Consider the following 72089-nt stretch of genomic DNA (forward strand, 5'->3'; position numbering starts at 1 on the left):
TGCACAATCTAGACCCTTTGTGTGACCTTATAGGATCCGTCCAATTGGGCTTTGGGCTATTTTACTAGCCCGAAAATCGTTAGTACCTCTAGTTATGATAAAACGACGACCCAAATGTCCGGACAATTTGTTTCAATATCTAGTAATTCATCTTGCGTGTTTGGAAACTTGCATCCGTATAACCTTTTGACAACTTATTCACTTTTAACACCATAAGCTAGAAAAATTCCTTTAGTCCTTCTCAAGTACTCAAGGATTTGCTCTTTGCAACTTTCAGTATGCTTATTCTAAATTTACTTGAAAACTTGCTACACATGCACAAGTCATATGTAACATCTTGCTTTGTACATATCATGGTACATATAATGGACCCTTTTGCAAAAGCATGAGGTACATTATCCGTACAACTCAACTCTACTAGCTTTTGAAGGCACTGAGTTTTACTGAGCGTACTACCATGAAACATAGGAATACATCCTCTCCTAGAGTCTTGCTTCATGAACTTGTCAAGAACCTTATCAACATAAGTCTCTTGATTCATTCCAATCATTATTCAAGATTCACTTCATGGATCATGATTCCCAACATGTACTCAACATCTCTAAGTCTTTCATATTGAAACAACTCTCTAACCACCACTTGACTTATTCAAGCATTGATATGTCATTTCATATGAACTGTATGTCATCTGCATACATGACTAAGAAGATCAATTGCTCCCACTAAACTTCTTGTCTCTTTTCGTTCTTTGAGGAAATCAAACTGTTTGATTGCCTAATCAAAACGAATGTTTCAACTCCCTGATGCTTACTTCAATCCATAAATGAATTTCTGAAATTTGCAAAACTTTCTAGGATTTCTGGATTTCAAAATTCTTAGGTTGTATCATATACATATCCTCCATCAAGAACATTTCAAGAAGGTGATTTTGATATCCATAACTAGAATAATTCGAATAGGCTTACGCATCTAATAGGTTTGACCCTGTTTGTAAGACTATCATGGACTAACACATCTTCACAAACATGGAGTCCATTCTGGATCTCATGGCCTTAAGCCATTTCTTGAGTTGGCACTTATCCAAAGTTTGCTTGTAGGTTGTGGGTTCTAGACATTCCAATAGGAAAATTTTAAAATCCATCTTTTCTCAGAATTTCAACAAACTGTTTGTTTTGATCCTAAGTAATCTACAATAGGTATGAGCAACAATAGAATTATTCTCTTCAACTCTTTGAAGCCTTTCATTCAAGTGGGACGATAGAAAACTCACTAGTGGAATTAGCTTGCTTCGACATATGTTTATCAAATTAAATGATTTCATATGCCTTCGTCTCTGATGTAGTGTTATCCACATCCATTTGTTGCTCGTCTCGAATTTCATCGAGATCTAACTGTACTCCCACTTGGCTTTGTAGGAAGAGATTTCTTTCTATAAAGACATTATCGCGAGCAACAAACACTTTGTTTTCTACGCGATTGTAGGAATAATATCTCTTAGTTTCCATGAGAAAACCCATGAAGAACTATTTGTCTGATTTAGGGTGAATTATGTCATCTTTGTAAACATTTTACATTGATTTCATAACCCTTAATCCTGTTTAGAAAAGATAACTTTTGAAACATTTCCAAATCATAACTCTTATGACATCTTTTCTACTGCTTTGGTTAAGTTTTCTGTTTAGTATATTCGCAATTGTTGTTTTAATGCATATCCTCAAACGATATTTGTAAATCATTAAAGCTAATCTAGGATCGAACCATGGCAAGCAAAGTTTGATTCCTTCTTCATAAACATACATTTTAAATGTAATGTTTCTGGATTGTGAATTAATTCAACAATTCCCTTTTAGATGATCATTGATTTTGAGTTAAATATTTATCACAACAATCATATTGTGGTGTTAAATTGTTTATCTCAAACTGATTTTACATTTCCTCTTGGAATTCTTGAACTTTTCAATGATTCCAAGCTTTTACTTCATTAAGTAATTATCGATTTACTTAAATCGTTAATAAAAACAATGAAATAATTAAATCTCTTTGCTAATTCTTGAACTCATTGGTTCACACATATCATAAGTTTGTGCTCCAAAAGGTCCTTAGCTCTTTTACCCTTTCAACTAAAAGGCAACTTGGTCATCTTACCTTATCAAGCATGACTTCTTTTTTTTCAAGTGATTCATAATCACGTAAGAATAAGAGTCCATCCAATTGTTACTTTGGATGTGCATATTGGTTATGCAACCTAATCTTACTTTGTTATAAGTAAGTTTACTTTAAATCATCTAATTTTGCTTTTGTGATCTACTTTTATCAATGTCATAAAACAAAATTTAACTCGTATCTAGCAAAATGAAAACAATTTCTTACCTTGGTCATGGATCAACACTTGTCCAAGCCAAGTAAAAAACGAATCAGTATTCAAACTAACACTAAAATTGTCTCATCAAAACTGGAAATTGTTCTAAAATCATCATAAAAATTCAGAAATTAAAACTATGAAGCTATTTCTGGCCACTCGAACACTTCTAGTGCACCTTCAAGCTCCATTTCCATGCTATCCTCACTTCTTTGCAGCTTTCTACACAACATTAATAATGTTAAGCACTGCAACTTGGTATCACATACCTAAGTGAAAGTTAAAATGTTTATAACATAATACCTGAGGTTGATGCTCCATTCTTCTTGAGGAAGTCAAGTATTTCTGGCAATTGCGTTTCCAATGCCCCTTCTTCTTGCAGTAAAAGCATTCACTTTCACTTGCAGCCTTGGGTTTTGGATTCTCCTTAGGCTTCTCAGGAGCCTTGGCAACTTGCTTGCCCTTGCTCTTGGCACTAGCCTTTTGCCCCTTTTTCTTGAACCCCTTTCCCTTTTGAATCATAAGAACTTCCTTCTTAGGTTCCTTAGGGATTTGCTTTTCAGCACTAACCAGCATTGCGTGCAATTGATTCATAGTCTTTGCAGTCGCAGTCATGTTAAAATTCATGATAAACTGGTTAAAACTTTCTGGAAGTGAGTGGAGAATAATGTCTATTGCCATCTCATCACTGTATGGGTGTCCCAGTTTCTCCATACTTTGAATAAGGCCGATCATTTTGAAAACATGATCATGAACTGTGGCACCCTTCTCCATCCTATAATCCAGAATCTCATGATGGAGCTCGTACCTTTCAACTCTAGCTTGTTTCTTTAACAAGGGTTTGACTTCTTGCATGATTGTGTACGCATCCTGATCCTCAAAAGCTTTTGAAGACTAGGTTCCATGGTAGCAATAATCAAGCAAGTTATAGGCACAACTCTATCATGAGCTTCCTTGTGCCTCTTGCACTTCTGCCGTAATCACAATGACATCCTCTCTACCTTCAGATTTCAGAACGAGCCTTAGCATTCTTTCCCAAGTGGAAAAGTTTTCTCCTGTCAACCTATCCTTCTCAAGGAATGGTCGAAGATTGTAAATGTTGTTGTCATTGTGATTACGGCTACCTATCTATGTCAAAATAAGGCAAAGTTTAATAATTATGTTTAATTTAACATTAAAGTACCATATACGAATTAATTAGGTAACTTTAAAGCACTTTATTCAATAATAATTGATCTCAATTGAATTTTAAGTGATTCCAAGATCCTTTATTTGTGTAATAGTTGACCGGACTGAGGCCCTACCATCAAGCATTACATTTTCAAGGTGAGTAAACTCTTTACTAATTACAACTCTTGTAACTCTTGGTTGAATAATTATCCATCACATGTTTAATTATTTCCCTTTGCTTCAAGGCTCTAAACTCTTTAGGTAACCTTGTTGAGCGTAACCAATTAAATATGCAGAACGTGATCTACCCCAAATTACCTAAAATAACAAGTGACACTCTGCTGAGGCTGACCCATCACTCATGATTAAAGGATTGGTGGGTATCTAATTGGAAAAGCAATCTCAATATTACTGGGATCTAGATTCATTTATGTTGTGATTATTTAGTGAACTCTAGAGCATCATCAATCAACATAAATAAAATCTAACATGCATAATCTACTAATGCAATAAAACATGACATAGTATGACCCCTTAGTCCTAAGAAAACTAGAAATGAAAAGCTCCCACTTGAATCATCATGGATCTCCATCCACCTTGCTCCTTTGGGCCTTCACTTCATAGGCTTCTTTGGACTAACATTATTTAAATAACTAATCTATTTACTTTAAATAAAAATTACAAACATACTTAATGGTACGCAGACCGTATTTTAGATTACAAAAATACATCACGATTCGCATATCGTATTTTAAAATCTATGGGCCACACTAGTCTATATATAGTAACATAATATCATATATTATAAAAGTGCCATATAATAAATCACTCAACATGCTTGTCTAAACTACAACATCAAATGTTCATAATTAAGGCAACGCATTTCCTAAAATAACTTATATTTTAAATCATAATTAGATAATATCATATATTATTCATGACCAATCATAAAATATCATATATTTTAATTTAGGCATGAGATAGAATCAAATCTTATTTTAATCTAGAAAGATAAATCATATTTAATCTTCCATGATTATCCTAACAACTTTAGAAGATTCTATCCTAATTATTAGCCAATCAAATAACTTTAAAATCAATTATATCCTAATCTAATTATGGGATAATCACATTATTTAAATCAATTATTATCCTTTTGGAATATGCTCAGAATATCCTAATCAATCTTATCCAAAATTAACCACTTTAATTATGAATAATTACCTATTTAACAACTTTAAATATGGATAATATCAAATATAACAACTTTTGCAAGATTGGTTTTATCCTAAAATAAAAGATTTGATCTAAATAAAATCGATTTTATCCCAAAACAATTTTGTAATTATCTTGAAATAATTTTTCAAAAACAGAAATTTTCTTTTTTTTTAAAAAAGCCGTACTGTACGGTTGCTTCCACCATGGTTGGCTAGCCGAGGCTAGCCACTGCCGCAAGGCAGCAGTACCCCGTAGCAGTGGCAGCCACGGCAGCAGCGTGCAATGCTTGCACAGCTGCTGTCCCAGCCACCTTGGACCGCCGCCCTCCCTTCCCTCCCTCTTGGACTGCAACTAGGTCGGCAGCCGCCGTGGCTACGCCACCCAGCCGCGGCTGCCGACCTTAAAACTATTTTTTATTTTTTTGATTTTTTAATTTAATTAAAATAACTTTTATAAAAATTAAATTAAATCAGTCCAAATTTTAAAATTAAATCACATTCAACTTTAAAATTAAGGTTCATCATAAAATTAATCCCAATTTAATTCTAACTCTTAAAATTAAATCGATGATCATACATAAAACATTTTTATGCATAAATCAATCCGATTAAAACTATAAAACATAGAACAATTTGAATTAAATCAAAAATCAAGCACCAAAAACATATTTTAAGCTATTAATTTTCGAAAAATTCGAAATTAGGGTTAGGGGGTTCGAAAATTTCGAACATTTTAGGGCTAAAATTCGGTCCTCTTCATGGCTATTTGAGCATAATTAAATCTCATGTAATCAATTCCAAAAGTTTAATCACATTAAATATAATAATTGAACCATAATTAAATTAATTTCTCCCTCTTAATTGATTATAAAATTAACATGGACTTCAAATTAATCGTGTTAATATGATCAAGCGCGTTCATGCAAGAGGCTAACTGATACCACTGTAGGAGTTTATAGGTACTACGCAGCGGAAAATCATGAATCATATTCATAAAAGTACCTAATCCCAAGAACACATGCATAACACACAAGACACATAATCATACCTTTGAAGCGTGAATTCCATGTAGCAATTGATTGACAAATCAGGGAGAGAATAGAGCCCCAAGCGTTGCTCCTCTACTTAGTCCACGAGCTTCGAACGAGCCATCCACCAATACTAGATTGGTCGAGTGATTGAGGAAAACCACGATCACCACCTTTATTGGACTAACCGACCACCACGATCTACCACCACCACGAACCACCACACTGGCGCCAAGGGAGGAAAGAGCCGTGAGAGAGAGGAGAGTTTGAGAGGGGTTGGTCTCGTGTTTGCTAATTAGGGTTTGATCTCACTGATCAGATAGTTGCATACATCTTGCAAACCCTAGGCACCTAGTCTATTTATAATCACATTATAATTACACTAGGGTTAGGAAGCCCAAAACCCTTTACCTTACTCCATATGGCTAGCTATACTGGAGGATGAGGCCCATCATGGGCCTTGTCCTCTCGTTCCCGATCTAGACCCTTTGTGTGACCTTATAGGATCCGTCGAATTGGGATTTTGGCTATTTTACTAGCACAAAGATCGTTAGTACCTCTAGCTATGATAAAACGACGACCCAAATGTCCGAACTTAATCATCTCCATAATTTGATCCATTTATATATCTAGTAATTGCACACGATGAAGACATAAATCCTTCAGTAAGAAACGGTACCTACCGCCTGGAAACTCCAGACGGCATGCGACTGCCTAGAACTTGGATTGTAGATAACTTGAAAAAGTACTACTTCTAAGACTTGTAAATTTTTGTAAATAAAAAGCCTATCAATACAAAATTGCTTTTTGTTTTCAATATTAATTGCTTTGTATGTATACATGCGTAACAATAATGCTACCGCCTGTAGAAAACACAGACGGTTTATTAAATAATAAGCTAGGTTAAAAACTTTGCGGCTACCCTAATATTTAAAATTGGTGGACCATCAGTGCAATGCACAGACGGCCCTTATAATGAATAAAGCTAAGTTAAGTTAAAAAACTTAGTGGCTAAAATGATATTCAAACCGAGGCCAATGGCCGAATGCAAACTTATTTTATAAATTCGTCTGCTCCTATTTGAGTATGGCATCCGGCGACGCCCCTCCGGGTGTTATCGTCGCAGAGGGCATTCTATCGTTTGCTCTACCAGCATATGCAAACGGCAAAGATTGAACGACTAAATTGGTTAACTTATAGCTGTCTGACCAAAACAGTCTAAAAGTATGATTAAGCTTAACACCGGATGTCAAGTGACATCAGTCGGTTAATTACTGAAGTTCTTTGTTAGGCTGTTCAACGAAATTGTACCAGTTACTCCAATGGGGCAGACGAACCAGGTGCAATGGATTGCATGTATCCCAGACGGCCTTTAAGCTGTCTAAGATCCATCAAACAGGCGGACAATATGTTCCTTGCTCCATTAACTATCAGGAGGCAATTTCCCGTTTGGCTCACAAAGAAGCTATATACGAATACCTGGTTGGGTAAAACGGCTGTCGTTGACGGCTGTGTACTTGGTTTGGGGCAATCACTACTGTGATTGATTGACTTAGGAATATTCCATACTCTCTAAAGTATCAAGAATTCCAAAATCAATCAATCAAAGTACTGAAACCAACCACACAACCGCCAGGGGCAAGAGTGGTCGGTATACTATCTGAATTGCCGCATGCTTTAAAAAGTTGGGCAAAAATTCAAAAAGTTGAAAAATAATAAATTCATCAAACCGACTTAGTCGGCAAATTCCATTCAAGGCGGTAAAAACCGGATATTAGTGTTAACCAGATCACATCCGGGACAAAAAATAAAAATTATCACCCGACTCCTTAGTCGGTAAAGATATACATACTCGGCACGCATACCGGAAAAGCTAAAATTTGGCATACTGTCGCAGAAAAATCAAGGCTGGGACGCCTGGTTCTCCTCCTTGGGATTTTCCCCATCGGATTAGAGCTCAATGGCTTCTCCTTTTTCGGGGAGCTCCTTGGCAGGCTCGCTCCTCAAGCTTTGCGTTTGCCCAAGCCTCGAGGGACTCGGGCTCCGGCTCCCCTTTCTCTCTTAAATACACTACATTTTCAGCATATTGAAAAGCCAAAGCCCACAAACCATAGTCCTTGTTGGGGTGGAGAGCTTCCCAGGCGATCTTCAACCGGGCGTCGAAGTCCGCTTCATTTTCAGCAATCAGGCAGTCTTGCTCTGCCTCGATTGTTGCCTTGATATTCGTTTGGACTCGCTCCGCATCCTTCTTCAGCCTCTCAACCTCCGCCTTGAGTTTTACATTCTCCTGGGAGGCACCCTGCAAGGCCTTGAGGTCTTCCTCCGCCTTCTTGAGGTTGGTTTCAGCCCTGTTGGCCTTCTCCTTAGCCTCATCCAGGGCTTTTTGAAGACCCTTGATCTGATCCGCCTGTTGCATCAATTCGGCTTTAGTTTCAAGTTCATTAATTGTACATTGATATTCAACAACATCTTGAGAATCCCTAGCTGATCTAATGGCTCTCTTTACCTCCTCCCTCTTCCGGGCATATGGTCGTTTGAGTCCATCAACCCTAAGCATGGCCTGTAGACACAAACGGTGTCATTCATGCGGGATATATTATACTTAGCTCCAACAAAGGGGAATCAGGTATACCTCAGACAGGAGTGCAGTGATGCGTTCAACATTGAACGTCTCAATGCCCGGGATGGCATCCTTCTCCTTCTTGGGAACGGCAGCCAGCATGGACCGGGCATGCGCCTGGACGTCCGGCCATCGAGGGGATTGATCTGCACCATATGTGAAAGGGGGTGAGTGAGCTATATAGGCGGCACCAGCTTGATGCCGGCTGTCGGACGAAGAAGTCTGTTGAGAGTGAGATTTCACTCGCAACGGCCATCCTAGCTCAGGCGGAGATTCGAAGGGATTGTATTTACCTTCAGGAGCTTGGGGGATTGCACTACCCCCAGGCGCAGAGAGGCCGAATGGGACCATATCAAATCGCACTCCAAAGCCTCCGATGGTGACATTTCTCCCCCCGATGCGGAGGCGGTTCCTCTCAGAAGAGCCTTCGGGGCCCGTCTTACCTGAAGCCGCTTTGGTGGATTTTGCAGGCTTGGTTTGGGTGGAGGCGGTCTCATCCCGTCCCCGTTTGGCTAGGTTCTTAGTAAAGGACCTAGGTGCCTCTCCACCCTGCAATTAACGAAGTATTAAATATACAACCGGCAATGTCTGTTGGAAAAACAGTTCAAGGAGCTAGACGGTTCTTTACCTCAGCCTTCAGCTTGGCGGCCTTAGCCTCCGCCAGGTCTCTCCGGATTTGCGCAGAGGACCGCTTGGGAGTCTTCTCGTCAGCCACCATGTTCAAAGCTTCTTCTGCAAAAATGATGAACACATGATTAGTGCAAAATCATAATTGGCTAACAATAGTACAAGCGGAATTAAACCGGATGTATATCAAACATACGCTTTAGAAACATCGTGCTAAGCCCGCAGGCGGATAAGAACGCCTCATTTCTAAACCATGCACACATGGGAATCCAATTATTAGGGACCTTTATTACGTCCCCGGTTGAGAGTGTCTCCGTATGGAGCTCAAAAAAACTTGGAATCCGGGGAAGGGCACAATTGCGACCTATTAGGTAGGGCTTTTTATTATACCGGCGCAGCTCCCGTTTCTCTCGACGGGTTTGGGTAGACAGCAGGTAGAAACGGGTTTTCCAACCGTCATATTTGGACACCTTGTCCAATGTCATTTGGTACTGAGGGAGAGTGGTCAAGGTGTACCACGCCCTCCAACCGCCTGGGTTGCGGCTGAGATAGTGCATGTGAGCAAAAGCCTCCCAGTTGGGATTCAAGTCTTGCATCTCACAGGCGGTAACATACCCCAGAATGTTAGCCCATGAATTTGGGGAGAGCTGCCAGACGCCCAGGCCATAACCCCTGAGTATGGATCTCACAGCATAGTGAAGCGGGAACCGGAGGCCTGCTAGGAATGCCGCCTCACAGCATCCAAAGTAGGCATTGGCGTTCTCCTGGTCATCTTTCCAGGAGATGGTGCCTAGCTCAGGCGGCACCTGGATAGTATATCCATTTTCTAGAGGTCGTTTCTATACAAAGCTTTCAATGCCTTTTAGCATTGCCCGCCTGTCTTTAGCAGAGATATGGATCTGAAAGGGATCATCCTTTGCTTCCCATTTTTTCCTCTCTTCAGCCTCACTATCCTCAAGCGGGGAAAGAGGGGCATCACTATCATCCTCATAGCTAGACTTTGAGGCAGAGCTTTCACCGTCTCCCTTGTCGCCGGCTGACCCCGATGCAGACTCTTCCCCGTCTCTATCTTCGGGGCCAGCTTCATCAAGGTCCATCTGGGAGACGGCTCCTTCCCCGTGTCTACCCTCATCGTATAGGATTGTGTCACTTGGGGTTCTAGGAATCCCAGACGGGGAATATTCCCCTGAGCTTTCATTGCTCTCTGACCCCTCAACCGGGGTTACCTCATCAGACGGCACTTCCAAAGTACCGTCTCTTCGACGCCGTCTAGTGGCTGTCTGTTTAGTTCTAGCCATCGTGTCCTGCACAGACACATAGATGGTCGGTTGAGGAGTATAAAATTGCTCCATGCACCCAGAGCCGGCACTCCCAATCCTAGACTCAGCCGTATCAGGAGACCGACTGACTATTGACCTAGGTCGTGCCGTGTGTGTTGGTGATGAGTCCATTTATTGAATGAATTGAAGCAAATGTAAATGAGCTGAAGGGAGTAGAGGCGGTACCTTACGTTTGTCTCTGAAAGGGGGGAAAACGGTGATGACTGATTGAGATGCTGCTGAAGTCGACTTTCTTGCTTGGGGCACAGGCGGTTGTAAACCGGCTGAGGTAGGCGGAAAATGAACAACGCTTATGTGCACACGGACAGACGGCAGACTTTCTCTCTCTAGGATTGGTGATTTTCTCTCTCTAGAATGTTTTGGAAACGTCCAAAATGAGGGGGTAAATTATGTATTTATAGAGGGGTAAAAAACAGAGGCATCCTGGTAATTTCCCCGGAATATGAAAGGATAAATTTTCACAGTAAAAAAAAAAAATTCCTATGGCTGAGTGACATGTGTCACAGATGCCATGTGGCGCGCCACGTCACATCTGTGAGGGGCAAATATTTTGGGTAATTTTACCCATGCCACGTGGGCCAATCAAGTCTTGACACGTGTCATACTCTGGTTGGTCCGAATTGGACCAGTCTCCATTTGACACGTGTCCCTCCTAGAGCTTGGGAGAAAAAAGCGGCCTTCGAGGGCTCAAATCCGAAGAAAGCCGTAATACGGCACAGCCCAGCAGAGCTAGGTCAGAGTGACCTAATCAGGGGCACGTTTCCCCATGACCCTATAAATAGGGAGATTCCCCTATTTTCGGGACAAGAATTAATTATTACAGCAGACCCTACATTCTCTTACATCAGAGAAGCACCTGATCTCGGAATCCAAGAAGATCTCACTTTTCATTTTCCGCACCTTCTCCTACCCAATTTCAAGTACTAACTTGATCGTCGGAGGCGGAGCTCCTACCACCCGGAGTCTCCGTTGTTTTGCAGGTACAGGCGCAATCGGATCAGTTCTCGAGCTGTAACTCTCCCGAGGAACAAAAACACCCAAAACACTACGTATCGTACGTTTTACTTTATAATTGCATTCTCCTTTTTTTCATTGTATTTATGACCTATGTTTTGCATTTTTACTTGACAATGGGCCCATACCGTTTAGTTTTTCCCACCAAATTGGCCCCATTATGTTGTGCATTTTCTCATGCATAACTCATGCATAACGAAACTGCATTACTACTTCCTCACAAGAGAGATCTTAATATTTCTCAAACTTAGGGCATGTTCTCATTGATTGAAATGAGGTGAATTGAACTAAACTTAATTAAACTAATTAGAGCTGAACTGAACTGAACTGAATATTTTATGAGAAAAGGAAATTAGGAGCTGAACTGAACTGAACTTATTAGAACTGAACTGAAAATAATCTGATGAGAACAGGGCCTTAATATTAGTCTAAACATGGTTGGGGGATTATTTTACGAAGAGTTGTTACCATTTACTGCAATGATAGTTCTTGAATTTGGGAATGTTGCGGTAAGTACTCTGTTTAAAGCAGCAACTATTAAAGGAATGAGTTACTATGTTTTTATTGTCTATTCTTATGCAATTCCTGCTTTCATACTCCTCCCTTTCCTTTTCTTCTTCAGGTAATTAAATTTATTACTACTCCCTATTTTGTATTTTTATTGTCTCTTTTAATCAGTACTTCGTATTCAATTTTGATAATTAGTAGTATAATCAATTGGAGAGGTTGATTTTGATGCTGTAATTGCCTAGGTTATGAACAGATTGTGACTTTTAAATTTATGAATATATGCAGAAGAGCTTTGCTTCCACCATTAAATTCCAGGATTATTGGCAAATGTTTCATTCTTCGAGCAATTGGGTATGAGTGAAGTTTGACTCCATCCTAAAAGTGATGATTTTTTTCCCTTCTTGTTTTACCTTTTCTGGGTTCCTTTTGAGAAAATATTTACAAAATTGTCATGCGATAAACAAAAATTGTTTCTTTTAGTTTTGATCATTAATTTGTGGGGGCGTGCAATAAGATATTACTCGTAACAAGTTCATCAATAATGGGATAATTGTATGGGAAATATGTATTTATGCGGAAAATGATTTTTTAAAAAAATAGATTTTTTTTAAAAAAAATTAGTAAATAATAATAATGTGACTTTTTAAGGGAAACGTCTAAATAACAAACATAACCCTTTTTTAGAGATGAGAGAGTAATTTTTTTTTTTTTTTTTTTTTTTTTTTTTTTTTTTTTTTTTGTTTTTGGTGTTAAGAGAGCCATGAATCACCTGAAACCGGGAGAGAACTCTAACCACTTGACTTATCCCTCACTCTCAGATGAGAGAGTAATATGAAAATACTAAAATCAGTATATATATATAAAAAAACAAAAAAAAATACTGCAATAATTGAATTTTTTTTAACAAAAATTATTAATTAATTAATTGACATTATTGGCAGAGGAGAAAAAATAAACAAGCTTTTCCCTAGGATAAACAAATATTATTAGTTGTTATATCTTGGGGCAAAAGGGTAAAATTGAATTATATCACTTTTACACTAAAATTACTAATTAGGGTCCGTTTGGCATTAATATAGTTTTTTTTTTTTTTTTTTTTTTTTTTTTTTTTGCAAAATCATATGATAGTGCAATATATGTCGTATAATGATTTAAAAAATTAGTTAAATTTATTATAATCAGTATAATTTTGAAAATCTAACAACACAAAAATGACAACTTTTGTTTTCCCTTTTGGTTTTGTATGGAAAAAAAAACTATAAACAAAAAATGATTTTGTTTTATTTAAATATAACACACCACATTGACACAAAATTTAAGAAAGAGATTAAACAATACAAACAAACAGATTAATCAAAATTATTTATACACGTACTATTTAAACCCTTTTTAATCTAAATAATTAATTTATTTTGATAAAGTCACTCAATTACCTATATTAAACAACTTCTAAAAAAATGTATTTTATTTATAAGAAAACAAAGTTAATATATTATTCCCTTCGTCCCTAAATTATAAGCATTTATTTCTTGTTATTATGTGAAAAATAAATATTAGAAATAAGCTTCTAATAAAGGGACGGAGGGAGTACTAGATAGTAGATATTAATAAATGTAACAATTATTATAACATAGAGGGAGTAAACTATTTTTCGTCTTGACAGAACCGCTCGTTTGCTAATGGGATACAAAGGGATTGAATATGGTTCGCCTATCTTGCGTCAGCTATGAGTAACCTCATTCCAGCTTTCACTTTCATCTATACTTATATATACTAGGGTATCCTACGCGCGCGATGCGCTTGGAGGGGCTAACTCTTGCGGAGAAGTTGTATTGGCGTGTATTTGCACCTTTGGTTAGGGTGATAAACCTAGTAATTTTAATACGTACTATTTGATTTATGTGCATATTATGTGGAGAATTTGTAGAATTATAAGAAAGCCACCAAAATCTTTTAAGACAATTGTTTTTTAAATCCTCAAAAGTTTGACAGTGTTATTTCAAAATTATTATTATTATTATATAATATTTAATTGTTTTCCATCCCTTCATATTTTAAGCGGCTATTGTTAGTTTAGAACTCTTAATTGTTGTGCATGTTCCAATAGTACTTAGTATAATATTTCTATCGTGTTTTTCTTCAAATGAATATTTTTGTGAGCTTTAGTCATATGGAGTAATAATATGTAAACAAGTTCTTTAATGTTCTACGACGACCATCTAATATCTATATCAATACTAAAGCAATAACCAATTAGTTATATTTTTTTATCTTAAATTCTCTTCATAATTAATACTATTTTTTTTCTACCACCGATTTCCCTTGATTTTAGGATTTTTAGTTCTTTATACCTCTTGATAACATACGCCTGCTCAAATATCACCAAACTATTTAATATATGAATCCCATTCAAATTCTATGATGTTGTTTATATGTACACTTAAAAAGCTAATAAACCACATAGTGAGGGATAACTCAAGTGGTTAAAGCTCCCCTCCCGGTCCAAGAGATCTTTGGATCAATTCTCATCATCCGCCCTTGTGGCTCTCTAACCACAAAAAAAAAGCTAATAAACCTTAACAATAGTTGCAATTAAAAAACGACAAGATTTTTTTTTTGGGGGGGGAATGCTAAGTTAGTAGGATTTTATTCCAAATCAAAGTTTGCAAGAGTTAAGAGACTTTGCGGAAATAAGAACAACAACTATGAAAAAGTAAAAATAAACAGTCACTTGGTAATAAACCGTTTCATTGTACATACAAATTTTTTCTTTTTAAATAATAATAATAATATCATATAAGTGTAAAGCATTAGAATTTTTTTATTTAAAAAAAAAAAAAAATCATTACAAATTATTTGTTAACAAAAACAAAATTAATTGATGATATGTTTAATGATAAAAAAAACATTAAATATATTAATGATAGTAAACATATTAATGAGGGTATTAAAGTAAATACACATTTTATACACAACTTTGTACATAATTTTGAGGGTATAATTGGTAGTACACTATTCCTAAGAGATGTTTTCTACTTTTTATAAGGTAGGGAATCAATGGCATCGTGCCACCACGTCACCACTCAATAATCAATGGTATCGTGCCCATTACCACTCAATAATAAACTCGATTCAATATTTCATGGCAATGTTAACTGAAAAACGCATAGAAAGAGGTTTGAACTTTTAAGCTCATGGAACGTATACCACACACCTTGCCATCTTAACTAATATTAATTTATGCTTTATTGAATCGAGGTTGTCTAAATGGAGTCTTGATATGCATGAACAAATACATATCAAGGGGTAAGATTGTAAATTCGCATGCTTTTTGAGTAGATGAGTAGAAATCCACCTCACTTCTCGTTTCACCTTTTGTCAGGCCGTTTTTGTAACTTTTCGTATTTCTTGAGTGTATTTCGGCGAATTGTACAGTATGGAGTAGTCTAGCTTCGTAATTCGTATTTCGTATTCGGGTCACATGTAATCAGATTAGTTTCACCTCACTCTCTCTAGTTTTTCTCTGTCTTTCCTCAACCCCCCTGTCTCTCAAAGTCTCAACCTCTCTCTTTCAGTCAATATCCTCTCTCTTCCCTCCATCATCACCATTTTTCTGAAGTAGTTTATCACCTTCGTCGTTCGGTTCATGCATGGTTGGATTTGTAGCTGGGTGGCTGGTATTGGCGCGCGGAGAAACGAAGCAGTGTAGGCGAGGAATAGTGAAGAATTTGAACAAAGTAAGTAAATTCTTTTTAATTTTATAATTTTTCCCCAAATTAATCAAACAATTTTAGGGTTGAAGTACTACATCGTTTTCCCCAAATTGAGTTAGGGTTTTTATACTACGGCTGTTTTAGGTTTAAGGCGGGGCTTGTGATTTTTTTTTTTTTTTCAATCTCAAATCAGTATTAGGGCTTAAGAATTATATACAATTTGATGATTCTAAAGCCAATTACAATTTTCCCCAAATTGTAAATTAGGATTTCTATAATTGGGATGAAGTTGGGTCTTTGCAGTGTATATTTATCACAAAACAATATTAGGGTATACAACTTATATACAATTTGATTATTGTAACGATGGCAGTTTATAATTTTCCCCAAATTGTAAGTTAGGGTTTTTATAATGGCAATGTATTTGGGTATAAGACGGGGCTTTAGGTGTTATTAAAAATTCTTGCAACTTTATATTTTATTACTGAAACAACTTTAAGCTCAATATTGTTTGATTTAATTGAGCTTCTTGAAAGAAATCTCCTAAATTTTAATTATTTGAACGGTGATTTAACATCGTTTGATTTAATTATTGAGAATTATAATCGGGATGAACAAGTGTGTTCCCCCTTTTTTTTATTTAATTCAGCTTGTTTTGGATTTGGGGTGATTTAATAGAAATTGAATCTGTGTGCAATATGATATTCACAGTACCCGAATTTGTGAAAAGCTGTGATATAGGAATTTGGAAGAAAACCTTGGAGAAAATGTCAGTGGTGCTGACCTTGAAGAATGTGGCCAAGATGATGTGCGTGTTAATGATTTCTTGCCTGCAATGAAAGCTGTATGTGATAGACTTGAGCAAGCTGAAGGCAAGGTCTGCTCTATTTGAATTTGTGAATCTGAATAATTTTTGTGAAGGCATCTTTGAATTATTGGTCACCTAGTATTATTGATTGCAATGGTATCCTTATATTTTTCAATGGCACTTTTTTTCCTTGAAGGCTTGGTGCTTAACCAATTTCTTTTTAATCAGCTCTAACCAGGAGAAAATTATCGGTGGATTGATGGACTATTAATCATAGTATGATGTTTTAGGTTTGATTGACTTGTTAATGGATTTGTTGTGGGTCACTAATTGCAACATCAATTTCTGCTGCAATATATGTGATGCTTCTTCTATATCTAAGTTTGATGCATAAATTATTACCATATTGCTTCTCTTATATGCTGATTAGTTTGCCTGCTTAGGTGCTTGCTGTAGATCTTTCTTTTTCAATGGGTTTCTTCCTATTTTTCTGCAACAATAAATAGTTGTAATGTTGTAATTTTATGGTTGATTGCATTCCTAGAGGCAGGTTTAGTATTTGGGCTATGTGTATCATGGTAATATTAGAGCCCTCTATGTGCCTCTTATGTAGGGATTAGTGTCTAATGCAGGCCATGTATTTGTTTGTGTGCCGGTATTTTTCGACTTGATTTTTAGTTGATATTATCTTCTATTCAAATGCTATATAGTTATAATGCATTCTCCTTGGAATTTTGATGAGCTTAGAAGCTCAAACATACATTCTCCGAACAATCGTACAATATATGGTTTATGCATGTTAATTTGTGGATTTATGAATGTTTATGTTTTCTATTATTTATGATAGTTGCTCGTTGATTGGACATTTTGATCATGTCTACTTGCGTATTAGTTTCGTACGCTGGTTAGTGCTTTTTAGCTCATGATTAATTGTCAAGCAATCTGTTTATAATTTGATGATGAAATTTTGGCATGAATCGGATTAATAGGTTACTATGGTCCAAAATGGTTGTGGAACTATGCTTGACATGTCCAATTTTTAATGAGCTGTCTTTCGTATATGAAGTATCGTATCAAGTTTTTAATTACTTTTGTAGTTCATGAGCTTTTGTTCTTTCTTATATGCTCGATTTTCAAATTTAATGATGTATTCTAAATTAAATAGATATTATAAGTATGATACATTAATTTTAATCTTTAAATTAAATACAGGACATTTGGATTATCCACTGTGTTTATCAAGTCTACATTGACGGAGAATAGAGGGGTTCCCGAATCTACTTGCCAACATTGATAAAGGGTCTGCACCTGTAAACTTGTGTGATAGACTGCATGGTTGCTGACCTACTGTGGTGGTGGGTGCCGTGGTGGGATTTGAGAGCATCTAATTGCTGAACTGCTGCTACCTCATTTATACTCTTTGTATAGTTAATATTTTATTAACAGAAATTGCAAAGAGTATTAGTACTTTTATGTATCTACTAGTGAATGTTGTTCATGTATAATTGTTTTTTATTTTTGGTACTAGTTCATGTATAAATGTTAATCTTATCTAACAGGTCTCTATAAATGCGTCAAAGAGACCTTTAATAATATTATGTGTTAATTTAAGTACAAAATATGGTAGCTCCATCACAATATACTCATAAGTTAGAGATGTAAACAAAATGCATATTGATTTGGGTATTAATACCCCGCCAAGTGGCCCAATGAGAGTGCGACACGTGTCACAAAAAGAGGCGTCCAAATGAACGACCCAGATAATCACGTGTCACGCAGATATGACTTCCGGGAGTGACGGCCTTCAAGGCCCAAATCCCAAGGAGCCACAAAACGGCGCTGCTCTAAATTCTAGGTTACCAAACCCTAAGACAGGGCACACCTTTCTAGGACTCTATAAATAGGGAGATTCCCCTCATTTATTGGGGCACGTCTTAATCATTACATCATTAATTGCTCAAAAAAAACAGAGAAAAACTGATCTCGGAATCCGAGAAGATACTTACTTTTCGCACGTTTTACTCCGAATTCGTACTAACTTAATCTTCGGAGGCGGACCTTCGAACATCCGCCGTTCTTTTGCAGTTATAAGCGGTTTCATTGGATCCAGTCTTCAAGTTGTAACTCTCCCAAGGGACACAAAAACAGCCGAAACATTTGGCGCCGTCTGTGGGGAGAGTACCTCAAAGATGGCTTCACAAGAACCTGTACTGCCTCCAGAGACCAACCGGACTCCGGTTGATGGAGAGGTCCATTCGGACCATGACTCTGGTGAAGACTGTGACGTCGAAACCTATGTGGCCCATGATGGGTAATTCATCTCTAAGAGCATCCGTCACAAGGAGAGACGGGAGCGGAACATTGACCAGGCGGGTACAAGCAAGCCCCCTGAGTAGCCGTTTGATCCTACTTAGGCGGCAGGATCAACCCTAGTCACCCGAGACGAGCTCATGAAATTCATGACGAGTTTCAAGGGTGAAATCAAGGAATTAATCACCAATAGGACGACTGCTCCTAGAAAGGAACAGTCGACCAAAAAACCAGCTCAGCTGAGAAAGCAAAATCGATTACGGACCGACAACCTACTCCTCACCCTGCTACGAAGGAGAAGGCTCGGCCCCAAATTGATCTCTCCAAATTACGTTTCCCAGAAACGGAAAAAAGAAAGGCCATCCTGCATGTGCAGCCGGACGGCAGCAAAAAGACCTTCTCTAATGCTCGACACTACATTGAGCAAAACAAGAACCAACAGCTGTTTGAGTCGGCATCCACGTCGACTTATCCAGATAGCTTCAAGAATACCTCAGTGAGGAATTCACAATCTGTACATGTGACTCCATCAGGCGGCTCCTCTGTCCATACGGGTCCCCATGTAATCAACTCGGCACAGTATATGGCCCAGCCATTATACAGGCCGCCTGCTTTGCCTTACATCCAGCCTGCCTTCTTCGGAGGACAGGCGATATACCATTACCAGTCTATGGACTGGCAGCTTCGGCTACAAAACCTTGGAGAACAACCCTCTGCGTTCTCCAGGGAGATAGCCAAGGCCGAACAGCCGGCCAAGGTTAAAAATGTGTTGGTAGGGACCTATGATATTACTTCCAACCCAGAAGATCACCTTCTGGCATACACCCACCTCATGTACCTACAGGGGTTGGATGATGCTGCATGGTGTCGCTGCTTCCCACCTACCTTGAAGGGCATAGCGCAACAGTGGTTCGGCAACCTGCCGGTTGGATGCATTAACAGCTTCAAGACGCTTGCGTTCTTGTTTGCTTCCAACTTCTCTATGAACATCCTTGCAAAGAAAACAAGTCTCGACCTGAGCAATGTGCAGCAGGGAGATAGAGAAGGGTTGCGCTCCTACGTCAGGCGGTTCAATCTGGTGAGAATCCAGATTCAAGGGCTGTTTGACGAGGTAGCCTATACAGACTTCTTCAAAGGCCTGAAGGACGGGTCGACTTTCAAGTTCGACCTCGTCCGCAAGAAAATCTTCACCCTCCAAGGAGCCCTGATTGAGGCGGAAGCCTATATACAGGTGACCGAAATCTGCTCCTCAAATAAGCAGTCGGACTCTAAGAAGTCTGACACGCAGAAGGAGAGTCGGCCTCTCAGCCGGCTCAAAAACCCGAAGAGAGTAAGAGGTAAAAAGAGATCTGGGCGGTTGATAACTCCGATTAGCCGGCCCAGAAGAAGAAAAAAGAATGGAAACCGTATGTTCCGAGGTATGAGTTCCACAAGGACAGCTACTCCATCCTCATGGAGATAAAGGATCGGTTGACCTTAGAGAAGTCGACTCCAATGAAAGGTTCCGCTGAGAATCGGAACAAAAACAAACATTACCATTTCCATGAGGATGTCGGCGATGACATCAATGACTGGTTTAGCCTTAAACGAACTCTTGACTGCCTGGCCGACAAAGGAATGCTGAAATCCTATGTGAAGTCCAAAGTGACTTCAAAAGAGAATCCGGGGCAGTCCTCTAAGAAGACTCCCCAGCCTACTGGTAGTTCCGAAACCGATGAGGAGCCGGTCTACAATAACAGGCGGATTCGCCGGAGGTGGCCCGACCATGCGAGGCACCAAGGACCATCAAAAAAAGATGGTCCATTCTGTTGAAGAGGGACAGGAGGCTGGCACATCCGCCTTCACAAAAGTTGTCATCACAGAGAAAGACCGGGGGAAAGTCCGTCGGCCGCATGATGACCCTGTGGTCATAGAATGCAAAGTGGTCAATCAAAAAGTTAGCCGCATTCTGATTGACACAGGTAGCTCCTCCGACATCATCAGCCACAAATGCCTATCCAATCTCAAGTATAAGCCGGATAGCATGCATGATGTCTCCTATCCGCTTGTCGGATTTGGGGGAGGAGTGGTGCACCTAGTCGAACGGATAGATTTCCCTGTCCGGCTGGGAGAAAAGGGTAACGGTCGGCACATGACCATCCGGTTTCTGGTGGTCGAAGAGCTGACCGCCTACAATCTCATTCTCGGCCGACCCACTCTAAATGAGTGTAAGGCCGTCATCATCCCTTCTCTTATGCTGGTTAAGTATGAGAGGGATGATGGCACTGTTGGCTCCCTAAACGGGGATCAGAAGACGGCTAGAGAGTGCTATCTCTCGGACGTCAAGCCTGCGGCTGTTATAGTCGGACGGGGGAAGGAGCTAATAGAACTTGATGATATCAAGGATGACCATCCGGCCCCACCAGCCTCAAAGAAAAGGAAGACTGATCAGCTGGTGGTGGTCAAAAAAGAAAAGCAATAGCAATCACTGACCGGGGAACGGTCAGATGACCTCCGTCCCCAGCCGGCTGGTGAGTACATTGATATTCCTCTGGATGACAATCGTCCAGAGCGAACTATTAAGGTGGGGACGGTTGCTTTTGCAAAAATGGGTACAGACTTGCACCATCTAGTGAAAGAATTCAAAGACATTTTTGCCTTTGAAGTGGAAGAGATGCCAGGCATCAGCCCGGATCTTGCTGTCCACAAACTCGCCGTGGATCCAAAAAAGAAGCCTATCCGGCAAAAGAAAAGAAATCACGGCGATAAGAGAAGTCAGGCAGCAGCCGCCGAAGTAAAAAAGTTGTTAGACGCTGGGTTCATTCGGCCATGTAACTTCCCTGACTGGGTTGCGAATGTTGTGCTCGTGAAGAAGCCGAATGGTACCCGGCGCATGTGTGTTGACTACACTGACTTGAACAGAGCATGTTCGAAGGATAGTTATCCACTTCCAAAGATCGACAGTCTGGTCGACTCTACAGCCGGACATGCCCTGATGAGCTATATGGACGCCTACTCAGGCTTCCACCAGATTCCCCTGTGGAAAAAGGATCAAGAGAAGACGACATTCGTCACTGATCAGGGGTTATTTTGTTACACTGTGATGTCGTTTGGCTTGAAGAATGAACCTGCTACTTTCCAACGAATGATTAATACGGTCTCCATTAATCAGATTGGGAGGAATGTAGAGGCGTACATCAATGACATGATAGTCAAATCCAAGTAACAGGCGGATCACCTCGCTGACCTACGAGAAACATTCGCCACACTCAGGCGGCACAAGGTCATGCTCAATCCCAAGAAGTGTGTCTTTAGTGTTGAGTCTGGAAAGTTTCTCAGATTCCTGATTGACCAAAGGGGGATAGAGGCCAACCCTGAAAAAATACAGGCGGTCATTGACATGCAGTCGCCCCGCACTGTCAAATAAGTACAAAAGTTAACAGGTTGTCTGGCGGCCCTGGGGAGATTCCTCAGCCAGTCAGGTGACAAGTGCCTCTACTTCTTCCAGGCAATCAGGAATAAGACTATGTTTGAATGGGGGGATGATGCTGAGGCGACCTTTCAAAAATTGAAGCAACACTTGCACTCTTTGCCAAGGCTGGCCAGCCCTCTGTCTAAAGAGACGCTCTACATGTACCTAGCTGTCTCAGATCATGCCCTTAGTGTCATTCTCCTTGCTGAAAGAGACGGCACCCAGCTCCCGGTCTATTTCATTAGCCACGTTCTCAGAAACACAGAGCTTCGGTACCCCATGGTTGAAAAATTTGGCCTCGCTCTTTACATGGCTGTCAAGAAGTTAAAACCTTACTTCTTGGCACATCCGGTAGTGGTCTACATTGACCAACCGATCAAGCAATCAATGACGACCCTAGAATCATCAGGCCGAATGATGAACTGGGCTATTGAATTACAAGGTCTGGAAATCACTTATGAACCAAGGAAGGCAATAAAGGGGCAGGCATTCGCCGACTTTATTGTCGAAATGACAAGGCTGGCTGCGTCGAATAACAATGATCAGGTTTGGAAAGTGTATGTGGACGGGAGCTCCACTATGAACGGCTGTGGTGCAGGAGTTATATATTAATCCCCTGAGAGGGATAAGTACGAGCATGCACTGCGGTTTAAGTTCCAGGCTTCAAATAATGAGGCAGAATATGAATCCCTGCTAGCTGGAATCCGCATGTGCAAGGCGACAGGGGCAACTAAGATTGACGCCTGCTCTGACTCCCAATTGGTTGTGAGCCAATACCATGGTGACTATGAAACCACCCATCCAACTATGATCAAATACTTGTAGGCGGTCAAAACTGAGGCTGGGACACTTGAATAATTCAATCTGAGTCAAGTGCCTCAGACCGAAAACAATCAGGCGGATGCTCTATCTAAGCTAGCATCATCCGCCTCATGCGACACACCTCGGTTAGTCTTCTGTGAAGTAATGGAAAAATGAAGCATTGAAGAAGATCCCATTGGAGTACTTGACCGAACTTCTATTTGGATGGACAGCATCCGAGCATATCTTCTACACAGCACGACGTCAGATTCAACTCCGAAGCAGCCGCACTGAAAAAACGTGTGGCCAATTTCGAAATTCGTAAAGGAGAGCTTTTTAAGAAAGGGTTCCTTCAACCACTCTTAAAATGCATCACCCCTAAAAAGGGGCAGGAAGTTCTGGAAGACCTACATGTGGGCTTTTGTGCCTCACATATAGGCGGCAGGTCTCTAGTTGAAAGGACCAGGCAACAGGGTTACTTCTGGCCTACCTTGGAGAAAGACGCCATGACCTTGGTGAAAAAGTGCAATAAATGCCAAAAATTCGGCAAGCTTATACACCGTCCGGCCACCGATCTGACGGCCATCCATAGCCTAGTTCCATTCGCCAAGTGGGGCATGGACATCTTAGGGCCATATACTTCTACATCGGGCGGACGACGGTATATCTTCGTTACCGTAAATTATTTCACCAAATGGGTAGAGGCGGAGGCGGTCAAAAATATCAAGACAAAGGACGTCATCTCCTTCATCTGGAAGAATATCATCACCCGCTTCGGGGTGCCTATGTCTATGGTTATTGACAATGAACCTCAGTTTGAGACGCCTTAACTCAAGACTTAGTTGGGAGATCAAGGGATCTCAAGTTTTTGCATCAGTCGGCCGACCCCAAGCAAACGGCCAAGTTGAAGCCTTCAACAAGTTAATCTCAGACGGCATAAAAAAGAAGATTGAAAGGGCTGGCGGCCTATGGGCGGATCAATTACCACACGTCCTATAGGCCATGAGATCAGGGGCAATGCTGCCTTGCGCCATGAGATCTATCGTCTGAGAATGACTAGGGCCTACAATAAGACAGTACACAAGCGACCCCTAAAGGTTGGGGACTTTGTGCTACGGAAAATGGAGGCAGTCGGTAGAGCGAATGAACAAGGGAAGCTAACCCCAAATTGGGAAGACCCCTACTGAATCTTTGAAGAAGTAAGAGGCGGCACCTACCGTCTGAAGACACCAGACGACAGGCAGCTACCTAGAACTTGGAATGTAGATAACTTGAAAAAGTACTACTTTTGAAATTTTGTAAATTTTTGACTCATTTATTAATGAAAAATCTTCCTTCTTTCCTAACCTTTGTCTTTTTCTAGAGCACCGCCTGCACAATGTGCAGACGAACTAAGCTCAAGATTTTATTACAAAGCACCGCCTGCACAATGTGCAGATGGACAAGGCTCAAACTTATATTGCAGAGCACCGCCTGCACAATTTGCAGACGGATTGAGCTCAAAATTTTATTACAGGGTACCGCTTGCACAATATGCAGGTGGCCCAATTCACTTAGCATTTTGTAAAGTGCCTTAAAAAGGGACCACCGACCCCATAATACTGTAAAGCATCGCCTGCACAATATGCAGGCGGCCTAAATCTACTTACCATTAAAAAGCTAAGTGCTAAAGACTTATTCTAAAAAGAGGCCAAAGGCTGGATATATTTTATTAAAAGTCGTCTTCTCCAACATGAGTACGACTGTCTGCTCCTACATGAGTCAGACAACTGACGACGTCAATTTGGGCGAATTTGTCGAAGAGAGCATCTCCCATTTGGGTGGTACATTTCTCTATAAATCAAAAGCCAAACGGCCCCATCGCCTGCGTTAAGGGAACGCTTGCAGCCGTGTGATTTAATCTTATTTGAAATCTAAAAAGCGTTAAGCTTTTCAAACTGTTCTAGCACAGACGGAAAGAGGCTACTGTTTCATTTTAGAGGCTACGCTATTCAAATATCACCGCCTGTTGTTGCTCTGGGGCAATATAGGCGGACAGATTATACTTATGATTATGAGCTAAGTTCAAAAACTTAGTGGCTTAAATAAACGTCTAAACGCCCAGCTGAGGCCTTTGGCCGGATACTCTCAAATGTTTAACCGACTTCTCAAAATGGTCGTATGTCGCTTGGATTGGGGCAATCACCATAGTGATTGATTGACTTAGAAACCAGTCATACTCTTTAAAGTATCAATAATTTCTAAGTCAATCAACCTATTTTTGAAACCAATCGACATCCGGCCAGGGCAAGGACATTCGGTAAAACAAGCAATCGCATAGTATACAAGTTAAATATTTAGCTAAAAATCTATGCATATAATATTGAAAAATTGAAAGCTTTAAAAATCTTTAAAGCAAACCAACAATATAAACAAAACGGTCAAAAAGACCGGATGCTGCATTCACATAAATAACAACCATCACAATGGACGACTGGAAAAGTTAGTTAGCTGAGCCAGAATTTGTTGATTCACCCGACCCCTTGGTCAGTAAAAATACACAGTTTCTCGGCACGCAGGCTGGAAATGAAAATACTTGGCCATCCAGCCGCAGAAAAATACCTAAAAAGCATAAAAGGATCAGGGGAGGTCTTCAGCATTAACAGTCGCATCATCCTTGTTGTCCACTTGCGGCTGCTCATTGTCGTTCCCATCCACCTCTTGATCCTCATCATCCCCCGAGGACGACTCTTCCGAGGAGTCAGATTCCTCGATGCCCCGGGCTGCCTCCTTTTCCGCCTGTTTCATGAGCCGGTCGTTAAACTCATCATTGGCTACCTCAAACTTGGCTTTCAAAATTTGGTAGTCAGAGCCCGGCTGCAATGATTCCCAAGCCATCCGCATGATGGATTCATAGTCCTCCATCATTTGTTTGACTAGGTCCTTTTTCTCCTCCTCCAGCAGGGACTTGTATTTAGACTTGAGCCAGGTCCCTTGGTTTTGCAGCCGACCCTTGAGTTTGTCAACCTGCCCCTATAGGCGGTCCGCCTTCTTGTCCGTTTCCTCGAGGGGTCCCAACTTAGCCTTGAGGTCCTTGACCTCATTTTGGAGCTCGGTTACCCGCCCCCTTGCTGGATCCAAGTCCTTCTTGACCCGCAGATTGGACGACGCCTGGGAATACATCATATCAAGTGTCAATAGTTCATTTTAGGCAATCTCAAATTGAGTAGTGTCTAAGGAGGAGGCGGCCCGAGCTTTAGCAGACATTACCTCTTTGGACTTTTTGAGGATTAGCCTTTTAAGTCCGTTCACACGTAGCATAGCCTGCATTCGGCCAACAGTGAGAATGGTCAGTATCAAGTGGCTATACTCATTATTCAAGATAAAAATCACAAGTATCCTACCTCACAAAGAAGCGCCAAGATGGCGTCGAGGTTGAGGGAGCTGACTCCTCTGACAGACGCCTTGTCTTCAGGCTCAAGCGCCCTCAGCATTTGTTTGGCCAACTATAGGACAGTCGGGCTCTGTGAAACCTTTGCCAGATCAAACAAACATGAATTAAAAAGTCTTAGCTTATGATCCAGTGCGCTTTTTGGCGACTGTTATTCCAACCATACTGAAAAACGGGTAAAGTTATGTTACCTTTCGCCTCCTCCTCCTTGGCGGCTTTGCTTCCCCCTGCTACTGAGCCGACAGCAGCATTAAGTGGCTTGCCACTCTTTGATACCCTAGGGGCATCCGGCTTCAGGGTCGTGCTATTGGGGGTGGAGCCGTCATAAGTCTTCCCAGGCTTATGGGTGATGTGCTTCTTGGGCTTCCCGGAAGTGCCAACTTCACCACCCGACTACTTTTGAAGCTTCGGGTCCGGCTGTTTGGAGGGAGAAGGTTTGGACGAACCACCCTGCATGGAATGCACAAGTTAGTATACCGGTGATCTCAATAAAACTCAATCCAAGTACAGAGAGAAAGTTCCTCACCTTAGGAGCTCCACTTGACGGCTGTTCCTCATTAGTCCGTTTGCCCAAGATGGACGAACGGTAATACGCTGCAGAATGTGCAGCCGGATTCTTGGTGGCCAAGAGCTTCTCCATTCCTTTGTCTGCACAAAAAGTAAGAGTTAGAAACTAAAGAAAGAATCAAGATCAGCAAAGTAAAATAAAGCCAAGCGGCCTACTACCTCTCGGCCTCTAAGTACTAAGACCACAAGCGGCCAAATACGTCCCGTCAGATCCACTTATGATAGGGAATGTAGCTTTGCGGGGTGACCTCCTTCTCCCCCGTCTCTTCATTGGTTCGAACGGCCACAATAAGTAGGCCTCGATCCAGTATCTCCTCCTGCGCTTGCTTTGGGACAGGCGGCAGGGCTTTCTTCCCAGCGAGCAGAGGGGGGTTCCGGTTCCACCGGTTGTATCTCCTATTGTGCAGGCGGTCGGAGGAGGAGACTATGTAGAATTTCGTCCTCCAATCCTTCCATTTGTTCTCCTTTCCCACAGTCATCAGAAACCCCTTATGGCTAGTAAGGGTGAACCATCCGGCTCCGCTTGATTGGGGGTTTTGCTCAAATAATGCATATGAGCGAATGCCTCAAAGCTGGGATCCACCTCCATCATTTCACAGGGGGCAACGTAGCCCAAGATGTTGACCCAAGAGTTGGGGGCTAGTTGCCATATACCCAGTTGGTATCCCTCTACAATTCTTTCCACTGCTGGATGGAGAGGGAAGTGAAGACCAGCTAGAATGGCCGCCTCATAGCAGCCAAAACATTGGTCGTCGTAGCTGGCCTTCTCTGGCCAGACGACTGTATCCTCAGCATCCGGCACAGAAAGAAGAAATCCATGTCCCATGACATGGTTGGAAATGAATTTCCCAAAGTCCTCCGCCATTTTCTTCCGCCTGCCTTTGGAAACATGCAAATAATAAGGAGCATATTCCAGCCGGCGCGAAGCAGACGACTCTGCCCATCCTTCTCCCCTATCCGCTGATAGGGACTCTCTAGCATCGTCTAATTTTGAGCGCGCCTCCTCCGAGTCAATGGAGGCGTTGTTAGAAGATGATGAATCAGAGTCATTATCAAAGCTATCGTCCAAGGTTGGGGCCTGATGGCTAGTGCCGGCAGTGTCCTCCCCCATTTCCTCATCCGGCACCGAATCATTCGGCCCGAAAACTTGTCGTTCATTATCAGACTCCTCCAAAATCGAGGAGCCTAGGGTGCTAGTAGCACTAGGCAGATTATCATAGAATTCGGCAACAGGCGCCCTAATGGAGCCTTCATATTATACGGTCGAGCTTTCCAATTGGTACCAGGTACCATCCGTCCTATACGTCCGACTGGTCTGCTTCGTTCTTGCCATGGTGTCCTGCATAGCCACAGACACGGTCGGATTTGGAGAATTTCTCAAAGGGGATTCCTCGAATGAGCATTCGACACTCCTAGTTCTAGATTCAGTCGTCCCCATTGACCGACTGATCGCTAACCTAGGCCGTTCCGGGTGCGTTTGGGAAACCATTTTTGAAAAAGAAAAAACAAAAATAAGGAAAGAGAAGATCAGACGGTTACCTTAGATGAAGGTACGAGAGTCGCTTGGTCTGGAAATCTACTTACAGGCGGATCAGAGGCCGGGTGTCGGATGCTATCGCAAAAGAAAACAAATTCTCAGAAGTCAAAGATTCAAGATTCTCTCTCAAGATTCACGCAAACGTGTGAATGCAATGAAGAGGTCAACCCCTATTTATAGAAAGGGTGAAAAGTCTTAGGGTAAAAACCCTAGATTCTCCTATAGTAAACAGTAAAAAGCCGCTCCAATGAGAGGCGGACACCTGTCACAGGCATGATTTAGGTATTAATACCCCACCAAGTGGCCCAATGAGAGTGCGACACGTGTCACAAAAAGAGTCGTCCAAATAGACTACTCAGATGATGACACGTGTCACATAGATATGGCCCCTGGGAGTGACGGCCTTCAAGGCCCAAATCCCAAGGAGCCGCAAAACGGCGCTGCCCTAAATCCTGGGTCACCAAACCCTAGGACAGGGCACACCTTTCTAGGGCCTTATAAATAGGGAGATTTCCCCCATTTATTGGGGCACGTCTTAATCATTACATCATTAATTGCTCTCAAAAAACAGAGAACAACTGATCTCGGAATCCGAGAAGATACTTACTTTCCGCAAGTTTTACTCCGAATCCGTACTAACTTAATCTTCAGAGGCGGACTTCCGAACATCCGGAGCTCTGTTCTTTTGCAGGTACAAGCGGCTTCGTTGGATCCAGTCTTCGAGTTGTAACTCTCCCAAGGGATACAAAAACACCCGAAACACATGTTAAATTTAATGGATTTAATTTGTAATGTATGGAGTCTAACTGTTATATTGTTACTAAAATTGGGTTATTTGTAATTGGTTCATATTTTTTTAAAATTTTATGAATATCGGTTGAGTCTACTAAGTTTGTATTGTTGGCCGATTGAGTGAAATGTAGTTAGTTATATAGTGTTTTATCATAAATAAGTTAGTTGGATTCGTACTAATCTAATATAGTCCAATGTGATGGCTTATACTACCTCCGATTTTTTTTTTATATGCAATTTTGGAATTTTTTATATTTTACAAATAATACTCCAAATTTGCACATAAAAAATATGGGAGGTACTATATTCCCTATATCCCTATTTTTTTGCCCCATTTCACTTTTTAACTTTGTGTTTTAACAAATTCTACTATTTGAGTTTAACATGAAACCAAAAATAAAATAATAAAAATAAAATAAAAAATCATCATAGCATACACAATACTTAATTATACATTAGAGTGTGTACACGTTATTTGTAATAATAGGCATATAATAAAACCCTAAAATATTTTTTTTATATCGAACTTTACGGTTGTGGTGGTACCCTAGTAGGTGCCAATGATATCCTTGTGGATGTCAAGTGTACTTTTGTTTTACTCAATGATGTCCATGTTTCAGTTATACTCTACGATATTATAATGGAACCATTTCAACATGCAATGGTACCATTGTGACATTAAAAGGTACTTAGTTCTTATCTACCGTTTGCTCTTGCATTTTGAATAATAGTTGAATGAAATATAATATCAGTGGTACCCTTCTGTAAATTACTGGTATCCTTATGTAATTTAATGATACCCTTTTATATGGAAAAAGCTATAATGATGAGTAATCAAATGATATATTAAATAAATAAATCGTGTCATTCATGAGTAATCAAAGATAAATTACATAAATAAATCATGACATTTATGAGTAATTAAATGACATTTATTTATTTTGTTCTAGGAAAAAAAATAAGTCAAATATAGTGGTTGAATAGTGCATAATTAGTTAAAGTGATTTTCCGAGGAAGCGATCATGACATTTTTTTTTTACTCCCTCTGTGTTTAATTAAATGATATGTTTTGACTTTTTGCACTATTTATATAATTTCTTTGACTAATGTTTGTGATTATACATAAAAATAAATATAGTTATGTGTGGTAGAGGAATGATCGACCATTGGATAATCACCCTAAACCAAACAATATTTCTAACTAAACCAACCTAAGACAAGTCTAGGATAAGTAGAGGATCATATCCATACGGAATGGGTAAAGAACACTAAGAGTATGAAACAATTGTAAGCTAATTCGGTCACAAATTGGGGTTGATTAGTTTTTTTTTGGTGAACACTCTTCGATTATGTTTAGGGTACATTTAATTATTGTATCACTTAACAAGTACGATTATGTTTTTATGGGTAATAAGTTAATACCAGTAAATGTCTTATGAATATTGATATAGTATGTATTAAATATAGAGAACAAAACTATCTTAAAAACATTATTGACGAAACAAACATGTTTGTGTTTGGACCATTAAACTTGACGTGAAAATCTGTTAGATTTGATCTTACAAGTAATCATCTATTGATCTAACTTGTTGTTTGGACTATTAAAGGTTTATATTAATTATGAAGTTCATGAAAAAAATGTTAAATTTGAAGCTATTGCTCATTATTCATTGAGCCTATTGTTAATTGTTTTTTTGTTTTAGATCAACTTAAAAAAGAATGAAGGATACAAATCTATACCCTAAATTGGAAGGTTCTACTAAAGTATAATAGGGCTCCTTTAAAACAATCAAGGGTACAACTCTTTACACTGAATTGGAATGGGATCCATTAAATTAGTATAGGGGTTCTACTGAAATATAGAAGGGTTCGATTGAAACAAGAAGGATACAACTGTTTAGGCTGAATCGGAAGGGATCCACTAAATTATTGTAGGGTTCTAAGGTTCCATTGAAGCAATGAAGGGTACAACTCAGTAAATTGAATTGAAAGGGTTCCAATATATTATTGTAAGGTTCTACTGAAACACTATAGGGTTCCATTGAAACAGTCACGGGTACAACTCTTGGGTTCCATTGAAGCAATGAAGGGTACTCTGGGTTCCATTGGAACAATGAAGGGTACAACTCTTCATATTGACTTGGAAGGGTTTCAATAAATTATTGTAAGGGTACAACTCAAACCAAATAAATATTTTATAACTCAAATCAAATAAATAAAAACACAATGACATCACATTACCAAAAAATGAGTAATAGAAACACAATAAAAACACAATAACATTAATTTAAACAAAGTTCGTTACATAGAATTATGGTCATGATCAAGTTCATTACACATAGATAATATACATAGCCTTTTTGAAACTGTATATAGAGCGTGTTCTATTCACCTGATTTTCACTTATCTGAACTTAATTTAGTTGTAATTTGAACTTGGGCAACCCTTATCAGAACTTATTTTTCCTGAACTGAACTTATCAAATTTGAAATAAGTGAAAATAAGGTGAATAGAACAGACCCTAATATCATCAAGTTTAAACACTTACACTTCACAACTTCTACTTGTAGAGAGTGAGAGATAGTTCAAGTAGTTAGAATTTGCCTTCCGATTCATATCGATTCTTATCACCCGCCCTTATGGTTCTCAATTTTCTGATTAAACAACTTCTACTTTTTGACGTAATTATTACTTTACTTTTTTACTATAACATGATATAAAATTATTAAATTCTATTATAGTATACATAATACTTATTTGCGCATTAGAGTGTGTACATATTGTTATTATTTGGATTAGGCATTTAAAACCCTAAAATATTTTCCCATAGGAATTTAGGGTTATGGTGGTACCCTAGTAGGTGTCTATGGTACCCTCGTGGATAACAACAAATGCACCCTTGTTTTACTCAATGATATTCGCTTTTCAATTGTACCGTACGATATTATAATGGAATGCTTTCAATATGCAGTGGTATCATTGTGACATTAAAGGGCACTTAGTTCTTATCTACCATTTAATTTTGTGTTTTGAAATATAGTTTTATTACATGTCAGTAGTACCCTTCTGTATGTTAGTGGCACACTGGCATCATTAAAATACCCTTGTGTAATTCAGTGGTACCCTTGTGTATGTTAATGGTACCATTCGGTACAAAAAAAGTCATCACATTAATCAAATAATATATTACATAAATAATTCATGACATTTATGAGTAATCAAAGAACATTTATTCATATTATATAAAAAATGAACAAAGTAAGTCGAAAATAGTAATTAGTGCATAATTAGTTCCTTATGAAAATTGCATAATTAGTTAGTGATTTTCCAAGCTAGAGACCGTGACAATTTTTACATGTTTTACAACACTTTCATTCAAACTAGCTCCATCTATTACTTTTACTTGAGTCCTTTTTTAGGCCATTAGTATGAAGAGTTGCATGTTTATATTTTACAGTTGAACTTTAAGCAATTGTGGTGGAAGAAGTTCATTTCCAGCTTATAACCTAAATTAATTTTGAAATTATAAAGGGGATGGTACATTACTAGTTTACTACTTTCTATAACTTGTAGGCCATCAACTTCCAAATCAAGTTATGATATAAACTTTTTCCACTACAATAATAGATGTTAACATAAATTTATATTTGGCATGTTTTGAAATAGCTTCAGAATAAAGGGTCAAAACTCACAAAACAATACAATCATGAAATATACACGAAAAATAGATTGAATGCTCATTTCCATCTGAGGCCTAAAAGACCACAATGAACAGATAAAACAAACTGTAGTGCACAAAAAATTAAAGTCGAGCCTCTCACAAAAACTGCCCACAGAAAGAAGAGATCAACATGACTTGGGGTTGTAAACAAGTTATAGTTAATTTATTACTCAGTATCCTTTTTGGCATCATCAAACAAGTTTAGTTGTAGTTAATTTTGTATGTAATGTCAATTATATCTTTCCACTTCCTCCCAATGCCCATCTGCATAGCTTCAGTTGCGGCATTTATAGTCCACAATGAAAGCTTGTCACCCCTTGATCGCACACTCGCAACCACACACCATATATCTCATCACCTTGAAACAGTCCATTGCCTATATGTGCACATTCGGGATCCTCCCATTTTGGTTTAAACAAATGGAAATCGACATTTCCAAACTATCTTGCTGGGCTTGAATATTTGATCATATAGGCACTAAAACTCTTCGAGCCTTCGATAGTATCAAAAGTATAGGCATTTTCTTAAGAGTAGAACCCCAAGCAGCACCTTGTTAACATAATTATGTATATCAATTCAGTGAAAAAAAAAAGTAATAATAATTGCATTGTTTAAGGTTGATTGCATTGTTGTTCTGAACTAATTTTCTTTGAGTAAAGCGTATTTCGAATAACAAACCTCAAAAGAATAAAAATGATATAATTTGACCTCCAAATCAGAATATTTTCACTTACAATGCCAGTGCTACGCTTCTTGGTCAATTACAAACCTCAAATTCCAGAGTTACTTGAAAGGATCAATAAACCACTTTTACATTCAATCAAATTTCTCAATTAATCATCAAAATCTAGAATTAAGTATAATAGAAGGACTTTACTTTTTGATTTTTTTCACCTTTAAGGACCTCCCACTTTTTTTTTTCACCTTTGAGGACCTAAGTTTTGATTTCTGGCCAAAATGGAGTTAAGTTAACTCAAGGTGAGTTAAACATAAAGTTCTGACATCACTAATAAGTAAGTTAACAAAACTCTAGGACCTAACATTCCTTTTTTTAACCTTTAAAGACCTCTTATTTATTTATTTTTTCACTTTTAATTAAGTAGTTTAAGTGTGAACAATTCCTCTTCCTCCACTGCAACCATTTCTATTAATTTGCCAATTTAATAATAAACAACATATCATTTAATTTAATCAACTTTGAACTAGATTCATCAAATCAAAATCCAGTACTAACCCGAAATAGATGTCACAAATTACCAACTTTCATCAAGTCTCTTTGTCCAAAAATAAAATGAGAAAAAAATATTACTTCAGTTTCTTATTATTTAAAAAATGAATTATTTATACATATCTCAAACATAGTAACCCTTTATTACAAATAATAAGAAACGGAAGTAGTAAAATAAAACTTTCATTAAATATGAAACCATATAAGTCCAAAAACAATCAAATTCAACCCATAAAAAACAAAACTATCATCAACCTTATAAAATAATACACCATAAATAACCGATCAACCAAAAAATTAGTAAAAATAAAAAAATTAAATTATCTGTCGATGGAGCAACTGCCTAAGAGAATGAGAAAGAAATACTTCTAATTGAGGAATTAACATTTATGCATGATAATGAATTAGTTATGATATATGTTTACACTTCATGATGTATAAAGAATTGATAAAATCCATTCAAAAAAAAAAAAAAAGAATTGATAAAATAATGTTGACATAAATTAAGTAAGGACCTAAGTTTTTATTTTTTATTTTTTTTTTTTGCTCCGGTGAGTTAAAGTTGAGTTAAATTGTCGGAAAGTTAACCACAAGTCTTCAAAGGTAAAAAAAAAAAGTGAGAGGTCCTTAAAGATAAAAAAATCAAAAAGTGAAGTCCTTCTCTTATGCTTAACTCCAAAATCCAAAAATTATGATTAAAAAAAAATTAAAAAAAAAAAAACTTCCTCTAACCTATCAAACCCCACAAAACCCTGTATTTCGGATTCAATTAATTCCACCCAAAAAAACCCAAATTGCATAAGAAAATCAATTCAAAAATACCCAGAAACAATACATTAATGGGTTTGAATTTAAAATAGTGAACTGGCCTGACCACCATAAGACCAAGATGTAAGATGAGCAGAGAAAGTTCTAGCATGGAAAATGGAACAATTGTCGAGAACTCCAAGCCGATAATATTGCTGCACCTGATGAACTGGTGCCGTGGAAAAATTGAAGCAGGTATTAATAGAAATTTAGATAAGAAGAAGAAGAGAGGAGAGAGAAATTATAATAGAAAAACCAGAGGGCGTCGAAGCAACACTACTAAAATTAGGCTAAATTGCGACCGTCTCTAACGGTCGTTGAAAATAGCAAAAATGGTCGCTAAAAGTAATTGCGACTGTCAACGGTCGTAACGTGGCGGTCTTTATTCCTTTGGTCGCAAAAAGACATTATTACGACCGTTTGACGGTCGCAGATTTTTTACGACCGTTTTTATTATTTTCAACGACCGTACAGAAAACGGTCGCAAACGTTAATAATTACGACCGGCTTAAGAAGTGGTCGCAAATCTGGAAATTAGCGACCGTCATAAGCGGTCGCTAAAAGTTTTTTAAAAAAAAAAAAAAAAAAAGGAAAAATAATCACCCAATTCCTGCACTTCACATCAGCCCCGCCACCACTGCCCACCCTAAAACACCACAAGCCACCACAACCGACCCTTAAACACCACTAGTCGCCACTGCCGACCCTTAAACACCACCAGCCACCGAGAGAACTCCAGCCCAGCCACCACGGATTTTCGTCTTTCACCCCGAAAACTTCAACCAGCCACTATAAAAAATCAAATAAGAAATAACGAAAATCAAACCAAAAATATAATCAAACTAAAAATCAAATAAGAAACAACCAAAATCAAACAAAATATATAATCAAACCAAAAATCAAATCAACCAAAAAATACATCAAATCAAACCCAAATAACAGACCAAAAACAAACCAACCAAATTACCAAAAATCAACCAAAACAAAACGAAAAAGCAACCAAAAACAAGACAAAAAAACATCAAATTACCCAAATAAACAGACCAAAAACAAACCAACCAAATTATCCAAAATCAACCAAAATGAAACGACAATCAATTAAACACGAGACCAAAAATCAACCAAAAATAAGAAAACATAACTCAAACCTTGATTTGACTTCGAACTTGACCTCAAATTTGGTTAAATAAGGCCAAATTCTGCCATGAAAACTCTAGATCTAGGGCTTTCATGGTCGAATTTGACCTTAAAAACCATGAACTAGTTAACAACACCACCAAAACATCTTGAGGGAGGCGTTTTCTGACTCAACAACACCACCAAAGCATCTTGTTTCGGGGTTTTTTATGTCCCTCGGGAGAGTTACAGCTCTAGACTGGATTCCACAAGGACGCTTGTACCTACAAAGCAAACGGAGCACCGAATGGTCGGTGGTCCACCTCCGAAGATTAAGTTAGTACGGTGTTCGGAATAAAACATGCGGAAATTAAGTTATCTGCTCGGATTCCAAGCTCAGGTGCTGTCTGTTTCTTGAGAACGACAGCTCAGTAATGATTGCAATAATTAATGTAACGTAACGTGTCCCCATAAATGAGGGGAATGTCCCTATTTATAGGGTCTTTGGGAAGTGTTCCCTCCCTAGGGTTTGATGACCTAGGGATTAGGGCACTTCGATTTGCGGCGCCTCAAAGTTTGGGCCTTAAAGGTCGTCTTTTCAGAAGGGGTATCTGAGTGACACGTGTCACACATCTGGAGAGCCCATTTGGGCGCTTCCTAGGGCAACACGTGTCGCTCTCTCATTGGCCCACTTGGATTATTAAATACCCCAAATCAAGAGCTATATCTGCCTGACACGTGTCACCATCTAGAAGGTCCAAGCTGGCGCCCCTTCTAGTGACACATGTCAGACTCTGATTGGGCCACTTGGAAGGGTATTAAATACCCAAAACATTTGCCCCTCACAGGAGTCACGTGCTTGGCACATGACGCCTGTGACAGGTGTCAGGTGTCAGGCTAGGAGTGGCCGAGGATTTTACTTTTACTGTTCACCTGGTCCTAGGGTTTTACCCTGGAGCATTTCCCCCTCTATAAATAGAGGAGTTAACCTCCCTTGGATTCACACTTGCGTGAATCTTTGGGAGAATCTTTGAATTTTTGACTTGCAAAGACTTTTGACCTCTTTAGCATCCGACACTCGGCCAGCTTTGTTTGCCTGCTCAAATAGACGTCCCAGACCGGCGCCTCTTAGTACCTTCTTCTAAGGTAACCGCCTGACCCTTTCTTTACTTATTTCTTTGCATTTTTTCTTTATCAAAAATGGTTTCCCTAACGCACCCGGCACGACCTAGATTAGCGATCAGCCGGTCACCAGGGACGGTTGAATCTAGAACTAGGAGTGTCGAATGCTCGTTCGAGAACTTTCCTTTGAGTACATCTCCAAATCCGACAGTGTCTTTGCCCCTGCAGGACACGATGGCCAGAACAAAGCAGACAACCAAGAGATATAGGACGGATGGTTCTTGGTACCATTCGGAAAGTGAGACTGTTTTCTCGGACGGCTCCATTAGGGCTCCTGTCTCCGAGATTAGTAAAGACCCCCTAGCAACGTCATCACTCCCAGCGACTCATTTTTAGAGGAGTGTGATGAGGAGTATGAAAACCCCAGGCCGAGTGGATCGGTGCCGGATTCTGAATTGGGGGAGGACACTGCTGGTACCAGCCGGCAGGCCCCCAGCTCTGAAGAGAATTCCGATGATGACTCCCCATCATCGTCCTCCAACTGCGTCCCCGTTGACTCGGAGGAGGCGCAGTCGAACCTTAAGGCTGCCAGAGAGTCCCTCTTCGTTGAGAAGGGAGAGGGTTGGGAAGAGGCGTCTGCTTCCAGGCGACATGAACGCGCTCCTTATTACTTGCACGTCGCCGAAAGCAAGTGAAAATTCATGAAAGATGACTTTGGAAAATTTATTTCTACCCATGTCATGGGACATGGGTTCGTACTGTCCGTGCCGGATGCTATAGACACGGTCACCTGGCCTGAGATGGCCTGCTATGGTGAACAGTGCTTCAGATGCTACGAGGCGGCCATCAAGGAAGGACTATGTTTCCCTCTCCATCCGGCCGTGAAGAGGATCTTGGACGGGTACCACCTGGGTATCTGGAAACTAGCCCCCAATTCTTGGGTTAACATTCTGGGCTACGTTGCCGCCTGTGAGATGCTGGAAGTGGAGCCCAGCTTCGAGGCGTTTTCTCATATGCACTACTTGAGCAGGACTCCAAATTCAAGCGGGATCGTCTGGTTTACTCTGACAAGCCATACCCATTATATGATGATCCTGGGGAAGGAGAATAAATAGAAGGACTGGAGAACAAAGTTTTACATAGTCTCTTCCCCAGATTTCCTAAAGAACAAGCGGTACAACCGCTGGGCTCAGTATCCGCCCCTCCTGGCTGGGAAGAAAGCCCTTCCGCCTGTTCCCAGGCGGGTGCAGGAGGAGATTTTTTATCGGGGCCTTTTCACTGTGGCCGTCCGAACGAACAATGAGACGGGGGTCAAGGAAGTTACCCCCCAAATTTATATTCCCCGATTCGAGTGGCTCTTGGACGGGACGCACTTGGCCGCCTGTGGCCTTAGTACAGAGAAACCGAGAGGTAGTTGGCCGCTTGAATTTATCAGCTTTGTTACCCACATTGTTTCATTCATTTAATTTCTAATCCTTGTTGTTGTTTGGTGCAGACATAGCAATGGCAAAGCTTCCTTCTCACAAGAAGTCGGCTGTCTTTGCAGCCTTCTACCGCTCGAACCTCAAACGAGCGGATGAGCAGCCGCCAACCGGAACTCCTCAGGTAACAAGCTGTTCAACCTTGAAATTTTTTCAATGAATTACTTAGTGTAATTTCTCTGAAGGTCTCACATAAGAATTCTTTGCAGGGTGGCTCATCAAAGCTCGCCCCCTCTTCTCAGCCGGATCCCAAACTGCGTAAGCAGTCGGCTGGCGACGTTTCCCAGAGTCGCAGGAAACACGTTGCCACTAAGCCAAAGAAGGGAACAGGCGCCTCTTCCCCCATTCACACTCCAACAAAGCCAAACACTTAACATCGAGCGTCGAAGAGTAGCAAGCAGCCACTCACCACTGCCGGCGGCAGCAAAGCCGTAGTGGGAGAAGGAGGTAATTCATCCGACCATCCGGCCATATTTTTCAAAAAATGCAACTGTCTTCAAAAATCCTAACTTATTGTGTCTGTATTGGCAGATGCTCCAGTGAGGCCAACTGTCCTTCAGATGGCCAAGCGGATGCTCAGTACGCTTGATCCTGAGGATAAGGCGGCCGTCAAAGGAGTCGGCACCCTTGACCTCGACGCCATACTAGCGCTTCTTTGCGAGGTAAGACTTTATCTTGTGACTTAATTGATGTTTTTTGCCGAATGGTTCTGATGAATTCTTTTGCTTTAGGACGACTGCAGGCTATGTTGTGCGTGAGCGGTCTTAAAGGGCCACTCAACGAAAAGACCAAAGAGGTAAAGGCAGCAAACGCTCGGGACGCCTCTACCCTGGACAAAGCTCAGTTTGAGATTGCTCAAAATGAGATTCTGACACTTGATATGTTGTATTCCCAGACGTCGGCAAATCTGCAAGTTCAGTAGAACTTGGACGCGGCGAGGCAACGGGTGAAGGAACTCCAGGACGAGGTCAAGGGCCTTAAAGAGAAGCTGGAGCCCCTCTAGGAGGCGGAAACCAAGGCGACTAACCTTGGGGTGACGGTCAAGAGACTCCGAGGGCAGTTGCAAAACCAAGAGAACCAACTCCGGATCAAGTATAGGTCCTTGATGGAGGAGGAGAAACAGGCCCTGGTTAAACAAATGATGGAAGACAACAAAGCCATCATGCGTGAGGCCTGGGCAGCTATGCAGCCGTCGGACGCTTATCAGACTTGGAAGATCCAGTTTGATAAGGCAAATGACGAGTTCAATGCCCGACTCCTTAGGGAAGCTCAAGAGGCGGTTGAGCGGGAAGCGGGGGCCAAGGATGCCCCGGAGGATTCTAGCTCGTCAGGAGACTCGTCTTCTGGGGACGAGGAGGATGATCGGGGGAGGATGAGGAGACAAAGGAGTATGCGCCGGAGGACAGGGCGGATGCCGATGCTGAGAAGCTCCCCTGATCTTTAAGCTTTAAGTTCTTTTTCTGCGGCCGAATGGCCAAATATTCTACTTTTCCGGCCTGCGTGCCGAGTAATCTTGTGTTTTTACCGACCAAGGGGTCGGCTGATTTAACAATTTTTGGCTCTGCCAGCTGACAATCACAGTCGTCTATTTTGACGGCTGTTTTATTTAATTAAGCAACATCCGGTCGTTTGACCGGTTTTATTCATATTGGTGTTTATGCTTTAAAAATTTTCAAAGCTTTCAATTTTTATGCATAGAAATTTTTGGCCAAGTATTTAACCTGTATAATATGCGAATGTTCTTGCCCCTGGCCGAATGTCGTTTAGTTTCAGTTGCATGGATTGATTGACTTAGAAACTTTTATACTTTAAAGAGTATGAATGGTTTCTGAGTCAATCAATCACTATGGTGATTGCCCCAAACCAAGCGACAGACGACCATATAGAACAGGTAATTCCTTGAATGCATTCGGCCAAAGGCCTCTAGTAGTATAGAAAAACTGCTAAGTCTTCTAACTTAGTATATTCATTGAAAACAGATGGGTCCGCCTGCCTTGCCCCATAGCAAGGATAGTCGGTTAAGTAGCCTCTAAACATGAAACAGTAGCCGACTTTCGTCTGTACTAGAACAGTCGGAAAACTCAATGCTTTTTAGATTTCAAGTTAGATTGAATCAAACGACTGCAAGCACTGCCTTAGTGCATTCGGTAGGGCCGCTTGTTGTATTTGTAGAGCAATGTGCCACCCAAATGGGAGATGCTTCTCCTCAACGAATTCGCCCGGATGGACGTCGTCGGTTATCTGACTCATGTTGGAGCAGACAGTCGTACTCATGTTGGAGCAGACGGTAGTTTGAATAATGTTCATCCAGCCATTAGCCTCCCTTAACGAATAAATAGCCACTAAGTCATTGACTTAGCTTTAAATAAAAAACTTAAGGATAGGTTTTAGGACGACTGTTTTGGTGCAGTCGGGTCCTTTCTTGGGCGTCTGCTGTTGGGGCAAACGGTCCCCTAATCATGTTAAGTTTTAGAGTGTGCTTAGCCGTCTGCATATTGTGCAGGCGGTAGCTTGTAAAATCTCAACGTTGTCCGTCTGCATATTGTGCAGGTGGTGTTCGAACGACATCATTAGTTAAAAATTAGTCCACCTGCACGTTGTGCAGGCAGTATTATAGAGGGTAAGTAGGATCCGTCGGCACATAGTGTAGGCGGCATCCTTCATTGCTGTGAGTATGGTCCTTCTGCACTTTGTGCAGTCGGTAGTCAGAATAAAGAAAATAAAAACATGAAAGAAAATAAAAACATGAAATCAAGTCAAAAAACTTTACAAAATTTCAGAAGTAGTACTTCTTTAGGTTATCTACATTCCAGGTTCTAGGTAGCCTCATGCCGTCTGGTGTTTCCAGGCGGTAGGTGCCGCCTCTTACTTCTTCATAGATTCGGTAGAGGCCTTCCCAATTTAGGGTTAACTTCCCTTGTTCATTTTCCCTACCAACTGCCTCCATTTTTCGTAACACAAAGTCTCCGACTTTTAAAGGGTGCTTGTGTATTCTTTTGTTGTAAGCTCGAGTCATTCTCAGGAGGTAGATCTCATGGCGCAAGGCAGCATTGCCCCTGCGCTCTGGGAGTGAGTCCAATGCCAGGCGCATGGCGTCCCAGTTTGCATCTTCATCATATAACATAATCCAAAGAGTCGGCTCATAGTGCTCAATGGGCAAGACAGCTTCTGCCCCATACACCATGAGAAATGGGGTTTCTCCAGTTGCCCTTTTTGTTGTTGTTCTGATGGCCCATAGGACGTGTGGTAATTCATCTGCCCATAGGCCGCCAACACTTTCGATTTTCTTCTTTATGCCGTCTGAGATTAACTTGTTGAAGGCTTCAACTTGGCCGTTTGCTTGGGGTCGGCCGACTGATGCGAAATAATTGGAGATCCCTTTATCTCCCAGCCAAGTCTTTAGATGAGGGGTCTCGAACTGAGGACCATTGTCAAAAACCATAGACATAGGCACCCCAAAGCGGATGATGATATTCTTCCAGATGAAGGAAATGACGTCCTTTGTCTTGATGTTCTTGACCGCCTCCGCCTCTACCCATTTAGTAAAGTAATCCACAGCCACTAAGATGTAACGCCTGCCACCTGGAGCAGCCGTGTATGGGCCCAAAATGTCCATGCCCCATTCAGCAAACGGCACATGACTGTGGATTACCGTTAGGTCGGTGGCCGGACGATGGATTAGCTTGCCAAATTTTTGACACTTGTCGCATTTTTTAACCATTTCCATATCATCTGACTCCAGGGTAGGCCAAAAGTAATGCCGCCTGGCTCTAACAGCTAAGGATATGCCGCCTACATGAGAGGCACAGTATCCGGCATGCAATTCTTCAAGAACTTCTTGCCCCTTTTCTGGGGTCACACACTTCAAAAGAGGCTTCAGAAAGCCTGCTTTGAAGAGCTCTCCTTGCCTTATCTCAAAGCTTGCAGTCCGTTTCTTCAGCACGGCCGCCTCCTGAGGTGAATCTGGGAGGGTGCCATCTGTTAGGTATGCCCGGATGCTGTCCATCCAGGTAGAGCTTTGGTCAAGTACTCCAATGGGGTCTTCATCAGATATACTTATTTTTTCCATGACTTCCTAGAAGACTGACCGAGGCGTTTCACAGGAGGCGGATGACGCCAGTTTGGACAGAGCATCTGCCTGATTGTTTGCTGATCTAGGCACTTGACTTAAATTGAAGTCTTCAAGTGTCCCAGCTTCAGCCTTGACCGCCTGCAAATATTTGATCATAACCGGATGGGTGGCTTCATAGACACCATTGTACTGGCTAACGACCAATTGCGAGTCAGAGCAGGCGTCAATTCTCGTTGCCCCTGCCGCCTTGCACATCCGGATGCCGGTTAGTAGGGCTTCATACTCGGCCTCATTGTTTGAGGCTTGGAACTTGAACCGTAGTGCATATTCATATTTGTCCCCCTCAGGAGACTGACAAATTACGCCTGCACCACAGTCGTTCATCGTGGAGCTCCCGTCCACGTACACTTTCCAAACCTGATTGATATCGTCCGGCTCAGCCAACCTTGTCATTTTAACAATAAAGTCGGCGAATGCTTTCCCCTTCATTGCCTTCCTTGGTTCAAAAGTGATTTCCAGTCCCTGCAACTCAATAGCCCATTTGAGCATTCAGCTAGAAGACTCCAGGGTTGTCATTGGCCGCTTGAGCGGTTGGTCAGTGTAGACAGTGACCGAATGTGCCAAGAAGTAAGGTTTCAAATTCTTGACAGCCATGTAAAGGGCGAGACCAAATTTTTCAACCATGGGGTACCGGAGTTCCGCGTTTCTAAGAACGTGGCTAATGAAGTAGACCGGGAGCTGGATGCCGTCTCTTTTAGCTAAGAGAATGGCACTGAGGGCATGATCTGAAACAGCCAGATACATATAGAGCGCCTCTTTGGGCAAGGGGCTGACCAACCTTGACAAAGAGTGCAGATGCGTTTTCAGCTTTTGGAAGGCGGCCTCAGCATCATCCCCCCATTCAAATCTAGTCTTCTTCCTAATCGCCTAGAAGAAGTAGAGGCACTTGTCGCCTGACCGACTGAGAAATCTTCCCAGCCAAACAACCGGTTAATTTTTGGACTTCCTTTACAGTACGGGGCGACTGCATGTTGATTATCGCCTGTATTTTTTCAGGGTTGGCCTCTATCCCCCTTTGGTCGATCAAGAATCCGAGAAACTTCCCAGACTCAACACCAAAGACACACTTCTTAGGATTAAGCATGACCTTGTACCGCCTGAGTGTGGCGAATGTTTCTCGGAGGTCAGCAAGGTGATCCACCTGTTGTTTGGATTTGACTATCATATCGTCAATGTACGCCTCTACATTCCTCCCAATTTGATTAATGAAGAATGTATTAATCATGCGTTGGAAAGTAGCAGGCGCATTCTTCAAACCAAACGACATCACATTATAACAGAATAACCCCTGATCAGTACGAATGCCGTCTTCTCTTGATCTTTTTTCCACAGGGGAATCTGATGAAAGCCTGAATAGGTGTCCATAAAGCTCATCAGGGCATGTCCGGCTGTTGAGTCGACCAGGCTGTCGATCTTTGGAAGTGGATAACTATCCTTCGGACATGCTCTGTTTAAGTCAATGTAATCCACACACATGCGCCAGGTACCATTCGGCTTCTTTACAAGCACAACATTTGCAACCCATTCAGGGAAGTTACATGACCGAATGAACCCAGTGTCTAACAGCTTTTTAACTTCGGCGGCTGCCGCCTGACTTCTTTCCTCGCCATGGTTTCTTTTCTTTTGCCGAATGGGCTTCTTTTTAGGATCCACAGCGAGTTTGTGGACAGCAAGATCCGGGCTGATGCCTGGCATCTCTTCCACTTCAAAGGCAAAGATGTCTTTGAACTCTCTTAGCAGTTGGTGCAAGCTTGCACCCAACTTAGCAAAAGCAGTCATCCCCACCTTAACAGTTCTCTCTGGCCAGCTATCGTCCAGAGGAATATCAATGTTTTCACCAGCCGGCTGGGGACGGAGGTCGTCTGACCGCTCCCACCGCTCCCCGGTCAGTGATTGCTATTTCTTTTCTTTTTTGACCACCACTAGAAGATTACCACCACCAGCAGATTAGATTTTCTTTTCTTGGCGGCTGGTAGGGTTGGATGGTCATCCTTGATATACACGATTAGAATAAAGAGAAGGAAAGAGAAAAGAGAGAAGGACGAGAGCGGCGTGAGGGGTTAAGTGAGCATTAGGGTTAGGGTGAGGGGTACCTTTTATACACGATTTTTTTTTTTAAAAAAAAAAAAACCCTTTGCGACCGGTAAAGACGGTCGCAAATTTGCGATCCTTTCTTAAATGGTCGCAATTTACGACCGTTTTTGGCAGTCGCAAAGGGCTTTTTTTAATTTTTTTTTTTTTAAATGTTCAAATTATCTTGTTACCGTTAAAAAGCCAAAAAAAACGGTCGCAATATTGTGACTGCGCCTCAGACGGTCGCAGATTTCATATTTTGCGACCGTTTTGATGACGGTTGTAGAAAAACGGTCGCAATTTGACAGAATTTTAGTAGTGCAAGGCATACAGGACAATCGCCGCCGTAGAGCTTCCTCCTCCTTACTCATCGCCGGGATTTCACCAAAAGGATTGTTACTCATTATAGATGATTGTTACTTTGAAAGTCCTTCGAATTCATCGTCTTTGAGATGTTTATCGGATTGGAAGGAAAGATAGTGGGAAAAGAGGAGAGTGAATGAGAGGGTGAGTAAGAGGAAAAGTGTTTACTCAGATCGATTGTTTTGCTATACGTATACTTATGTACAATATATTTTAACTTTGAATGTATTTACCTTTTTTGTTCCTCTTTTTTCCTTGACCCGTTTTACTTTATACTGTTCTAAGGGTCCCACTCCGTTTTTTACCCTCCAAACTGGCCCCGTTCCCTTGATATGCATTTCTAGATGCATATCAAGACTTCATTACTACTTCCTCTCATTGAATCCACATAAATGTATATAAATGTAGAATAAAAAAAAAAAAACACCCAAACTAAAAACAAATGAAACTCATATTAATATTTCAATTTTTTTCAATATTTTAACATTATATTCTGAATTATTAATATTAAAAAATTAAAACACTTAAATAAAAAAAACTATCAACATCCCAAGTCAACGCCTGCATCTGCACACTAGTTAGCCATTATTTTCAGGTTATTTCCTTTTCTCACTTTTCATTATTTTTGTTTCATTTCTAAGATTCTTTTATAGCATTTCTAACTCTTAATATTATACTATATTCATGATATTTGAGTATGTAACATTTTGTTTGTTACCCTTACAAACCAATGAGAAATTGGAATCTACAGTAGGTAATGTGCTAATGTCATTTTCGAGTTATTAGAATAATTGATTCCACTTGAATATAGTGGGGCTTATATTACGACAAAATTACGATAACGATAATTATATTAAATAATAATGTATGTAATAACAACATAACAATTATATATCATAAACTAAAAATCTGGTGTACGTTCGACGTGATGTTTCTCTAAAATATTCAAAAGTTAACCAAAAATTTATTAAAGTTACCTTGATTCGAATAAAATTTACCTCAGTTTAAATAAAAAGTATATATAATGTAAATTGATAAAGTTACTCTCTTTAATAAATAAATAAAAGCAAATCACACTAAGATCTTGTTCATTTCACGTTCAAAATAAAAATATTTAGGAAAAACAATTTTAGTTCAGTAAAAATAAGATCAGTTCGGTAATTATTTCAGTTCAGTAAAAGTAATTTCAGTTTAGTAACAATCAGTAACTTTAAAGAAAAAAAATAATAGAAATTCAGTAAAATTAATTTCAGTTTAGCAAAAATAATTTCAATTTAGTAAAAATAATTTCAGTTCAGCAAAAATAAGGTGAAGTGAATGGGGCCTAAGTAAAAGCTAAAATTTATCCCAAATGGACTAAAAATTACCTTAAAATTATTTGATGTACATTAATGCTATTAAAATATTATTGTAAATTGGGTATGCACAAAAAAAATGTACAAAATTTTCTATACAAATTAAACACTATCTAATATGGTAATCTATTAACTATTACTAAAATAAAACGTTGCTGACATCATCAACCCTCAAACTATCTTACGTGTCATTCTCACATTAAAGATTTTTCCTCCAATTCTATGTGATGCCATCAATTATTAATGACTTTTTAATATACACTTTTGACTTTAATGCATAAAGTGTCTATATAAATTTCAATTAAGCAAGTTTTTCTGTTAAATTATAATTTTACATCCCTAATTTATTTGATATTTGATCGCGATTTTCAAATTTTTACTTTTCTTAAATGTAAATTATTTGTATATCTAATTTTAAACTTTATATACAATGTAATACGAGAAAATATATATAAATTACAAGAAAGATTAACTCCAACCGAACATCGCACAGGAATAGAAAAGTATAATAGAATATATGGAGTCTCCACTATACATGCAGTAAGTATTTATTTCATCTCAATGTCCTCACCCTTATCCCACTTGGTTTAATTTTATTAATCCCTCTATTTCATAATGTTAATCCCATTTATGTATATCAATGCAAATATTTGATCGTAAAATCTTTAATCTCACACTAGCAAAAACTATAAAAATTAGATATGGAGTATTAATAAAGTACTCATCAAGACGAGTAAGTATAGATCTGATATGACTATGTTTAATTTGTTCTTATATATAGAGATAACTAGATTAGGTCCCGTGCCATGCACGATAATTTTCACTTTATTATTAGTTTAACACTATATTCAATTATACAAAATTATCTAATTACAAAATAAAAATAAAATTATATCATATTAAAGAAAATAGTGTAGTATCACATGCACACCAAGGCCCTGTTCTCTTCACCTTAAATAAATAATATTAAGTAAAAATAATTTCAGTTCAGTAAAAATAAGTTCAGTTCAGTAAAATTCAATTTTCTTATAGAAAAATTATAATAGAAAATCAGTAAAAATAATTTCAGTTCAGCAAAAATAATTTCAGTTCAGTAAAATTAATTTAAGTTCAGTAAAAATAATTTAAGTTTAGCAAATATAATTTTGTTTCAATAAAAATAATTTCAGTTCAGCAAAAATAAGGTGAAGAGAACGGGACCTAATAAAAATAATTACGGATTATGTCATAAAGTTATATGTAGAAAAAATAAAATTGTATAGTATAAAATAAAAGAATAATATTTTTGTGGAATGTGTATATATGAAATATATATAATTACCAAATACTAATGGATATATTATTGTATTGTATTAAATATATATTCTCTAAGAAGATTTGGTAAAATAAATATATATATTTTGGCAAGAAAATTTTAAAAAGGGTATGATACATGTCATTCCTGGTTTCACCTTTAATATCAATATGTAATAAAATATACTCCGTAGTTATAGTTATAGATTTCAGTGTTAAAAGTGATCAATTTGATGCAATATAATGTAAAAATATTTTGCTTTTATATTCCATACTATGAATTAAAACCATTTGATTGTAATGTATGTAGAAAAAAATTATTTTAAGCAAATAATATTAATATTAGTAATAACAATCTTTGATTTCTATTATATATAATATATAAATTGAATATAAATAATTTTATTGTCTTAAATAAGTTATCAATAAAAAGGATATCAAAAGAAAAATCAAGTTAAAATATATTTAATTTTAGAAAATAGTTTTTGGAGGGAAGATTCTCTCTAAAAATCAAGTCATTCTCGGTGTCTGTTTTAGTATTAAGTTATTGATTCAGAAGATTCTCTCTAATTATTAATAGTCAAAATATTATAACTAGGACTAACAATATGAAATGAAGGGAATATTATTATTTATCTTCTTTCGGAACGAATCGCTAAAAGAACTTTAAATTTCACAATTACGCTATTTTTATCAAAAGTTCCTGCATAGCATCACGTTATCCTCTTTAAATATAATTACATTTTTTTTTTGGATATATTGTATAAGTTATAATATGTGATCAAAGTTATTTTGTTTTGACGACATGAATAGTAAGTGAGTCGAAATTTCGGGAACGAAAGTAGTATATATTGCGAGAAGGTGAGGAGTAGAGATACATCAAAAGTGTATTATAGATATATTACGTATATGTTATAGATACATTAGAAATACATTATATGTTTATTATAAAGGAAAAATGATTCTAATAATCCAACCTTTAGCCGGTTCGTTACTAATAATCCCACCTTTTGATTATTATCTAATAATCCTACCTTTAAGGGGTATTCTCTTCTAATGGTCCCTTATAACCGGTAACTTATTGTTTGGGTAAGGTTAAAAAAAAATAAAAAATTCCTTGGTCACGCATCAGTGCATCACCCCTTCCCGACCACCAGTCCCCCTTCATTTCCAACCACCAGCACCAACACACAAAACCTAGCCCTCATACCACGCAATCCCTTTGCCCTCGCTGCTCCTTACTAACTCACCAACAGTCAAGCCACCAGCACCTACACCTCCTTCTCACCTGCAAGCCAGCACCCGCAATTCAGCCATATCTCGCAATCCATACACTCCAATCCACCACCAAACAACAGCAATTCGTCCACCTAAAATCATGATTCTGGTCTCTGTTTGAGCAATTTGACACCAACAACTTCAATTGATGCTCCAATTTAAGACCCAAGATGTGCCTTTGTTGGGGTGGGGATTTTTGTGGTGGGGAGGGCTGGGGTGGTGTATTTCAAGGGTTAGGGAAGGTTGGGGCTGGGCGTTTCGGGGTGTGGGAAGGCTGAAATGAATCGCATTGGGGTGAGGATAGGTTGGGGTGGGGTGTTTCATGGGTGCGGGCGGCTAGAATAGGCAGTTTTAGATGTAGGCATAGTTGGGGTTTTGTGTTTCGGGGGTGGGGGTTGTTGGGGCGGGTTGTTTCAAGGATGGGCATGGCTGGCTTTGGTGTTTCGGAATCGTGGGTGGGGGTGGCTGGTTGCAGGGGGAGGGGGAGGGGGAGAGGTGGGCTGCCTAGGTGGGAAAAGTGGAGGAAGGAGGGGAAAACGATAATGAAGAAGGAAAGGGAAAAAAAATTTAAATTTTTTTTAAAAGAATATAAAAAATATTTCAACGAATCACAAAATGACACATGGCATGCGAATCCATTGTATCGACTATAAACAAGTTATAGACCATTAGAAGAGAATGCCCCCCCTAAGAGTGAGATTATTAGATAATAATCAAAAGATGGGATTAAAACCGGCCAAAAATGGGATTATTAAAATTAAGTACAATGAAAATACATTATAGATACAATAGTATTACATTAAATATACATTGAAAATTGACTATGGATACATTTAGATTTCATTATATATACATCAAAAGTATATTATAAATACATTGAAATAAGTGAATGTAAGTTAAATCAATTCATACGGAACAACAACATTAGGAGTGTTGATTTTGCTGATTTGCTCCGATCAACAAGTGTGCCTAGCTTCCCCACTTCATAATTAATTTTCCTATAACAAAGATATAAATTATGAGGATAATTCACAATTTTTTTACAAAAATATAAATGCAGACACATTTGAGTTATACCATTGATGAATATTGATATCTCATTCACAAATCCTAATCATCACAATAATAACAATAAAAATAAAAATCAAAAGGTAAGGATTAAAAAAAAAAAAACCATTGATGAATATATATATTTCCTCTGTTCTTTTTTTATTGCACCATAAGGGGTTTCACGCTTGCCAATGCACTATTTTGACTATTAATATATTTAATTATACTTTTGTAAAAATTATAAAAAATTGATATTTGAAAAGTAGATTTCGAGACGAATCTAATTAGATCCCACATGATTATATTTTTTCTAATGGATAAATCACAAAAGATAGTCAAAGAAAATTAAGTGAATAGTGTAAAAGTCCTTATCGTGCAATAAAAAAAAACGGAGGAAGTATATATATAGGAAGAGGATCACATGAAAACAAAACTAAATCTGAAATCTGAAAACGTTTCATCTAAACTGTTGATTGACTCATCAAATCTAACGATTGGGGTTTTTTTCTATCAATTACACACAAAACCCTTACTTTCTCTCTCCTCCTTCATTTTCATGCATCATTTTATCTCTCCTCTCTTTTCTCTCTCCTAATTTCTCAATTCTTCTTCAAAGTGTTCATGCTACTACTTCCATTAACAGTTGTGATTGCTTCGATTCATTAACAAATTCGTTGCCTTTATCGTTTACAATCTATCAAGTGAGTAAATCATTTTTAATTTCGCATTATTTGAGTAATTTAAATCAAATTGATTTTCCGACTTGAAATTTTTGAGTTTTGATTTGAATTTTAGTTTCGCCGGTGTAGTTTTGAGCTTCATTTGTGTAATTTTCTGAGTTAATTTTTGTTAATTTTGTAATTTTCCCTATTTTCAGGAATTCTTCGATTGTTAGTTTTTGAGCTAGCATGTTATTTTAGCAAATCAAATTGATTTTTTCGATTCGAATTTTTTGAGTTTCGACTTCAGTTTCAATTTTGTAGGAGTTTTTTTGAGTTGTATTTTGTTTGATTCTGCTTGTTTTTTTAGTAAATTAGGTTTTTATGTGTATTGATGATGATTTTGCTGCTAAATTTCGACTATGATATTGATAAATAGTCTGGAAATTTTGTGCTATTGTTTTTCTGCTTTGATTATGGTGTTGTTTGGGTTGAATTTTTGTTATTCAACTAGTAAACAATATTGATGTCTGATTCGTGAATAATGTATGGATTATTTGCATTAAAATTCTTCGTATATTTTTTTTGTTTATATTATATGATTTGCATTTAGCTTCTTAGATATCCTCTGTTTCTCAAACTCTTAATTTGTGTTTTATGCATAATTCTTGATACTAAGTGTACACATGTACGCATACCATAAGCTCATTGGCTTAAATTAGCTTTAATTGTAGGGGTTGTATGTGGCTAGACTCTCCTTAATGATGTCTACAAGATTTAAGCAGGATGTTATTGTTGGCTGTCATTGGTATTAGTTGTCCAGAGATAATTCTAATTTGAGTAAAATTTTTAATGCTTGTATGACTTGTTTGTTGAGTAGTAGTGTCACTTTTCCTAGTAGCACTGTGTTTTGTGAGAGCGAATCTTCATGTTAATTCTTAAGTCAATAATTCTTCAAAATTTGGCGTTTGAGGTTAGCAAATTTTGGGAGTCTTACTATAAGAAATTATCATGTGTTGTGCAATTATCAAAGTGCTCTTATCTAAAATGTTATTTGCAAACTTATTTTTGTTATTTTTCTTTGGGGTTCTTTGGTTATATCTAATCCCCTGCCAAAACTTATTATGTGAAGTGCAAACTTAATGATGTCTAGAAGATTTAAGCAAGATGTTATTGTTGGCTGTCATTGGTATCAGTTGTACTGTCCGGAGATACTTCTCACTGTAACATAGTTTAAGGGTTTTTGGAAGGGGTTTTTTTTTTTTTGTAGTCAGTTATGTCTTTGTTATTTGATTGGAAATACGTTTTTTTTTTTTAAGATCTTTGATTGTTTCTCAGTTTGTAATCAAATTGATTGATTTGTGATATTTGTGGCATTTGTGTTTGTTTGGATGAATCTGGTATGTAATTGCATGTGAAAAAACATGTGTAAAAATGAGTGCCAAATTATTTTGCTATATTCTAGTAGATATTTGCTGATTTTGATGATTGTTGAAACTGGAGAAATTGCTTTATTGCTTTTGATTTGTGCAATAATATGAGTAAATAGTTTAATTTCTTTTGTGTGCTAGAAGCCTATTAGTTCAATTGGTTGAACATTGTGTTAAAATGTAGTCAAAATTAATATAATTACCTTATTTTTATTTTTATATGCTCGGTAGTAATTACCTTATCTTGATATATATAGTAACTACTGATATAGTGACCCCATTTCTATATACAGTGATTTTTTTTTTATATATAATGACCTCCGTGTAAATGTCGTAAATATTGTTATTTGTATATTTTGATTTAAGTACTTGCATTACTGAAGAATTTTACATTTGCTCTAATTTGAATGCTTTTAATCAGACTCCTTATACTTCAGACGACGTATTTATTTTTATCTTTGTCACTGAAATATATTCAATTCTTGATTCAAAATTGAATGCAAGCAAAAAGTCACAAGTCACATCATACAAATTTGAAAGTTGTTTTGCAGTTTGATACAATAAGCTTTTGGTTAACAATTTTCGATTATTTTGTTGCCTCTGTATTCGATTTCTTTTATTGAATAGTCTGTAAATGTAGTCAAAATTGATAAAGTTACCTTATTTTTATATATAGTGACCTATGTGCAAGCGTCGTCAAAATTGATATTGTTACCTTATTTTTATTTATAGTGACTTGTATGTAAATGTCGTCAAAATAAATTTAACTTGATATAATTACCTTAATTTTATATATAGTGACTTGTATATCAATGAGGTCAAATTGATAATTACCCTAAGTTTATATATAGTGACCTCTATGTAATTATTTTCAAATTGATATAGCTAAGTTACTTTTATATATAGTTACTCTATGTAAATGTCGTCAATTTAGATAAAGTTACCTTATTTTAGTATGTAGTGACCTTTAAACGATTGAATTGATTATATATAAGGTTGGAAAGATCTTAGGGCTTTTAAACCGTCTGATTTTTTGTGATAATAATGAATGGTTGAGATTTGTTGTTTTCAGCATAAACCTTGTTTTCAGCATAAGCCTTGTTTTCAGTGGAACCACCCCGTATATATATATATATATATATATATATATATATATATATATATATATATATATATACTCCTAGATCATGTACTCCATACCAATTAAGATAGAGTTATTTTGCCTAAACCTTATGTTATTTTGCTGAAATCTTGTGTTATTTTGCTAAAACAGTATGTTATTTACTTATTTACTTGAACAACATGTATAAAAAAAAAAGCATGCAAGAATGAAATAACATGTACTTATTTAAAAATAACATATATATAAATTGAAATAATAAGAAGTTCATATAAAAATAACATGAATTTCATAAATTTGGAGTACATTGAAATGATCGATGTTGAATATAAAAAAAATAATATGTAAGTATAAAATAACATGTACTTATTTCAAAATAACATATATATAAACTAAAATAATAAGAATTTAACATCAAAGTAACATAGAAATTGCGTGTGAATATATATACACACACACACACAAAGAAAAAAAATTATCTCAAATTTTAAAAGGTAAGGAATAAAAAAAATAAAACAATTAACATCATTGTGGGCAAATAAATAAATATTTTAGAGAGTGTAATTGTCCAATCACTATTCATAAGGGTTATATCAAATTTTTTCAAAGGTAGGAAAAAAAAAAGCAATTAACATTGACGATGACAAATAAGGCAATAAACATTTTAGAGGGTATCATTGTCCAAAGATGATATATAATAATTATCTCAAACTATTTAAAAGGCAGATAACTAGTATTAGATTTCGTTGTATAGTCTCTTAAAGTAATTGAAAGTTACATTTTTTATTAACCTGATTGAAGTTATTGGACCTTATCGAGCTTAACAAACTTATTAGACCTAATTAAATTTATTAGAACTTATTAACCTAAATATGAACTTATCCAATATTATCTAAGATTGATTACATTACAATTTAAAAGATTGTCTCAATTATTAATGAACTTGATGGGGGTAATAGAATCAATTTCCTTCTCATAAGTGTGTTAATATCTAACATTATCTTTTATCCTGTTATATTTTGTCCTGAAAAAAAGATGGAAAAACTAGATTGGAGACAGTCTAGCAGTCAAGCCAAGATATTTAGTACAATAGTATCTATTACAGGTACATTGCTAATCATTTTATACAAGGGGGCTATCTATCATGTTTACTCCAAGAGATTCATCCAACACTATTACAAGTAACAACAGTCTTTGCAGTCTGAATGGATCATTGGAGGTGTGTTGCTAGGTATTGACTGTAAGGATTAAGGGCTCAAATTAATTTGCAATCAACCCACAACAATGAAGAACAAACAAGCACAACAACTAAGAACAACCATGAAGAAATTAAAGCAAGTAAAAGTGAGACAATGTTACCGTGGGAAAACCTGAGAACCGGGAGAAAAAACCCACCCTTGCACTATGGAGTAGTATTTGATGAATGAAATCAAGATTACAAGCATGAATTGTATGGAATTCAAATGCTCCTCGCAAATCTCCCATAAACTCTCTCCTTTAAGTGTTTATATTTCTGAATACTTAATAAAGAGGCTTAGTAATAGTATATATAGTCTAGGAGTATAAAGAGCAATCAATGGACAAGATTTAATCGCAGCCCATATCGTAAGAAATCAGCGTCTGGAACAGAGCAAGGAGGTTTAACTGAACCTACCCAGAGTTTGGTCGAACTTAGGATGGTGTGGTCGAACTTCTCGATCTCATCCCTCCCCTCATCCCCATCTCCACCATCATCAGTCCCATATTCCTCTTCCACACAAATCTCGGCACTCTTATCATGCGTATCATTTCCAACAACATTCTCTCTATAAGACCCCTTTTCACCGTGCCAAACCCACACATGATATTGAGGCCTAAACCCATGACATTGTACATGAACCATGATAGTATCAACACTATCGACCAATGTGACATTATTACAATTCACACAAGGGCAATAAAGGGCATTGACACCTATTCTAAGCTGATATTGTGAAGGAGTCTTGCAAAACTCTTGAACACCATTAAAGAATTCCAATGTATCACGTCTACCATACATCCAACCGCGATCCATCGACGTTTTAAACTGCCTTTAAGCATACCAATACATATATGATTAAGCATACCAACACATTTATGATGTCAATCAGAGTACAATCCATATATATCATTCATATTGCGTAAAAATGAATGCTCCAAAAAGGTCCTTATCACTCCAACCTAACCCATCCTTGAACGTTTAATCTCAATAGTGAATGTATGTCAACTTTCCAATTTTAGGGAAAATTCGACAGCATTTCCCCCCAGTTCTCCAAGTACACTATGTAGGTAATAACTTACCTACATATGCACCCAGAGAACAAGGTGGGAAAATGATAAGCCAAGATATTCCTTAAAATCGAAAAAGAGACATACATTCACTACCTAAGTGAGATCAAACGTCCAAGAACAGTCCCAACCGGGGACTATTCAAGACTTTCTCCTAATAAGAAAGACTCGAACGGGTATCTAGGCAAATGATGATGCAAGCATTCAATAATTTGCATTTATTTGACATTTAACAATACACAAGTTCATTCATTTATATAGTGCTAATTAGAGTAACTACAAGCAAACTAATGTTACTTTACAATCCATACATTCATTCATAACAATCCATTCATAAATTATATTTTACTAACCAATTTTAACAAACTAACTAGTTAACTAACAAGTAATATATTCAATAAAATTACTTTAAAGCTACTTTAATTCACACAACATATAAATATGTAACATGTAAACAATTAAACAAAAAACTTAACAATATGAAATAAACAAACAATTAATTAAACAATTAAGTAAAAATTGTGTTAACTAAATTTGAAACCCTAACTTTTAAGTTTGGAATAAACAAACAATTATATCAAATGAAAGTAAAATTGAGCAACAACTCACCCTAATTTGAGAGTGAGAAAGAGAAGGAATGTGGAGTGAGAGAGGGAGGTGTAGTGGTGGTACTAGGTACTTATGGCAGGGAGGAGAGGCGAACACCAACAGAAAACCCGAGCTACAACACCACGAACACCACACGCTTCCGGCTGCAGTAACCCACCTACATGCAGCAACACCACAGCAACACGACCAGCTCCACCACAGCACAACACCCCCGCAACCACCTACGAGCACCAGCAACCCCGTAGCAACAACCACGACCAACAGCAACACCCACGAACAGAGAAGGAGTGGTGGTGGTGGAGTCTCGTAAAATGAGAAGGACTGAAATGAGAGGGGAACGAAAGTATGAGAGGAGTGGAGGGAAATGTGAATTTGGAATGAAAAATGAGAGGAGGGAGATCGAAAACAGAGAGCTGGTTTTGTGTTGGGCGGCAAATTTTTTTCTAAAAGGAAGCGGTTTGAACCGCTTCTCTTTTGATTTATGGAAGTGGTTCGGTTTAAACCGCTTCCCTTTGCAAATCTTTGTTTTTTTAGAGGGTTTTTGTGGGTTTTTGGAAGCGGAATTGAAAAACCGCTTCCAATTTAGGGCTTTCAAATTGGTTTTTTCTACTAGTGTTTGGACGCCACCATGCTTAAGTGCATGATCACAGCGGGGCTCAAGTTTTGGATGCTTGAAATATTTCCTACACCAACCAGTTGGTTGAGCGGATCCTTATTGATACGGGTAGCTCGTCTGACATCATCAGATTCAAGTGCTTGTCCAAGCTAAAGTGGGGCTCAAGTGTGGGATGCTTGAAATTATTCCTACAATTTTTAGTGACTCCAATGGCCTGGGAAGGTGATGAGCGTCGTTTATGGCGCTCAAAAGAATAAGATTTAGGTTCATTTTCTTTATTTTCTTTCATTATTTTCATATAATTCTCTTAGTTTTTATTTCATTTTCCATTTTTATAATTCACTTTGGTTCTCGATTAGTTTTTATGAGTTTTTCATATTTTTAATTGATAATTCATAGTTTTAGTTTTATTTTGTTATGCTTTCTCTCTTTGTTTTATTTGTGTTTTGTAGGCGAATAATCAAGTCAATTTGCTCATTTTGGGACTGCCTTGTTCACGGGCATCATCTCGAGTGCACTGATGATGGGGATGCTCGGGAGCGCGGAGTTTGATCAAGCAAGCGAAGGAGCCAATGCCTCGTGCACCACACAGGGGTGCGCGCACGGGGCACAGAGGTGCGTGCGCGCAGACCCAGCTGTGCGCGCGCGCGGCTGGTCTGTGCGTGCGCACGGCCCTGTGCGGCCCCCTTTGCTCGATTTTCCTATTTATAGCTTTTGACTTTCTTTTTTATGACGACTTAACTTTTGTACTTGAGAGAATTTTCCAAAAATAGTAGGGAGAGAAAGTAGAGAGAGAAGTTTAAGATTTACTTGTTTGTACTTGAATTTGATCTTAGATTTCAATTTGATCTTGAAATTCCTTCTTCAATTCAATGAAAGTTTGTAAGATTTCTTTCCTTTGATTTACTTTTAATGCAATTCCTTCTTGTTTCTTTAATTATTGATTGAGATTACATTCCTTTCTCTAGAATTTGTTGATTGATTGATTTTCTTTGATTAAGCTTGAATGAATATGAATTGATTGAATTTGTTTTGTTCCTTAATTTCACCATGATTAGTGAGTAGATTAGTTGCTAGGGAGAAAGGGGAAGCATGCTTGATTGATGATTTTTGCTAGTTGATGATAATAAATTGATTGGATTGTTGCAATTAAATTGGTTGACATAGTTGTGCATGTGATTAATTAAACTAGGAGTGATCAACCTATAAGATTAGTCTAGATTGCATTACAAATTTCAATGACATGAACCCTTGATTTGAGAATTTCTTTAATTGATTGAATTTGATTGTGATTTTCCTTCTTAGCCATTCATAGTGAACCCTAGCTTGGCTTATAGGAGATAGCTTTTTGATTCCTTTGAATGCAACTATTGTTTGTCCCTTGTGATGTTGAATCGATTGAGTGATCTATAAATTAGCATAATCATCGAGCTTGCATGTGGAACCAATATCCCTACTGTTTAGCATATTGAATTCTTCGATTTGTTTAGCTTTTTGACATCTTAGTTAACAACCACAACCATTTATATTCTTCGAATTAGCTTGACATAGGCTATACCATCATTCCTACTCATTCCTTTGGGTTCGACCCTTGACTTTCCATATACTTGTACTAGGGTTGGTCGAGTGTTTACAAATTAAGTTTGGCTCTAGGAGAGGTAGATAACGACCTACATTTTCCTCTTATCAAAATTGGCGCCGTTGCCAGGGAGTGATATTGGTGCTTTGTTATAGTTGTTGAGTCTATTTCACCTTTAATTGAAAATACAAAAAGATTTTCTTTTAGGCTACATTTGTAGCCGTGCTACTAACCATTTCTTTTGAGATTTTATGCATAGAGCACGTGGTCATTCTTTAGTGCTATTTGATCCGAAAATTGAGAGAACTATTGCAAGGTTGAGGGGTGCTAGACGATCTTTGAGCCCTCGCATTTCAAGTGAAGAAGAACCACAATAAGAAGAACAAGCAAGAATGGGAGAAAACCCAAGAGTGGCATTGAAAGAATTGGGGATTCCCGGTGCATATAGATTTGAGAGTGGGATTGCTCCACCTACAATACCGGCAAATGATTTTAAAATAAGACCGGCAATGATCACTTTGATAGAGAGGCGAAAATTTAGTGGGGCCAAGCATGAAAGCCCACTAAACCATCTCAAGGAGTTCGAAAAATATTGCAATACTATCAGGGTGAACGGAATTTCCCAAGTATTCATCCGCCTCAAGCTCTTTCCCTTTTCTCTCATAGGGCGTGCTTTTGAATGGCTAGACAAGGAGGTCAAGCCGAATTCTCTATGGACATGGGACGAGGTTACCAAGGAATTTCTATCCCGTTTCTATCCTCAAAAGAAAACGGCGGAGGCTAGAGCTTTGATTCAAGGTTTCTAGCAAAAGCCAAGTGAGATCCTCTATGAAGCATAGGAGAGATACAAAGAGTGTCAAAGAGAATGTCCTCATCACGGAATTCCAACCTATCAAATCATTCAAATTTTCTATGGAGGCCTTAGCCCTCAAGGAAAATCATGTTTAGATGGAGGAGCCGGAGGTCCTATCATGAACAAAACGGAAGAGGAAGTGGTGGACATAATTGAAGACGTAGTGAGGTATTATAGAGATTGGCAAGATGGAGAAAGAGAGTCAACTAGCAAGAGTAGCTCTTCGGTGTACTCGGTTGATCATATAAATGCAATCAACAATCTATCCTCACAAATGACAAACTTGGGGAAGGAGATGTCCGCTATCAAGGCAAAGTTGGAAAGTGCTACCTACCAAGTTTCAAAATAGGGGTAATTGGAACAATCAAGGTAGAGGCAACTTTCAAAACAATGCTCAAAGAGGACCTCCACCCGGATTTGCTCCAAAGGCCCAAAATGATAATTCCTATGTTCAATCCTCTTCTTCTTCACATACAACAAATTTGGAAGAAATCATTGAAAATCAAACAAAGTTGTTGAACACTTACATGACCGTAAGTGATAAGAAATTTAATGAAATGATGACTCATAATAAGATGCTTGAAAACCAAATTTCTCAACTTGCTAATTCTTTGAAAGACCATGCAAGTCCTTCTTCTTTACCTTCCCAAGGCCTAGATCTCAAGAGACCGGTTAATGCTATTGTCACAAGGAGTGGTAAGATTCTTGAGGAGAGTTTTCCTAGGAAGAGTGAGACCAAAGAGGGCACAAAAGAGGTTTTGGTTGAAGATGAGAGAGATGGTGCATCTTTGAGTGAGGTTGAGATTGAGAAGCCTAGTGAGGTTAGAGTGGAGAAAGAAATTATGAAACCCAAGCTTCCTTATCCACAAAAATTCATGAGACACAAGTTAGATGAACAATTTGGAAGATTCATTGACATGCTTAAGCAACTTCACCTTTCTCTACCATTTACCGAAGTTGTCACCCAAATTCCCAACGACGCAAAATTCCTCAACGACATTTTAAGTGGTTGGAGGACTTGTGATGGTGTAGAGACGGTGAACTTGATCGAGAATTGTAGTGCTATCATAATGAACAAGATGCCACCTAAGCTAAAAGACCCCGGAAACTTTTCCATCCCTTGTGCCATTTATAAAATGAAAATTGAGAATGCCTTGTGTAACCTACGAGCTAGTGTTAGCCTCATGCCATACTCGGTGTACCAAATACTTGAGCTAGGGGAACTCTTACCTAGTAACATCACTTTGCAATTGGCCGATAGGCCAATTAAGTTTCCTAAGGGTAAGGTAGAGGATGTTCCTTTGAGGGTGGGGAAATTTGTTATTCCGGTGGATTTTGTTGTGCTTGAGATGGATGAAGATGCTAATATTCCTATCATTCTAGGGAGACCATTCCTTACTACTTCGGGTGCTTTGATAGATGTGAAAAGTGTTAAAATATCACTCAAAATAGGGGATGAGGTGATAGAATTTGACTTGAATGATAGCATGAAGTATCTAAGTTCTTCTTTAGAAAATTGTTGTTGATTGATTCTCTCGATCATGTTGTGTCTTCTATGCATGAGCAATTTCTCATTTCTAACGATGCTCTTGAGAATGTTTTGTTGAATAAGGAAAAGATAGGTACTCCTAACAAGGAGATGGCTTTGTATGAAGATGTGCACAATGGAAGCTTTGAGGATGTTAAAGAGCAAATATGTTTGAGCATTTCTAGCCAAGAAGCGTTGCAAGTGGCAACATCAAAGGAAGGTAAAGGTGTTCCAATGGTTGAGCTCAAACCTCTTCCATCACACCTTAGGTATGAATTTTTGGGACCTAACTCCACTTTTCCCGTGATTGTTAGCTCTTCTTTGAGTGAGCATCAAGCACAAAACTTGTGTGGTGTTTTGAAGAAGCACCAAAGTGCTTTGGGTTACACCATTGATGACCTCAAAGGTATAAGCCCCGCTTTATGTACACATCACATAACTCTTGAGGAGGGTGCTTTACCTTCTATTGAGAGGCAACGAAAGCTACACCCCCAAATGGGAGAGGTAGTGAAGAAGGAGATCATCAAACTTTTGGATGCGGGAATCATATTCCCCATTTCTAGTTCTAGGTGGGTCTCTCCCGTTTACGTTGTCCCAAAGAAGGGAGGTATGACCGTCATTAAGAATGAGAAAGGTGAGCTCATTCCGATAAGGACGGTCACGGGATTGAGGATGTGTATAGACTATAGACGTCTAAACACATCTACAAAGAAAGATCATTTCCCCCTTCCTTTTATTGATCAAATACTAACAAGGTACAAGTTCTATTGTTTTCTTGATGGTTATTTGGGATTTTTCCAAATCCTTATCCACCCGGATGACCAAGAGAAAACAACCTTCACTTGTCCATATGGTACATTTGCTTATAGGAGAATGCCGTTCGGCCTTTGCAATGCTCCCACGACATTTCAAAGATGCATGGTGAGTATATTTGGAGATATGTTGGAAGAGGAGATGGAGGTCTTTATGGACGAGTGCTCCGTAGGAGGTGTTTCATTTGAGGCATGCCTTGAAAACCTTGAAAAATGTCTTGCAAGGTGTGAGAAGGTGAACTTGGTTTTGAATTGGGAGAAATGTCACTTCATGGTGGAGGAAGGCATAGTCCTTGGCCACAAGATCTCTCACAAGGGGATAGAGGTGGATAAAGCTAAAATTGAAGTCATTGAAAAGCTTCCACCTCCGGTGAATGTAAAGGGAGTGAGATCTTTCTTGGGGCATGCCGGGTTTTATAGAAGATTCATCAAGGATTTTTCGCTCATTGCAAAGCCCCTAAATGATCTTCTTCAAAAAGATGCCGAGTTTGTGTTTGATGATAAGTGTTTGGAGGCATTCAATAAGTTGAAGAAAGCTCTAATCTCTACTCCTATTGTTCAAGCTCCAAGATGGGATTTACCATTTGAGTTGATGTGTGATGCAAGTGATGTAATACCCCGTATTTTCCTAATTAATTAATTAATTATTATTTTCTAAAAAGGGTATTTTAGTAATTCAACTTACTATTTAAATCTTGGAGCCAAAATGATATTTGAATTTTGGCGCCAAAAGTATTTTAAAAAAAAAATTATTATTTTGGATAAGATTTATTATCTATTTATCCTATTTTAAAAACCGGATTATTTACATATTTCGGATATTTTAATTAAAGAAAAATAAATTTTTTTAATTAATTAATTATTATGGTCGAAATTACCTAATAACTAGCTAGGATTTTCGGATTTTCCATGTATGGAAAATCTGATTTTTCTTAGTTATTTATTGGTAAATAATTGGTATTTAATTAATTAATTATTTAATTATTATTCTATATTATTTATACAATTATTTTATTCCTTAAAAACCGAACAAAATATTCCTAAATATATCTAGAGGAATCTGAAAATTAGAGCTATGGTAAGCTCCATATTTTCGGCCCTCATGAAATATTTTGGGGGAATTTAATTGGTAAAATTATATTTTTAATTATCTCCCAAAATCTCCTATTTTCCTTAATTCTAATTCTCCATCTTTTTAATATCCAATCATCATATTTTCTTGCCATTCATTCTTCTTAATTATTCCCCAAGTAATTCCAATTTCCATAATATTTTTCATGACATACATACCTTCCATATTCAATTATACACAATCTCTTTAATATCAAAACTTTCCTTAATTCTTTTACTCACTTCTCCAAGTAATCCCTTAAACCCTACTTATCATAATTCTTCCTACATTTTCCTACCATAATTCATACACATGCTAGCCTATAAATACCCCTTTAATTCATGATTAAACCTCACACTAATTCTCTTCTTTTCTTCTCCTCTTTTTACACAAATAATCCTGTTTATCTTTGAAGTCAATTTTCGGGCACTTCTGGTCAGTTTTTGGGGTATTTCCGTTTCACAGAAGATTGTTCCTCTCAAAAAATCCTTGAGATTAGGCTCAAGAATCACCCAATTCGGAGTTATATCAAAGGAGTTATAGCCTCTGCAAGTTCTGCCTATTCTTTCCAATGAAAATCCAATTCTTCTCTTTTCCTTGGTTTCTTATCTTTTCTTCTTCTCTTCTCTTATTCAATTATTATTATTATTATGGGGGATTTATAAAAATTATTATGAGTAGTTTTAGTTATATAAAATTAGATTTTTAATGATGTTTATGAAAATTAATTTAAAAGGTTCATGTACATATAGTTGGGGGGGGGGGGTTTAATTTCATTGTTGTGATTATTTGTTAACCTTGTATTAATTAAGGTTATATTTATTTGTAGGGTGTTTTTGATCAAGCTACTTGAGAGTTCTTTGAAGTGTTTTTGGCTATGTGAGGATTAAGGTACGTTAGGTGGTTAGATACCTTGAAAAAAAAAAGATTGATTTGAATGAGCATGTTTGAATGATTTTATGGTGATTGAATTAAATTGACTTGAAATATGGTTTATGAAATAAAAGTATGTTTAAAAGATTGGTTTTAATAATTAAATTGGAGTATTGATTTTTATAACATGTTTTGATTAATTAATTTATTATTAATATTTAAAAAGGATTGGTTTTGAAAGCATGTTGGATTTATAAAAAAAAAAGGGTTTGAGTTATTATTAATAAAGGTTGGAATTATTGGATTTAAAGAGGATTTATTTAATCATTGAATTAAAATTATTATTTATGCTTTATAAGCATGTTAGTAATCCCACTATGCGGATTTGGTATATTGATAAGGCCTTGGACTTTGTATGACCGGGTCTTTCCTCAATAATAGCCTTGTTACATAAGGAGACTAGCTTGGGGGGTGTGCACACTTGGGAGAGGAATTGGTTTAATTGGTTTATTATTGAGGAATTGGGTTTTTAATATGAGGAATTGGTTTTAAAATAATTGGTATTGGTTTTATTGATTATTGATACTGGAATATTGAGAATCGGTTTTGAATCATGAGTTTGAAATTCTTGGATTAACTATTGGAGTTGATTTCAAAAGCATGTTTGCAAATAAATTGAGTTTAATTATCTTGCCTTTACCGTACTTAGCATATTTTGCTAACCCGTATTTCTTATTTGTTTTGCTTCGCCCTGTTTACCGTTGGTAAGCAGTGTTATTTCAGGTGGAGTGAATAAATTGATGCATTGGAGTCTCGGGATTTGGTTTCATCTAAATTAGGAGTTTTGGTCTTGTATTTAATTTGAGTACTCATGACATTGGTTTCTCTTTATAGTTATTGTTAATAAAGAAGAGTTTTGAAGTTTCCGCTGCAAAGTATTGGTTTATTTAGTGAGTTTGAGTAGCCTTGCATAATCACACGGCGATAATACGCCTAAGTCTATCTCTACAGTATAATTATACGTATTATATTAGTATTTCCATAGAGGGAAATCTGGGGGTGTTACAAGTGATTCGGCAATAGGAGGTGTCTTGGGTCAAAGAGTGGACAAGAAACTTCATGTGATCTATTATATGTCCAAGACTCTAAATGGAGCTCAACGGAATTACACTACAACGGAGAAGGAATTCTTGGCTATAGTTCATGCTTTTGAGAAGTTCTGTTGTTATCTATTGGGTTCCAAAACCATTGTCTTCACGGATCATGCGGCTCTCAAGTATCTTTTTGCCAAGAAAGAGTCCAAGCCAAGGTTGATCCGGTGGGTTCTTGAGCTCTAAACCTTTGACATTGAGATTAGGGATAAAAGAGGAGTGGAAAATGTTGTGGCGGATCATCTTTCTCGTTTAGAAGATTTTCAAACTCATGATGATGGTTTTCCAATTGAGGATAGGATGCTTGATGATTTCTTGTATGCTATTGAAGCAAAGGAGCTCCCATGGTTTGCCGATTTAGTGAACTTTCTTGCATGTGGGGAGTTTCCTCCTTCCTTTTCTAAGAACCAAAGAAAGAAGCTCAAGAGAAAGGCAAGACATTATGTGTGGGATGATCCCATCTTATACAAGCGAGGGGTCGATGGCTTACTTCGACGTTGTATGCCAAACGAAGAGGTGCCTAGTGTTCTGAAAATGTGCCATTTGGATCCAAGCGGGGGCCATATGGGTGTCTCTAAGACCGCCACTAAGGTCCTTCAATGCGGTTTATGGTGGCCACATCTCTTTAAGGACTCATGGGGCTTTGTCAAGACATGTGATCGATGTCAAAGATTGGGAACATCTCCAAGAGAAATGAAATGCCTCAACAACCCATACTTGAGTTGGAAGTGTTTGATGTGTGGGGTATTGATTTTATGGGGCCATTTCCCTCATCTTTCGGAAATCAATATATTCTTGTGGCGGTCGATAACGTATCTAAGTGGGTTAAGGCCATTGCCTCCCCAACTAATGACCACAAGTTGGTTATGAAGTTATTTAAGAAGATAATCTTTCCAAGAGTTGGGGTACCAAAGGCGGTAATAAGTGACAACGGTTCTCATTTTATTCACCATGCCTTTCAAAAGATGTTGAGGAAGCATGGAGTACATCAAAGATTCGGCCTCCCATATCATCCCCAATCGAGCGGTTAAGTGGAAGTCTCTAATCGTCAAATCAAGCTCATACTTGAAAAGACGGTTGTGAGAAATCGAAAGGATTGGTCGGATAAGTTGGATGATGCTCTTTGGGCCTATCGAATGGCTTTCAAGACCCCCATAGGTACCACTCCATACCACCTAGTCTATGGCAAGTCATGCCATCTCCCGGTCGAAATTGAACACCGTGCTTTGTGGGTAATCAAGAAGATAAATTTTGACTTGGTAAGTGAGGGGGAGAAAAGGTGGTTAGATCTTCATGAGTTAGAGGAGCTTCGATTTGATGCTTATGATTGTGCTAGTGTGTATAAAGCTCGTTCCAAGGAAACACATGACAAGCTTATTGAGAAGAAAGATTTTTGTGTTGGCGATAAGGTTCTTCTCTACAATTCAAAAATGAAGTTGTTTCCCGGAAAGCTCATGTCAAGATGGAGCGGTCCCTATTTGGTCAAGAATGTTTTTCCAAGTGGCGTTGTAGAGGTCTCAATGATGGATTCTTCTTCTCCGTTTAGGGTCAATGGCCATCGTCTCAAGAAGTATTTTGAGGGTGCTTTTGTTGGCCTTGTTCACTCATTGCTTTTCCGACAACCACCTTAATTGGTGGAGGACGTCGAGCTATGACGTTAAACAAGCGCTACCCGGGAGGCAACCCGGTTTTCTAACCTTTTTCTTTTGATTTTACATTTTTCTATATTTCTTTTATCCTTGAGAATTTTTCTTATTCCTCTTTATTTTTGTTTGTTCTCTTGATTTTAGGTACCATGAGATTGGATCGAAGAAAATTTCCAAAAATTTTGGTGTTATTTCAAGATTTCACGAGGTTTGGTTAAGTTTAGGTGGAAAAGCTTGTTGGGGTCTTATGCTCTCATGTTTGCATTTTTATTGATTTTCTACTTTTTTTCGAATGCACTTTCAAATATCTCATTATGTAAACACGAGAGTATATTCATGGCCGAAATATTCTTGTTTGGTGCACGCGCACCATAGGTTGCGCACGCGCACCAAAGGGGTCAAAAAATTTTCACTAACTTTGACAAAATTTGACGGTTTTTGAACCACTCCCGTACCCCCTTGGTGCGCACGCACCCCATCCTTGTGCGCGCGCACCACAGGGGTCAGAGTTTAACCAACCCAGCCCAAGCCTTGCGCCAAGTCCCCCCTGCTGTCGCCTGCGCACATGCACCGTCGCCAGCCGACAGGTTCGTTCAGCGCCCCCTTTTAACCCCAAAAACGCACCACCTTATTTCTCCATTCTCTCTCCTTGACTACTCCTTTATTCCTATACCCCTTTTTCTCCTTTCAAACCCTTCAATTTCTTTGAAATTCAAGCACCTTAATCCTTTTTCATTCCAATTCATCACAAATTACATTAACCACTTCACATTTTCGAATTTGAACCAAAATAATTTCCAGATTTTCGAACCCAATTTTGAAATTTTTTGGATTATTTTTCGAATTTTAAAGCTTTGTGTTGAGGTTAAGAACTTGTCTTTGGTTGTTCTAATTGTTCTTAAATCTTCATTTTGGGCAATTTGCAAGTGATTCAAGGCTTCATTGAGGTATAATTTCTTATTTTCTAGTCATCTTCTTCCTCATTGTTCATGCTTGAAACCCTTGTTTTTGCTTTCATGGTAGAACTCCATTGTTGGTTCTTTTAGCTTGTAATTTGTGTTGAATGATGTTATTAGATGATAAATTGAAGCTTTTTCATGATGAATTTGTATACCTGGCTTGATTCCTTGTTTCACCATTGTTGGTCATTTTCTCTCTCATGGTTATTCTTTATGATGGTTTCATTGCTTTGATAATTCAATGCTTGAGATTATTTTTCTCAATTTGATTCATGATTTGGTCTCTTATGTTCAATTTTGCCTTTCATCAATGCCTACTTACTTCAAATTCATGACTCTATATTAATGGCATTGTTCATATATAGCCATCTCTTGTTTCTATTTTGAGATAATTGCATTTGTGCTTGATTCTTGAGCAATTACTTATGCTTATTATTGAAATATGCCAAAAGTAAGATTTGTTCATGAGTTGTTTTCTTTCTTGTAGATGGCTCCAATCCATCACAAGAAGCGGGCAAGATCAAGTTCAAGCAAACCTAGGCATGTTGTTCCACCTCCACCTGAGGTAGAAGAGACATACGACATTGAATTCTCTAAAGAATCACATTAGGATCGTTTCAAGCGTCTATCCAAGAGAAAGCTAAGACCAACAAGATTCTACGATCAAGCAACAACCAAGTTTCTCGGCATAGATGATGACGTTCGGCTTCTTGCAAAGGGCCTTGGTCTTTTAGAGTTCTTGGATTTGAGCGCCCCTACTTATGCTAGGGTGACCTATGAATTCCTTTCCTCTCTTGAAGTAGTCCGAGAACCAGGTGACAATTCCTCAAGGATTTTGACTTTCCAACTTTTCAATCATGATCACTCATTGACGGATTCTCAACTATGTTCATACTTCAAGTTTCCATGGGCCGCGAACGCGGAACATTGTATCTATCCGGCGCATAGTAGAATGGAAAATGACCATGGATATAATGATTAACGTTGGTGGAGAAGTATCTCGGAGGAAGGGAAGTATGAGCCTCAAAATTCCAAAACCGCTTCCATGATTCATCCGGCTATGCGGTATTTCAACCGTCTCCTCACTTACGCTCTTTGCTCCAAGGATTCTTTGGGAGCTATCTCCCAAGAGGAGCTTTGTTGGTTGTGGATAGCCGACCAAAACAACTTTGAGATTGAGCTAGTGGATTTCACGGAGCATTTGATCAATCGATTCTTGGATATCCGTGATGGAGTTAGCCTATCGGGGAGCATCTAATTGGGAGGGATGATTTCTATCCTAGCTCTTTGCATCAACGACCACTATAAGACTTTGTTAAATGAGCTTCCCCCAATTATTGATCCTCGAGAAAAATCTTCTTCTCATTTCCTCAACATCTCTGCCCTTGTGAACCAAAAGTTCCTCGATTGTACTAGAAAGGATGATGTTATCATTTGGAAAGTTTCCCGGATTAAAGAATGGTTCTTAATCCCATGCAAAGAGGCAACTACCCAACCAAAAGTGAAAGATTCCTTGTCTTGGAGGCCTCCGGTGCTAGATATTTGACTAGGGGAAAACTAGGTCGTTTACTAATCCTCCCTAAGTCAAACTAAATTTATAAACACTTAAAAAACCTAAATACAAGTATAGAGGTAAGTCAAGGGTCGAACCCAAAGGAACGGTAATGTTCAAGTACTCTCAATTATGCGCCTAAGCTAGGTCAAAGTCGAAGGTGAAGAAGGAATAGTAACAACTAACAAACTAACAACCAAACAAATAAAACACTAGGAATGGGGATCAACAAGCAATCATGATAATTGCAACAACTTGGGAAGATAATGCCAATCAAAGGTTGTGAAGACTAATGATAAGAGCTATCAATTGGAATCAAAGAGCTATCTCCTAATCGTTAAGCTAGGGTTCACTATGAATAACAAACTAAGAGAATCACAATCCAAACCAATCGATAATTGCAATTCCTAAATCCATTGGTCGTGTCATTAGCAATTACAATGCAATCTAGCATAATTCTCAAGGCCTAATCGAATTACACACATGCAAACCTTCATTAATCACTTTAATCTCAACAATCAATCAACACAATTCCCAAATTAATCACAATCAATCAATCATACAAGTTTCACCCAATTCCTAGCCAAACAACTACTCAAGAATCATTATCTATCAACAAACAACTAAGAAATCAAGAATCAACAAAATATCAAGAACAATTACACTATTAAGAATCAAACATCAAGATTAAAACAAACAAACATGAAATTGAACAAAGCAATAAGGATGAGATAGTGAGAAATGCTCATTGATTGATTAAGAAGATCTTCAATACAATTGTCACCATTGGATCTTCAATCTCTTAAACCACCATTGAAATCCCTCACTTTCTCTCTCTAAAACTACTCCTAAACTATCCCTAAAACTAGAGAGAGAAACTCTCAACCTAAGCTAAGATATGAGAGAGAAAGTCTCCAAAACTAATCTAAAAATCCTCCTCCAAAATAGAAATGACAAGGCTAATTTATAATAAAACGAGCGAGGGGAAACAGGGCAGACCGTGCGCACGCACCACCTTTCCGTGCGCACGCACTGCAGGCCACAGAAGATCTGTGCGCTCATACCACCCAGGCCGCGCGCGCGTACAGCAGGGTCTGCGCGCACGCACCATTCCGCGCGCGCGCACAGCTGGGTCTGCGCGCACATACCACTTTACTGCGCGCGCGCACCATCATGCGTGCCCGCGCACCCCTGCTTGGTGCTCGTGGACTTGCTTCCTTCGCTTGCTCGATCAATCTCTGCGCTCCCGAGCATCCTTATCATTGGTGCACTCGAGGCGATGCCCGCGAGGAGGGCAGCCTTTTATTCTTCAAGCACTTGCACACTCCGAACCAATACATTGCTTCCAAGGTGCTTGTGCTTGCGGAGCTAGATTAGTTTGCTTGAGTTGCATGCTTGGATTCTCGAACTTAGCTCCATCAACCTCCTTGAATGCGCTCAAGCTTCCTCCTTGATAATTAAATACCGGGAAACTCGACACACCTACAAAACAAGTCAAAGAAACGGAGAAGCGAGAGAAATAGTCGAGAAATGAATAAAATAATAAGAAAACCATTAAAAGCATGCATTTCTCTAAACTAACACACAAATCAAGCATTATTCCCTAAAAACACAAAATAAAAGACTAAAAACGAGTATAAAAATAAGAAGAAAACCTAGCCTAAGAGTGCCATAAATGGCACGCATCAAATTCCCCCAAGCTAAACTTTTGCTCGTCCTCGAGCAAAACAAAATCCAACCCAAGGAAAAATGATGAAATTATTCAAGCAAAGAAAGAAACAAGAAAGAGAGAGGATGGGAATATACACTAACTCACTTTTGTAGGAATCACGGTTAATTTTAGCAACTAAAGACAACCCATTTAAACCCCTAGATCGCCCTAGAGGACGAGTAATGCTCTCGTAAGGGTTTCCTAAGAGATTAACCCATAACTCTCACAAACCAAACAAACAAGGCAAAGCACGAAAAGGAAGCAAAAAGAAAAGGAAAGAAAACAAATGTTCATGAGAGGACTTTTGCAAATGAAAAAGCATAAATGGATGCAATTCTTCCTAAACAAGTAAGGAAATGCACGTTTCAAGATATCCAAGGTTGATTGAAACATAGGATATGCTAAGTATAGAGAACTACCAAAACGCAATTCACTTTCATCTAAAAACAATTTTAGCACATTTTCCCAATTGGCTTCAAATCTTCCTTTAGAAAGCATCTCTATAGTTCCTCGAAGGAACCGGAAAAGCAATAGATTTGAGGTTTTCTCGACATCTTGACTTTGCATCCCCTCTCCTTAGGCTTTAACTCATAATGCCCTCCCTTGGTATATGACTCAACCACTAGGTCAAAAGGTCTTTCCCAAAGGTTGTAATGTAAGGGAAAAAGGGTGAGGGTAGGCTAAAAATTTAGAATTTGGTGGTACACCTAAGTTGTGAAGCAAAGATTGGCCAAATCTTAACACCAAAACAAAGAGATCACCAAACAAAAACAAACTAACACCCCCAAGCTTTTTCAAAGCTATAACCACAATCATATATACAAAAAGCGTAAGACGCTTCCCCCCAAGCTTGAACGAAGCATTGTCTTCAATGCTTAAAATAGGGAGAAACGTTTACATCAAAATGTTTTTGAACTTTTTCAATTTTACTTCTTCTTTTCTTTTTTTTTAAATTTTGCCAAAGCTCTTTGAATTTGCTTTGCTTATTCTCATTGATTCAAATATTATTATTCACCATATTTAATGTCCTTGCCTCTTTTAACTATGGACGGCTTTTGCTTTCATTTATTCATGTGCCATTATTCACAAGATATACAAAACACAAGCTTGCTTACAAATAAGAAACAATATCCAAACTCATATATTACAATCTCCAAGAACAAGAGCATTTGCTTCACAAAAACCAAAAATGGAACAAAAAGAAACAAAAGGCCCAAAGTTCTAAAGATGTGGCTTGAAAAGAAGGGAAAAAGGCTAAAA

The 72089-nt window shown here is 38.4% G+C and overlaps 1 long non-coding RNA gene and 1 other non-coding gene across 2 annotated transcripts; one reads left to right on the plus strand and one right to left on the minus strand.

The window, feature by feature from the left end:
• Positions 1–15354: 15354 nt before the first annotated feature.
• On the plus strand, positions 15355–18008 carry LOC145585056 (uncharacterized). Its single transcript, XR_014100535.1, has 3 exons — positions 15355–15622; positions 16329–16475; positions 17619–18008. It is a non-coding gene; the product is annotated as an uncharacterized LOC145585056 (long non-coding RNA).
• A 41402-nt stretch (positions 18009–59410) lies between these two features.
• LOC145587023 (small nucleolar RNA R71) lies at positions 59411–59516 on the minus strand. The gene has a single exon (XR_014101087.1). It is a non-coding gene; the product is annotated as a small nucleolar RNA R71 (small nucleolar RNA).
• Between the last annotated feature and the right edge of the window lie 12573 nt (positions 59517–72089).

Source organism: Chenopodium album, chromosome 16 (assembly GCF_948465745.1).
Source record: "Chenopodium album chromosome 16, dcCheAlbu1.1, whole genome shotgun sequence".
NCBI lineage: Eukaryota > Viridiplantae > Streptophyta > Magnoliopsida > Caryophyllales > Amaranthaceae > Chenopodium > Chenopodium album.